General features: G+C 40.0%; 1 protein-coding gene across 1 annotated transcript; it reads right to left on the bottom strand.

Moving 5' to 3' along the window:
• Positions 1-2,219: 2,219 nt before the first annotated feature.
• Positions 2,220-42,086, bottom strand: ITGA4 (integrin subunit alpha 4). Its single transcript, XM_064451744.1, has 28 exons — positions 41,603-42,086; positions 41,376-41,497; positions 35,002-35,108; positions 34,776-34,905; positions 33,378-33,445; positions 32,579-32,708; positions 27,432-27,517; positions 25,808-25,867; positions 25,578-25,715; positions 24,460-24,571; positions 21,382-21,476; positions 20,939-21,029; positions 19,558-19,603; positions 19,034-19,188; positions 16,932-17,086; positions 13,602-13,751; positions 12,228-12,304; positions 9,302-9,452; positions 8,463-8,561; positions 7,952-8,031; positions 7,507-7,593; positions 6,848-6,938; positions 6,027-6,134; positions 5,636-5,755; positions 4,129-4,248; positions 3,535-3,633; positions 3,202-3,321; positions 2,220-2,344 (listed from the first exon to the last, which is right to left on the bottom strand). The coding sequence occupies exons 1-28, from the start codon at positions 41,785-41,787 to the stop codon at positions 2,252-2,254; spliced, it is 3,075 nt and encodes a 1,024-aa protein (XP_064307814.1). The 5' UTR covers positions 41,788-42,086; the 3' UTR covers positions 2,220-2,251.
• Positions 42,087-60,992: the final 18,906 nt, after the last annotated feature.

Genomic DNA, 60,992 nt, shown 5'->3' with positions numbered 1-60,992 from the left:
AGGCAGCCAACATTTACATGTTAATAATAAAAACCTGAATAGGAAGTATATAATGTGCAAGGCAGCACTATCACAGGTACTGACTCATGTAGAACTATTTCAAAGATAAATAAAATGCTTTAGTTTCACTTCTTTGCATTGTTTGTATTAAAAAGAATGTTAATATTTCTTCCAGTATTTGAGGTATATCTTTCACAATATGCTGTAATATCAAACTAATTTCTCTTCAAAGATATTTTGGTTAAAGTGCAAAAATTCACTGAAGCCATTTGGAAGGTAAGTATTTTGTGTATATTTTCACAGACTTGCAAGAAAATATTTCATTCCTCACATATTTTATTTTGATTCCTTTAAAAAATATATACACATTCATCTGTCCTTATGCTGCACAAGATTTTAGAGAAAATTTACTTCAGTGATCTGCATCTTTGGCGTCAAACTGTACTGTTTCACCAAAGCTAGGTGGCAGTGCAAACTTATCCAGCTGAAGAAACTTCCTGTAGTAGCAGAGCAGTGGCTTGAACCATGTTTCTATTCAGTCATTTGCTGGGTGGCTTCTGAGGATGCCCGTTGGGATGGTATTTATCTGAAAACTTCACAAGAACCCAAGCTCACTCTCCCAATGACTTCCTGACTAAGTACTTTCAGATAAAGGGAGGCACTTCAAAAGATAAAAATTGGCCCAGTAAGGTTGGCATTTGGAGTCCTTTGGTTATGTGTTTCTCTGTCTTGTCAACATGTGAAGTATTTTTTTTCCCTAGGTCCTGGAAGAGTGCCAGTACTAAATACTACTATGCCAAGCACTATACAAAAATCTTCAAATAAATACAAATAAACACTTGCTTTAAACCCCCCCACATTGAAATAGTTCATTGGAGAAGCCCCAAACATCATGACAGCAATATCTGAGGAAAGGATTAACCAACTAATTCTGCCATGTTTGCAAATACCATGTTGAAGATGGCTACAAATTAGGCTCTCCGATACATTACTCTTTCTATAGCTGAGAGAGGATTCTGTGCTGCATTTCCAGCCTACCCCAGGGCATTCCCTGCTGTCATGGCTTTAGCCAGGCTAGAGTTAATTTTCTTCACTGTAGCTGGTACAGTGCTGTGCTTTGGATTTAGTACGCGAACTATGTTGATAACACCCTGATGTTTTAGTTGTTGCTGAGCAGTGCTTACACTAGTCAAGGACTTTTCCAGCCTCTCATGCTCTGCCGGGTGCTCAAGAAGCCACGAGGGGCGGGGGCACGGCCAAGAGCTGACCTCAACTGGCCAAAGGGCTAGTCCATATTGTATGACGTCATGCCCAGTATATTAACTGGGGGGGGGAGCTGGCTGGGGGACCAGCGGTGTCGGTCAGTGGGTGGTGAGCAGTTGCATCACTTCTCCCCCCCCCCCCCGCCCCGGGTTTCATTTATCATTATTTTCCTTTTCATTATATTATTATTATTATTACCATTTGATTTTAATTAAACTGTTCTTATCTCAACCCATGAGTTTTCTGACTTTGGCCTTTCTGATTCTCTCCCCTGCCCCACTGGGGCAGGGGGAGTGAGCGAGCGGCTGAGTGGTGCTCAGCTGCTGACTGAGGCTAAACCATGACACGTGCTCTGAATCCACCTTTGACCTTCCTGGTTCTGGCTTGCCTGGGTGTCTAAGTCTCTGCAGTGTTGTGGCTGTGCCTGTGAAGCCAAAGCTTACAAGGTTACCTTCAGAAGCCCAAGAGAGCTTCTGAGCACTGTTTTTACATCCATGTGCTCTACTTATGGTCCTTCTATTGGTTTAAGCTAATTTACCCTTGTAAAACTGCCAAATCAAGATGAGGGAGGATTTCTTCTTGAATGTCTAATCAAAAGATTACTGACACTTGAAAATGGATAGAATAACTCATGCTAATATGTTTGAGATCTTATTTTCCAGGACTGGCCAAACATTATTACTTTCTAGAAATTATTCTTTCTGGTAAGTAACTCTTCTTCTCTTTACCTTTAGTGTTCTTCTGTCTGTTTGAAACCAGATACATATATGTGGCATTTCAAATATTCTTGTGAGACTTCAAAAAAACCCGTTTTATCATTTTTATATTACAAAAACAACAGTACTGGAATGTGTAGTCCTCCATACAGTTCAAGGAAATAAAGTTATTTTTTTGGTAAGAGAAAGTGCTCAAGACCAATTCTCTTGTCACTGTGAATCAACCTGAGTCTTAAACTCTTAATTTTAAAACCAAATGTTTATTTGCCGTCTTAGTCATCTTTGTTCCCACTTTTAAAACTCCAGCTGTCTCTTCTGTTCTTGTCTTGAGGGACTGGTTTGTATTGTCTTTTGAAAAAGCCCATCTGAAATACATAATTTTGGAATCTGGTGTCAGCAAATCTTAGTTATCAAAACTAAACCATAAAAGATGAACTAAAATAAAATGCATGTATATGGTGTTTATGAACAATGGTATTTGCCACTGCTTTGTCATACCAAGTAATCAAGTGTTACTCATCAACCAAAAAAGTGGGTTTGCTTTTTCTTTTACTTTTTGAGAGGCTAATACTCCCCTGCACATGGGCTTGTGAAGTACAAAACTCCAGAATCCAGTATTTTTAAAAATGTGGTATGGTAATAAAACTTTCCTGTTAAATTTGTTTCATTTCCACGCTTCCCTGGGAAAGGCAATGGATGGAGAAAGTCTGCAGGTAGGTAAAAAAGTTAACCATCTCTTAATCGCTCATCAGAGAAGCTGCTTCCTTCATAGTTTTCTTTTACTTATGCACAAGATTTTTTAGCATTTATGTTGCAGTTTAAAATCTTAAACGTTTTATATTGGCATGATGCTATGTTGTAGACTATTAGTCATCATGTGTCAAGTGACATTAAATGTAGAGCACCATCCCCCAAAAATGATCCATCCATTTGATATCATTAAATTATATAAATAATTTGCAAACATGAGATGCCTTAAAAACATGGGAAGGGGGTTGTGGTGTTGAATAACAGATCATCTAGAATATGCAAAAGATAAAATGAAGGAAAATGGAGAAGTATTTTGAAAAAAACACAAGTTACAGGAGGAATTATGTTTCTTTAGAAAGGGCAGATCATAATAAAGTATTATTTAGCCTTTAACCTGCATTAACAGACCCAAAGATCCAAAAACAGTGTGAATTCCTGACTTGAGAAAAACTGAGAAATACTGAAAACCTACCTTCCATAGTATAAATGACAGAAGCAAAAGCAAGGTAACACCAACTATTAAGCCTAATCCAATAATGAGCATAGTAACGTGGTGTTTTGGCTTTCGGTGGTGCACTCCTTCCAGATAGACCTGGAAAGCAGAAATAAGTTTAGTGCTAACTGATTTATTTTTTTTTTGTCCTAGAAGATACCAAAACAAACTAGGAAAATTAATTACATTCTTAAGTAATTATCACTGTATTCATTGCCTGTGTATAGCAACGTGCAGAATTCCACAGGTTTAATTGCTGTTGGTTTTTGTACTTTAACGAGTTTATCACAAATTCGTTAAGAGAATTCTTACATATGCAACTTGCTTGTCCTTGTGCAGTTCTGTAACTTTTGCATTTTCTTCTGGTGAGGCGATCGCTCTTACTTCAAACTTCAATGCTGATGCGTCGTCCTGATTAAAAAGAGAATCCTACTTTTTAAAAAATACCTTCAACACATTAATTCCTACCCAGCAAAAACGGTAACACAGCTGCTCATAGAAACAGAATCTCACACAGGCACACAACGGTGCCTTTTTCTGATCACAAAACAAATTAGTACCAGAAGCTGGAACGAAGCCCAGTTGGATTTTACTTAAGCCGGCATCCATGCTGCTTTTCTTAGGAAAGTACAATTTTAAGTTGAAATTAAATCCCAATCCTCCAGAACCCAGCCAGAATAGCCAAAGCACTACATACTATCAAATAAAGTGATAATTCAGTGGTTTTCATTTTTGATATATCACCTTGCGACTTAGCATTGAACACATAAAATAGGCAACACCTAAAAGATTTGGATTTAATCATACTGTTTGCAAAAAGATATTAATACCTAGAGTTTATACGCAGAGAATACTGCACATGTGCCTTGACACATTCCCCTCCACTACGAACAATTCATGTGTTACCATTTCTAGAAGTGAAGGAGTAGCCTCCAGCTGCAACTGAACGGTTGCTTCTTTTCCACTTTCCATGTTTCCAAGCTTGCAATGTATTTGTAAGCAAAGGCTGTCATTTTTCATGCAGTACTGTAGAAGGGAGGGAAAGATTAAAACTTAAGTATATCAACTTTATCATCTTAGTATTAAAGACACTCAGGAACAGAGTAAAACAAACAGATCCTTGCTTGTTCTTGAAGAGTCAGGGTGTAACTCGAGGTTGTCTTCCATCACTGTCAATCCATAGGTGCTAAAGGAACAGTACAATGGACCAACCTAATTGTTATAGAAGACAACCGGGCATTTTTCTTAAAAATTCAAATTTTTTTAGACTGAAAAATAACAATTCTCATATTTTGGTTATATGGGGTTTTTGACACTGTTATTTCAAATTAGCATTTATCAAGAATGATAAATGACAATGACTATATGATACCCAGTATAAACATTATAATTGATCGACCCTTACACTTGTACGCTGACAGCTGGCACCATTTCAGTCAGTTTTGGGGAAGACAAAAAAAGCAAGGCTGTACGTGATTATATATTTTGTCCAAGACTGCAGTGCCTAAGTTCTGGTTTGATATTCTAGTGCAGGCTGTCTCTCAATCATTGGTTGATGTTGCTTGTAACGTGCTTATTTGAAGTCCTAAATTAACATATTTTAAAATGTCCAACTTCTTATATGATGAAAGTTTAAACAAAACTGTACTTTATCAAACACAAGTCACAGATTTCTGTGAGAACAAACCCTCCAACATGTAACATTAGAATAGCAATTCTGGTTTGGACTGCATAGTCAAGTAGCTGATCTCCTGCAGTGTCCATAAGCAGGTACAGAGGGATGAGCTTGAACAGGCCAGACATGTACGATATTCTCCCAGCCTCCCAAATACTTTTAGTAAGATCTTCCCGAGCCAAAAATTATTTCTGTATATTTTGTAATTCTTAATGACTTTCAGTCCCATTAACTTGTATAGTCTCCTCCCTTAGAATTAATTTATTTTTAGCTTTCTAAACACCATTCAATAATAAGTTCCACCATGAGTACATAACCTGGCTCCTGTTAGTTACATTTGATGGCACTTTTTCATGTGGAAAAGGCAATGAATATTTGATCTGTATACTGAGTGTAATTAAAATTGAGACTCTTTTCCCCACGTGCATAATTTTCGATTTGTTACTGAATTTCCCCTGCCATTCTATTTGCCCAGTCATTCAGTTACGTAACCCTTCAGCAGTTCTTCGTAGGTGGCTGTCATCCACACTGACTCCAGTGACGTGTCATTAATCAACTTCCTCATCTCAGTTCTCATGTCTTTCACTAAAGTCTCTTATGACTACACTGAACTTATCACAGGTCCCACAAATCCTTGGAAAACTGCTCTGGTGACCTCATTATATAAGATATACCATTGTCTTAAGGGTCATAAATGCAGTCATTTGTTTCCCAGTGATGCCAAAAGACAGACCTTACCATTTGTCTCTTAGCAGGCTTTGAAAAGAAAGTGACAACATCCTTTAATATGTTTTCATTTTTTTCTACTGCACTACAGTTTCTGGGATATTTATCATAGAAGCACTGTCCGGCTGTTGTCTGGAAATAAAAATAACATCATCACTGTTAGAATTTAAACATCAGGTAATAATTAAAATACAGGTTTCTGAATGGCAAGAAGCTCGAAAGGAATGCAAATTTTACTTTCAGAATTTTAAAACACGTGGGGCTGAAGATCTTGTTCACTCTGCTTGTTCACCACAGCTAACAAATTGAATACATGGCCTAGGACCTAGATCTGCTATGCTCTGCTTCTCTTCTTCATAGATTCATATAGCTAATAACATTATATTAAGTAACTTGTGCTTACCTTGATATCCAATGTGTTGAATAATTTGAAGTTACTGGGTGGAAAAGCATTAGGTATCGTTATCCCTAAGTTTATATTTGGAGCCATGCTTGGTCCTGCGCTGATAACCTTGTGGAGAAGAATGTTATACATTTAAAGCTTTAATTCATGGTAGCTATTCAAGTAAGAAAAAAATATATACATAATGTATAAATACATAAAACTTCACAGAATGGGGTAGCACCTGCGTTTTCATGCTCCCATGAAAGTGGATTCTGCTAGGAGTTGTAACATTTTCCTTCATTCATTCTGTAGGCTTACTGAACCCTTCACTTCTCTGAACCCAGTGTAAGTAAGTAGTGCTGATCTGCGATGACTACCCTGAGGTCATACAGACTGCCTTCCGGGAGAATATGCGACAGGAACTAGGAGCGATTAATGTCTAACTCCTGCTTTTAATCCATTGGAGGCAAATCTGATACCTATAGATCCTCTTATAAGGAGCTCCTAGTTCCTTTTGCTTACCATAAGATAATTCCTTTCTAAGTGTTTCTTAGTGGAAGTAGCAGCAAGTCAGAACTGCTCTACTACTTTCAGTCCTGCTTTAGCTAAAGTATTTTTTCTCTGACCACTCAGTGGAAGATTGTCCAGGCCAAAAAAAGCCAAAAAAAAGAGGGATGAACTGCCACTTCCCATCACTAATGCACAAAAGTTGCTCAGTGTGCCCTTGTACTCTTAAAAAGTTCCCTTATTGACTGTGCAGACTGTCCTTAGATACACTGCAAACCAAAGCGCTAACCTTCAAAACAAGGATAATAGGGTTTACAAAGAAAAGCTCTTACATGGAAAGTGAAGTTGATGTTCTCCTTCATACATGTAACTGGTGAATCATTCTCATTTGTTCCGTAAACAAACGAAGCTGGTGATACAAATCTACAATGGTTTAGAAGTTGTTAATGAATAGAATTGCTGTATATCATTACCATAACTTCCTGCTCCATGCTATCTCCAGTAAGACTGGTTCTGAGAAAATACCCAAGTTTGTGTTTAAGTAAATCTAGGAACTAAGAGCAGAAGTCCTCTAGCTTTGTACTCTTGCCTCTGAAAAAGGCAGATGAATCAGAAAAAGTCATAAATGGTCCCCCAGAGCTATGCTCCATGAATGCGCCACGGCAAACCCAGGATGTGGTCCATGTTAAGCAAGCAATTCGAGGATCTGCTGTGCTCTTATTACATACCTTTCTATAAAAAATATTCCAGTTCTTAAAAAAATATTATTCTGTTAAGAGACAAGTTTAAAGTAGCATAGATATCATTGGTCTTATCTCACAGTAGCAGAAACAAAACCTTAGAAGGGTATGGGTCAGACCCCAGGATAGCTGTGCCATCTCACTCCCAGGATTCTTCAGCTACATCATGCTTCTGCTTAAAAGCTTTGGGAATTTAGAAGAGTAACGACCACAGTTCTATGGATGTGCAGGTATAGCGATAGCCGACTTACCCATGAGCATTTAACTCTATCTCATATTTTAGAGGTACAACTAAAGTTAGCGTGTTATCCTGCAACATGTTCCCATCTTCGTTTTTACTATAAAAACACAATGAGAGAAAAAGTGAGTATCCACTGCATCACTGTATACTATGCATTATTTCTATAAACAAATATTAAATAGACCTTCTGGCTTATTTAAAGAAAAATATTTTATTGCTAACAACAAGTCAGGCAGTAAAAAAAAAAAAAAAAAAAGAACATTTTATACAGGCAGAAACTTCCTCACTATATTTAAACATCTATCATCTGGGGTTTTTGTCATTTCCCTTTCTCTACAGACTTGCAACTGATGTGCTTTCTTGCAAATGTGCTTTGCTTGGTCTTTCCAGTTTTCCCTATTCTGTCTCCCAATGCTAGTAATATTTTTCATTGAGCAATGTTTATCAGACTTTACCAGGTAGCATTAACGATGATGTTGAGGTCATCTTCTGCTCTGGTAAATGAGCTCGCATCCAAGAGGAAACTAAAATCCAGCTGTAGAACAAATAAAATTTTGTTTATATCAAATGATAGTGTGCCTTAACACAGTTTACATATAAATATTTTCTTAAACTCACCTGCTCTAAAAAATTCAGCACTAAGAAAATACTTGCTTTTTGTGTTTTCTACCCCTTTTCTATTGACCTAACGCTTTTGTTCTTAGCCTTAGTCAGCTCACTTGTCTAGGAAGCCAAACGCAATCAGTTGATGCATAATACAAACAATGTTGTCCCTTAATGAATTATTCTAGGTAGTGTTTAAGCAACTGATTTTAAAAGTAGCAGAGATTCAGATACCAGCGTGATAAAAGGTGTTAGTTGGGAATGAAGGAGAGATTCTGAAAAACAAGTTTTTTCCCCTCCTCTGAAAATCCTCATAACATGTTTAGGGTATTTTTAAAGCTAGGAACTTCGTACATAGCTTACCTTTGATTTTTGATCTACATATAAATAACCAACGCTGCATTCGAGTTTCACTGCATGAATTTCTTTATCTAATACTTCACAATGTATCTGTTTTTCTTCCTAAAATAAAGGACAAATTAGTAATGATTAAAATAAAACTCTTTTTTTCAGATGTTTCAAATTACATGCACCCGCTGAAATCGGGCGGTTTATATTTCCCTGAACTAGGTGTTTGTTATTTCACTGATGCAAATATACAGAACATTCATATTATTCATGACCACTTTAATGTATCCTGATATTAATTACTGTATCCTGTTACTTTATCTTCTGTTTGTTAATAGACAAGCTAAGGCGTATCCATCAGACCCAGACCCACTCAGGTTTAAAGCCAACCTCTGAAAGTTGGCAGGGGGATTTTACATAGAGAGCAGTTACTTTAAAAAGGCAGAAGGAGAGAACAATTAGATTTGTGACTTCTTCCTAAGACTATGTATCTGTGAAAAAGAGCAGATTCAGTGAGAACTTCGTGATCACTGAAAACACGATCATCAGACAAAAAGTAGCAGTAACATCCTGAAATACATGTAGAAAACGTGGTTTGTTTTTTTTTATTTTAGTTGTTACCATCACATCCTGTTATTGAAATTATTTAAGTCACCTGTATTGATTAAATTGCACGTGGTTTAGTAACTAGAAGCCTGAGAACTTAAAAACTGGAGTTTTGTCAGCTTTTTTTGGGGGGGGGTGGTGTAGGTTCTCGGTATCTAAAGAAACTCAGTTAACATCATTTGAGAAATGTGTGGCTGAAAAAGGAAAATATCAAAGGATTACTGTTTGACCGACTTTTTTGTTCTTACCAATTCTAAAATTCGGATGAAATAAAGACCTTTAGGGATTTGAATGTGGAGGACGGTTTCATATGCATCATCTCCAACATTAAGCAGAGAAATGTTCAACAGTAAAGTCTTCATACTTCCAACAGCAAGATACGTTTTCTTATCATGAGGCCTATAAAAATAATTATCATACTGTAAGTGAAAAGTAGTTCTACATACAGCTTGTATGCAAAAATTTGCCGCCACTGGTCTTTCCGTTAATTTGATTTGGTTCTGACAAAGCTCAGCTGGAGATCGTTAGGTTGTTTTAGTCCTGTAACTGAAGGTACAACACCAGTTACACGATGGTCAGCTCCAGTAGTGTACTTTTTAAGGCCTGAGGTTAGCAATTTTCTTGCTCTCACATTAATATCAGACAAGTTGTGCTTCTGGCTTTTACAACATATGTCCTTTCCTTTACAGACGAGAATAGCAACGTGCTACTGCTACAGTATATTCAGACGTTATTGCAACATTCACTCTTTGTACTCAGGACTTTGTACTTAGGACTGAGTTAACATGAAACCTAAGTTTCCTCTAACCTAAGTGCCTCTAAAGGGCACAAAGAGGGCAAGTGAACCTGCCTATCTTATGATCTATGTAATGTTCTATAATCATGTTACAAGTACAGACACCCTGTGGGGGGCTAAAAGTAAACTTCAGCTTGACATTAAAGTTTAATTAAGACTTGTAGAAAGGCTGCCTAGAAATAGACATTTATCAGATATTCTGGCTTGAAACCAAAGCATTAGTCACTGAACACCTTTGGGAAAGGAGCTGGCGCTTCGAAAAGCAACAGAAGGTAAAAGCACTGCATAAGCAGATGGGTTCCAAGACAAAAGCGAATTAAAGAAAAACACAATGTTAACATTTCAGTAGCTTGATTAAGTTTAGGTTAAATTTTGAAGTTGTTTCACTAGTTATATGCTTATCGTTCAGTCCTCTTATATGCATTAAAGCCAAGCTCATTAACATGATGCTGTCAGAAAGATGCCTCCCAGCTTAACACACAAGTACACAAAAGCACCAGGTGCACATCTGGGACTACAACAAAGCTGAACTAGAGCTTTTCCCTGGTAATCATATTTCATTCTTCATTAAAAAATGCACGATGCGGACTAGAAATTTACAGAGCAGGCCAAAATCTAAGCAATTTAAACAAAACATGATAGTGTATACATGAGGACTCATAACTTGGTAAGTAAAGCGTTACACTGACACCCCTATTTGATTTCATTCTTTTAAGACTAAAAGCGTTTGCTTTGCTGTTCAAGGATAATGAATGCATTCTGTGTAGACAAAATAAATTAACGCTTCACAGCTAACTAGTTTTTAATCAAGATTCTAGGGACACAATGTAATTTAAGGTGATACGTCACACTTTATCAAGATATTTAGCCTGTTTATTTCTACTAAAAATCTGCTACTGGTACCTGATGCCAAGCAGGTATGTTGTCACCTGTTTTCCTTTCTTAGAGCTTTGACGTACTCACAAAACTGCATTGCTAATGTCACGAATGGAAATGCTACACAATCTTTCTTTCTGAAAAGTTTATGATTGTTCAAATAACATGGCCTTCAAGCCTAAGAAAATGCAAGGGCTTAAGACTCGTGGTCCAGGCCACGCATTGAAGTAGGCAGAAAGATACCAATCTTATTCTGAAGTCTGCGAAGATAAAAAAGCTTGTGCTCAGGATCACACAGGTGTGATTAATCAGCATTACGTGATTGTCATCATTTTTCAACCTAGTATCTCAATTGAAGTAGAATCAATGTTAAAAGTGATAAATTACACAAGAAAATCCAGGTCACACACAAAATACCTAACTAGCTGGTACAGCACACAACAGGTACAGTTTCTCTTTTTGCACACCGACAACCCATATTTCTTGCTTTAAAGCATAATATTCAATACAGAAAAGGTTGTGATGATAAAATATAACTTAAAATCTTAGTAACTTTTAATGCTCTTTAAAATCCATTCTGAATAGAAATGATGGCACATGGCTTAAACCTTTCCAAAGATGAGGCTAAACAGTATTCATGGTGTAATACAGATTCTGCAAGACAATAATAATATGTCACATATTTATTTCATATATATTCATATATATTTCATCTATTATTTAAAAATATTTAAATATTTTGAAAGTGCATTAATTATCTTGCATAATAACAGGATTTAACTATGATACATAATTGGAAGGAATGGGAAAAACTGAAACATACTAAAGGGTATATCAAAAAATTGTAAATGGAAAATCACAAACCAAAATTAATTTTGGAAAATGCAAGCTAATTCATGTAGGGAAAAGAATTATAAACCTCAGAAAATACTCAACCATCTGGTGTCTCAATCAGCAGTATAAAGCTGAAGACGTAATATTCGTAAGTAAATGAGGAAAAAGAGCTACTTAATTATTTCACAATTGAAATAATAAATATAACAATGTGTTAGTACAGAACTGAAGTATCTTTGTACAGTGCAAGTACAGGACCTTCATAAGAGCAGCAGAAATAATTGATAGCTTGTCAATTTAACAGTAGTTATGAGGTCTACATATTGAGTATGCATTGTGCGCTGTATCTTAGCCCAGTTATATATGAAGTGTAGAATACAAGTATACCTTTTTGTGAAGAAGATATATTTTACAAGCTGTAAAGTCTTCTAATTACACAAGAACAGTTCTTCAATTATATACATTTCTATTACATTTTCTGGAAGATTTATGATTTGAAAATATTCTTCAGCTAAACACAGTTTTACTTATATTTTCTCACGGAGTCCATCATCTACTTTTGCAAATTAATCATCTTCATGTACAAATGATTAAGGAATAATTTAGATAAAATCTTATTGAACCTCTTTCAGGAAAAAAAAAAAAAAAGAAAGCCATATTATACTTACTTTGGAAAAGCAACTTTTCCAGAAACTCTCAAGTCAGCAGAACAATTTTCTTGGGAGCAAAATCTTGCAAAAACAAACTATAAAGAACAAATAATTAAAAAAGAAAAAGCCCACTTTAGAATAGTGTGCATTTTACAGTAAGTAAAAGTATTTCCAAAGAAAGAAACCTATCACCTTGTCACCAGCTATCTGGAATTGGCTAATAGCTCTTTCGCCCAGAAACAATTCAATAGGCTCTGATTTGCCATTTCCCAGAGACATTCTGCGCACCCAGAATAACAACAGAGAGGCTTTCCAGGCTCAGTCTCTCACAGTTAAACCAGTGGGTGTACGTTCAGCTGATTTTTTAAAAGTAGTATGTAAAAAGGACAGTGTGTTTTACAGGATCCAGAACCGAGGTCTCTGCAGTCTCTCCTATGATATAGCACATCAACTTTTACAAGAGAGTTTCATTGCACAAACTTTACTTATCACACTGTTAGTAAAGTCTGATGAGACTAGAGACGCCATGAGTTGCATGAGTCCGTGCCTTGGTTATCGCTAGGCTATAGAGCACATTTATGTCACTATAGTCAGCAACTCCCTCCTTCTCTCTAACTCTGTGGTTTCCAGAACAAAATTTTGAATTAAGATGAAAAGGAAAAGCCATTTAAAAGGAGATTTTATATATCTCAGAGTTCTGATAGTCAACTATATCTGAATTACATGAAGCTTACTGTTTGTGAAAGGTCATAATATGTTTATGACCATTTGGTAGTTAAAAATTCAGAGCATCCTGACTTGTGCTTAAGTCAAAGTCTATTAACTCTTAGTAAGTTTTTTTGGGGAAAAAAGTTAATTTCATCCTCATTTAAGGATACAGAATACACTTTTCTTCCCCCACAGACTTTGTATTTGAAAACCTGCAATACCTTCACAGAGCTAACATTTCAGTAACATCATTGAAACACTTCAAGATTAATACTAATGCGACATCATGTATTTAACACAGAATTAATTTTAAAGAACAATTTTATACTGGAAAGTGACTCATCCTGTGTAGCTGAAAAAGAATTAATGTTTCAGAGAATGAATTTCATACCTGAGCGTTCTCAGGTATATAACATTATATGTTCTTGCAAGTTCTCTGCATATACCTCTTCTTTTTTTAATCATAATACAAATTGTGTACCAGTTCTGCAAAGATTTTTCCTTTAAGCAAAAAATTAGGCATTTTTTAGCATGCTAGTTTATTAATTAAGGACAAGGCACTAGGTGCTGGTCTGGAAAATGCATTCCTTCACATGCTGTGGACATGAAAAGCTTTTTTTAACTAAAGATTGAAATGTGAATATCTATTTACTGCATTTGAGAAAAGAGAACTCATGCACTAACCTTGCTTTTTATAATATCTTTTTCTTTCCTCCGTTGAAGAACAGGTTGAAGTGGTGAAAATTCTTGAGCATTTCTTTTCTGTAGAATATGATGCCCCAGACGATAACTTGCTTCAACATGTACAGGAGTCAAGATATCCCTTACATCTTTCTATGAAAATTGGAAACCTAATGAGTTAATCATATAAGACAAGACATGTATGCTTATGTTTTAAAGATTATAAGGCTCCCTAGAACTAACTTAAAGAGGAACACTTATTTTTTAAATGTAAAATTATTTCATGTGCCATATGGCTCATATACTTTTCCAGACATCTTAGCTGCTGAAAGAGGTAATCAGAAAGACAGAAGAGCATTATACATTCAACGACAGCATCAGGCATCTCAGAATGGAAGATTCTTTTGTTAAAAGAAGCCTTATTGAATAGTGGACCCATTTCTGTCAATAATACCGCCTTACACACGTATGAAATGCTGGACTGCCCAAACAGAAAAACAGGCAAAAGTTGGCTAAAATGGACAAAGTTAACTAGTGGGATAATGCCAGACAAAACCCATGGATACTTCTGTATGAAATCAAAAGGATTTCAAATCCCACAGTAGCACTAAATCAGGTCATGGCTGCATTTTGTTTTTCTACCTCTTTATTTCCTATTCTGTATTGAAAAGATTCAGCTCCTCAGTAAATGACCATTTTGTACATGAAGCCTTGACTGTGTAGGAATGTTGCAGATCAGAGCCCAAACTACCTACTTGTGAAAACTGAACAGCTTGAAACACCGAGTACTAACAATAGCAAACCTGATTAAATTATTCCCTAAGTGTAGGAGATAGACAGACACTGATTGTCCCTCCACATGGCCACCACTTTAATTCTTATCTGCAAGCCTGCTTTGGCCAAATCACATATTATCTAATTCATAATAATTTTCCACAAGGTCTTCTCTGCATCTGCTTTATATTACTGCCATTATACTAATTAGCTATTAATTAGTCTTTACTCAAAATACATAAAACGTACATCGTCTCTTGCAAGGACTGTACTTGACAGACATTCACACTTACTTAACTTTAGGAGCTTCATACAAGTACAGAAACCTCAGTGGGTGGAAGGAGATGCTTATAATGCTATTAATTAAGAAGTAAAAAGAAAATTGAATTATATGGAGGAAAAAATACTAATGATAGACTATAGGAAGTGATGAGCCAAATCATATCCTTCCTCCTACACAAATACCTGCTGATGCTGGTACTGCAATCTGTACAAGGTCGGCTGTCAGTGAAATCTCTCTTAGCTTACAAAACTCTTATAAGTAAGTGGCAATTTGCCACTGCTCCTGTAAGTAACATTCACTTAGGTGCAACTACCAGTTGAGATGCATCTGGGCAATTTTCCAGTAGATAACATAAGCTTTCCTTTCTACCCCGAAGCTTTATCGTGAAGAATTGGCTTCTAATGGTGTCATAAACATAAAATAAGTAAAGGGAAGGAAGAAGAAAAATACATGGAAGACTTTTTCCCTGCAGGTTTTTTTGTAGCTGTAGAAAATAAAGTCTATTTCCCAGCCGCTGTGCAGGATCAACTGCACCAGTCATCCTAATAGATGTTTGTTTCAAAAGGTCACAGAATTGATACCCTAAGGATTTTAAAGAAAAGGCTAGGCAAAATAGTCCATTATTTTATTACCCTTGTTTCGCCTTACATCTAAGTATTCCCTGTCCTTAGTATTTCTTTAAAGAATTCTTCTTCCCCTTAGATGAGGTCTTACAGGAGATAAGTCTGTTTTTTTCTGAGTTTAATAAAACATGGTTTCTCTGTGTCCCCTAGTTTTTATCATTTGATTGTGGTTTAGGACTTCAAGTTCTTCCCATTTATTCTCAAAAAATTTTGTTGGAATAGGCAAGCATCTCGGTTGTTTGACAGACTGAATCACTTTTATTCTTTCTTGTCCAGCGAATAGCCTTAAAAATATCTTATCCTTGTCCTGACTGCAGATTTTACTTTCAAGACAGGTCCCTCATTCACCCTTCAGAGGGATACATCAAGCATGAATACAACAGTTCATTTCCTCCAGGGCAACAGTGACTTTGAGACTGCTATTGTAGTTAGGATCTTACTGACTAGATTCTTCCTAACTTATCTCTGAGTCAGTACCACGCTCCATTTCCAAGGATGTTTGCCGTTGGATCAAACTCCACTTCTGGAGGATCCAACAGACAACTTCCTCCTGCCTGGTACCATCTCTATTGCTGGTGTTGGTACAGGCCTCCCTCACTAGCTGACACCTTGCAGGCCTCCAGCAGCCTCATGCTGAACGCCCACTTGCCCTGGCAGCACTTCTACCTCTGCAGCTTCTCCTCTGAAGCACTTGTACCAGCAGATTCATTCTACAACAAAGTTGTCTCTACATCTTCACAGACAGAGAACTGTAACCACACTCACTACTAATCTGGTCCCGGATTCAGGTTGATATGTCCAGGAGAAAAACATATCTGTGCAGCCTTCAGTTTTGTGAGCAGACTAGAGAGAGATCATTTCATCAGCACAGTGCATGTTCTTCATATTGTTCAGCTCTAGATTAATCCATGAAACTGCTCTAAGTCCTTTTCCTACCCTGTTTCCACCTCTTGATTCTCCAAGTAATTCCCTTGGTGAGTGCTGCATCCCTTGCAGGGAAAAGTCAAACAATTCCAAGCAACTGTTCTTCTTCATGCCCTGCTAGCCTTTGGCTCCTTTCAACAAATTCATGGAAGAGACCACACTATAAACCTCAAACTACAGACTCTCTTCTAGCCATCATCTTCATTTCACTTTCTATGGATCAGGAATGGGTTCTTTTCTTATTGAGTGGTACTACCTCATCTACTCACAGTAAAAAGGGGAACAAGACCATACAAGTGTTCTTTGAAATAGTTAGAAATGACAAAATAGAATAAAAATTTTCTCTGTGTATTTACAAGTCTGAAGATTTTGCATTAAGGAGTACATAGGAAAGTTCCATCAGAAATGTTCAGCAGAAAATGTATGTTATACCCTGTCTTCTTTGTTACTTCAAACCGGCCTCAGTCTATGATCTGTCATTCATAAAAAAGGGTGAAAAAAATATCAGTTCTCACTGACATAAGAGATGGAAGACCCCCTGACTTCCCCACAGAAATCTGAGAAGCACCAGAATTAAAATACATTAACTGTGGAAGTTACAAACACAAATACTTTACTTCCAAAATGGTGTGACGCAATTGTAAACAAAATAGGTTCTTTAGCAGCAGGTGTTCTTTTCAAAGGAGAACAAAGGATTTACAGGGCAATACATATTGAAAATTACATTACCTTCATAAATGCTGGATGATCTTTGCAGGCCATATTCTTGCTGTAAATCTTTACATTTCCTGAGATTGTATCAGATGTTCCATTGGAGGAAAAATAAAATCTTGCTTGTGTGTCCACTTTTCTGTTCGTGTCAACACTCAGATTATACAGCAGTACTGCAAAATAAGAGTTATAAAAAGTTTGTGTTGTAATTTTCATGAATTTATGATAGAAATTACATCTCCTGACTCACTGCCTTCAGTATGTTTCATAATATCCATTCTGAAAGGCTCCGCTTAAAAATTCACTGACATAAATCCATACCTAACTAAAGCTTCTAGTCCTCTGAAAGTTGATTGCATCATGACTGATCCCCGATACATGCTTTCACATCAGGGATAGTTTTGTCAAATTATAGTTTTTTATCCGAATCTATTTAAAGAAAACCTGCTTCAGTTACTTACAAGGCTGACATTAATTTCCAACAAACAGATAAGCCAACAGACACCGACAAATATTGTTTAACTTCACATTTTTTTCTATTTAATTTAGCATGAATTGCTATGATAACAAATTGCAAATAAGTTTCAGAGCATTACTGATTATTACTTCTTAATCTCTGCCAAAATTTGAGTTAGGATATCTAGAATTTCCTCTAGTCTTTTCAATTTAAGTCGAAAAGTCTTATGCCCAAATCCAGCAACGGTAATCCAGTCTGACTGCTCATCTTTCACAACAAATATGAATTTTGAGAGATCTGAACTTGAAGCTTTACTGTTCATCCTTGGATATGTTCTTTGTAATGAGTTCCTACAGGATATTGTATATTCTCATACAGATGATTTAAGCAATTTTATTTTATATACCATGTATTTGCAGGGCTGTTTGCAGTTTACAAATAGCATGTGGCAGGTCGGTTAAAAGCACACAGGCAATACAGTCAAATTTATCCAGTAAATTATTTTAAGTAAGTTCACCATGAATATTCCCTCCAACAGATATTGCTTCAAGCACTACAGGTTTTTGCCAGAAGCAAAATATGCATTCTATCAAATATAATACAAGATATATTTTTCAGTAATTTTTATGGGACTCCCTCTCTTTCACATAATGTTCCATAATGGTTCGATCAGGTGCTCGAGCTGCTTTATGAAGGGAATGTCTTTTCCTTATTGCTAAGTGGAAGACTGCATCCTCCAGCAGTCCTATATGGTCTGGTCCATGTCTGGGAGGACTGCTTTTGGAGGACATCTGAATATCAGGCTGAATAATCTATTTGATTCTACATTAAGAGAAGATATTCACCCACCATTAATTCCCTACCTAATTGCAAAGCAACAGCCCAGACATTTGCATGTGGGAAGTTCAGACAAACTTGACAGGCCCCCCCCGTTGGGCCCTGTGCAAAACAGAATACGGTCCCTGGGCAGCTATGTAAAAGAAAGTGTTCACAGAATAAGTGAATGCTATTTCTTTGTGAATGCTAACGACATACTATCTCATTCAAAAACCTATCTAAATGACGGATCTAGTTATTATGACGCTACGAAAGGGACCATTTGAAATGGCATCATTACAATGTAGTTCAGAAGTATGAGCGCGAATCTAATCACACCACTGGTAGGTAAGTTAATTCAGGTACTGGAATTAGCCTGTCTACGATGGTACTCTTTTAGTACCACTGCAAAACCCATGTGAAAATATTACTAAATGGTTGTGCACAGCCCCAGCTGAAGTCTTTAGTGTCACAACCCAGCTAGCTAGCTAAATTTGTTTGTCTAAACCAGTTGCCATCAAAACTTTAGACAATGTCGTTGATGCAATAGACAACTTGGAGCTCTACCTTCATCTCCACAATATCTCACCTTTTTAACATCACTGTCTCTTCTAGGCCATGTAACTCTGGTAGTCCTAGTAGGGATGTGCTGTTACTCTAAATTGAATGAAAGTGTAACGGCTCGATGTTATTGGGTAATTATGAGCTAAAAAAGGTATCCGTGTTTTTAATTTTTCATTTTATAGTGAACTCGGATTAATGGTCCACTAAATACGAACAGCATTATTCTGTAAATAGGTGCATTTAAAATGAACACATACACTGGAGTTTTTGCTGAGTAGCTTACCAGTATAACCAGGCACCTCTCGTCCTGTATAGGTAAAGCATATCTTCAAATCCATACAGACAGCAGGCTGCTCATTTTCCATGCAGTTTAAATTAGTTCGATTTATTGAATTAGGATGTTTTAAAGAAGCTTCAACAATTATCACTGGTTTTGTTCTAAGAATAGAAAAGAGTTAATGTTCGCAAAACACTTCAGAAATAGCTTGCAGAATCTAACAATCTCTGACATTCTATTTTTATATTTCATAATTATAATTTTTTGAGCTATCTGCATTTTTAGAATCCAAATACTTGTATGTACATTATTTGTTGCCTCAAGAAGTTTCAGAACAAAATCTTCTTTTTCTTCAAGGTGTTTACTTAGATGTTTCGGTTGGAGAGCATTCTAGAGCCCAATGACTGAAGTTCCAGACAGCAAGAAGAATATCACGAGGTTAAAACATACTACTGAGTTTTCTTAAATTGCATTTAAAAATACAGTTAAATTTTATGGTCTTTAAAAGCACTGAAATATAGCAATCTCACCTCAGCACCACAGCAGAATTGGAGAGAAATGCACCAACAGCTACATCTGTACAAAAAAAAAGATCAATAAGCCTAATTTGTCAACAGCAATTACTTCTCAGGTACAAGCATTTTATAGCGCATTTACCTCTGATCAGCATTAAAACACCATTTGCCCTTTATTTATTACAAGGCACATGCTCATATTCAAAGGTGTTATTCCCTGCCTAGAAGATGATTCCTCAAAGACTTGTCCACTGTCCATTAACGCTGTGTGCTAATTTGCTGGACTTGCAGATATTGGTAATGCAGTGATTTGATTTCTGTTCCACCTTTAAGTGGCTGATACTGAAGGACAATTCAGCTAAATAGGAGTTACTTGCCTTCTTTTTAATCCAAATATTCAATACTGCTACACACACACACAACGTACATAAACAACTCAGTTATATATAACTATATTACATGTATGAAATTATGCATAGAGATACATAGAAAAAAATTATTTAATTTGTTCCAAACTAACTGAAAAACTATTCGTGCAATAAGGAAAGAAATATACACAATATATATACACCTCTCAAATGAGGCAGCAAAAGTGAAGCGTCAGACAAGTCTAAATGATATGGGGGGTCAGAGGATGTGAATCCCAAATCAGCAAACAACAGGTGGCCTGAACGTAGACTTCTTGTACACTACCTCGCTGCCCGGCATTACAAATTAACGTAGATAACTTTTCTGTTGATGTAGCCAGAGCATAAAACATGCAGTTCATTATAACTTTATGATTTTACACCCACAAGGGCAGGACAGGCAACCCCTGACCTGGTATAACACTTATCTGAATAATATAAAAATATTTTGACAGCATATCTAAAACAATGAGTATAGACTTAGAACCAGCTACGCTGTTTTACACCGAATTGGCGCTTCTGTGTCACACCCACAAGAACTCCGCAACAGTCTTAATCCAGTGCTGTAAGCCCTGACTCGGGTTAGCATATTGTTCACACATGGACTACGTGAAGAGTAGTAAGATTTTTAGGTTAGCACACTAGTCTGGACAACAAACATTCTTCCAGTGCCCAAACTAGCTCACTATGACATGAGCAGATGAGATGGCTGCCGTAAAAATAAAAATTATGGTTTTCTTCCTCTTGTGCACTATGATCTTCTTATTACATCATCCTCAGCCCTTAAATAATAGTTAGATGACCGTGAAAACTGACTGCTTGGCCTCAGCTTTACCTCTTTTTTTTTTTGCTTCCCAAAATACAGGATGTGACATGTCGCCTTAGTAACAGATTTTGCTTCCATTAAAAGTAACGAGTAGCATGATAAAGTGTTTCCCTATGAATCTCTACTCTTAAAAATTAAAAATAAACAAAATGGTTTAATTCACCTTGATAACCGTTATTATCTGCATCGATGCCACTCGCTATAGATTGTCCAAACATGCTTAAAGAATTAGTGATTTGATGTCCTTGTATTCTCTGAGGAGGAAAAAAACAGAGGAGAAAATTATTCTTGGAAAGCTAATCTTTGAGTTACAATATCTGATTAAAACTATTAGCAAAATCATCCTGCTGCTGAAGGCAGTTACCTGCTTACCTGTGAAAGTATACCTCTGAAAGTAATATTCCTCAATGACTGAAAATGTTATACCCCATAAATCCTGTCTGAGGCCTCCAAAACAATTTCTTTTTCATATACAGTTTACATTATGACTGGAAATCATACAGTCTAAAAAATGCCTGAAGTTCAAGTGTTAAATGAAGGGAAAACCCTCTCAAATTTAGACAAGGTTAATTTCTGAATTGATTATTTTTCATTGAAAAAGCATACCTGTGAAAATGATGGCGTTATTCCATCTTCCCTGCCATTGTATATATAAATAACCCCTTTTAGGTTATCTTCTTGTGGAGCCCCAATTGCTACATCTGTGGAAAAAACATTAACCAATATTCAGTTGACTAGGAAACATGAACAAGGAAGACTTGAAGAAATCCAAATCATGATGCATGCAATGCCAGACCAAATTTATGTGACTGAATTTAGAAGAAGTGTTGAAGATAGATATATAGCAAACAGAAACAATACAGACCAGCTCAGTAATTTGACTTTGCCTTAAGTACTATGGTTCTGGGCCAAATAGAGCCATTTTGTTCAAGACAAAGTCTGTTAAAAAAAAAAAGAAGCCTTGTATTCATGGGATTATGATGATTTTTCTGCACTTTTCTATTCCCACATGGATTAAATCACTGAAACACAAGAAACGCGCTTAGTACGCTGCCCAAAATGAACCATTTATTTTTCTGTGAAATGTCCTTAACAGCTGATAACAGGCTTGAACGGGCATCTAACAAGGAAATAAAGGTAGCTGGTTTGTACGAAGGGATATGTTTTACGTCTAGATGGTTTAATGCCAGAGGGGTGTGCTGACACATGAACCAACCAACGTACACACCCACCAACTCTCAACAGCCCTTACCAAAAAGCCCCATGGCTCAAATAGCCAGAGCTTATTAACCAAAAAACGGAGGCAGGGAGGGGGAGATGAATTACACCATCTTGAAATTCACTAAATAATAATTGTGAACTTTCATTCATAAATAAGCTAAACTGAACTATCTACAAATTGAAAATACTGTATGCTGCACCAAACCAAACTCACAAGAAAAGCAAAGCTCTGACGATTTGATTTTACTGAACAATTCTCTAACTGAATCCATATTGATTGAATCCATACTTTGGTGACTAAAACACACAAAATACATCGTGTCTCTCTACTGGTGAGACGAAAATAGGACAGCCAAGTTGTGCTAATTAAAACTACACATATGTTTCTTGCGGAGGTCAGATTCTACACCAACATGCATGCCATTGTCTTCACAGCGCTGATACTGATGGTTTAGATCATTGAAGAAGTTGGCTCTGCTGTGCCTTTTATTACTAACTACAGACAAATGGTTTCTAACACCCAATTTCTCCTTATATTTTGCTTCCAGCTGTTTTTCTTACAAAATTTCTTTTCCTACTGCCACTCTCAATATTGCCTTCACTTTTTCTTTTCAATGTTTTTGCTCTCTTCAAAAGCTAATCCATTTGTTTGCTCTGCTTCCCCCTGCAGTTTTAGGATGCCCGTTTTACATTATATTCCATGTCATACATCTACTTTGCTATGCTGCTATTATTTTGATTTTACTTCTCTGTTCCTCAGCCCTACATTTTCCTTTGCAGTTTGCAAATGCTTTGAGGCAAAACCTGAAACTTATGTATAAAATTGTGAAGGTAATGCAAAACAGGAGAAATGGAACAGGTACTAAAGGAGGGGGAAAAAAATACTCCTTTAAGAGGAGAATAATTGTTCCAAGCTTTGCAGGTTACAGAACAGAACCAAGAACACAAGACAAAAGGAAGAGTGAAAGGAGAACCTTGGATGGTAACTACAAACAAAAAGGGTAATTCAGAAGCGTGAAGAAAGAAGTGGGCTTCCTTCAGAAAGATACAGCCCAGAAAAAGCTGACAGTTTTTGCACAAAGGATATTAGCTCCCTGCATACAGTCCAATTTTTGATGATAGAAAATCTGAAACTGTTTAGGAATTTTTGAATAGTAGAAAACACCTGCCGTATTTTTATCCTGTCCCTACACAGCCTATTGTGCCTAACCTTCTGCTGGAGGGGGCGCATGCCAGTTTTTCAGACAGGAATACTGGCCATTCCCATTTGTTTGAAACTGTGATGAAACTTCATTCATTGAATGAAGCCACTGGGCCAGGTCCCCTCTGCTTGTCTTCAGTCTAGCTGGAGGCCTCCCAGTCGGCTGTTTTTTTGCAGGCTACCTAAACAACTAGTGAACAGTTTTGGAAGGAAAGCAGCTGAGAGCAGTAGACCAGGGCGCTTTCTGTAGCAAATATATTTCAGGCAGCCTGAGTGGAAGCAGAAGGGAAATAGAAGGTCATGAGAGTCATTCTAGATGTTTTAACACATCTTACATCCTTTCATCCATTTTCTTTAACTAAAATACCTTTTATCTATAACTTTCACATCGCATTCTCTTTTCAATGTCTATTACTTTTATGCTTATTACAGAAGTTAGGCACAAGTCTGGAGACTGAATCTCTCTCCCCTCTGAGCAGGTTCCACCTGAACAACATAAAGGGAAATTTGAGCCCATACCTCATCATATTTAGAGAAGGTCTTTCTGCCTGGGCAGTGGGGAAGGGAGGATATTCTCAGTTTCTGTTTAGGCATTTCACTTTATGTGCCTGAAATACCTCCTCTTGTATATACAACAGGAAGAAAAAGCTCCCTCAGAGCCCCATTAACATTTTAAATTCACTATGGGGGCATGGCCATGGAATATCAAAGTCCTTCCCTGTGTCCCAGGGCTATGTCATAGCCCCACTGGGAGCCCACGCCAGGCAATTCATGAGTCATCTGAGGGCTTGAGTGCAGGTTGTTTTCAACATCCCCACGTGTCTAGTACTTCCTACTGCTGACACAGAAGCAGATCTTGAATCAATGTGTAATTTTTATTTACGATGTTACAAAATGTTATTCATGATGTTACAAAATTGCCAAATTGTTCCCCAACCATTGTCTCAGATGTCTAAAACAGGATTAGGGATTCCACTTGAGGTCCAGCACCCAAAGTTACAGACTATGTTATCAACTTATGCTCATGCTCTTTATGAAAATGGCAGAACCTATTCTCTTGGTATTACACATCAATGACTGTGAAACAGCTACATTTCAAATCAGTGGCCTAGAAAAGAAAGGTCAAGTCACCAACGGAAAGTCTTCTCAGACTTCCGTGATGCTCCTGTTTATTGTGAGAGTGCACTGCTCAGAGAGAATGAAACACAAGGTTTGGGGTTTTTTTGGGGTGGTTTTTTTTTGTTTTGTTTTTATATACTTACCTTCGAAACCATCATCATCAATGTCTCCTAGGTTGGCTATGGACTCTCCAAACCTGGCAGCATATGAGTCACTCCCACTGAGCTCTATGTTCAGTTCTACCATCTTTGCTTCCTGAAGGAAAACAGAGTCAATGGCACATCAACAAAGCGTCTTCCCGGTGACCTGGAATATTACTCAAAATGTTTAAACTGCCTTGGATGCCAATATATAATCCTACTGAATTCCTTGGTGCAGAAGTGAGCATTATCAAAGATATTTAACAGTATTTAGTATGAGAACAATAAAGAATAAGAAAGTTGTTTAAGAAAGAGAACAGCAGTGTGTTCCCATAGCAAACACCTGTAAACAGCAGCAAGTTTATAACAGAATACAGGGGCTTACTGCTCTGCAAAAACTGCAGTTGAAGCAGTAGCTGCTTCAAAGCTATTGCGTGTTCCTTAGTTACTTGTAGCTATCCTGGAGTGACTTAGTTCTCTGTGAGGAGAACATGTTAAGAAAATGCTAATTGCAAGCATAAGAGAATAAATATGTATCAGTGTGAAGAGGAAGGAAGGGAAATAAGATACACAGATAAAATTTACAAAGCCAGACAAATTCAAAACACACGCAAAAAATAGTGACTATCACTTCTGATCCTTAAAAAGAGTGAAAGGAAGATAATTCTAATGCATCATCTGTCCAGTTACTTTATTTGCCAAACTGAGGACTACAAGTCTCTTTCCTGACTGGTACCACTATCTGCATGCAGATTTTTCACTCCTTGTTTCTGAAGTGCTAAAAGTAAGATGCTGTCACATGCCTGTTCAGTGGTAAGCACGGTAAAGGAGGAGAGCTTGCAAAGAGGCTGTAGTGGCAGGCTGTCACCACCTGAAGTTACTATGAAACAAAAAGAGTCTGTCCTCAGTTCTAACACTAGCGTAAGTAACAATGCGTTACAGTTTATACAGCTAGCCTTGCAGGTGTGCTACACAGTCCTGCTGGGATTGTCATCGCCGTTCTAGAGTTGTTTTTCCTATATCCTGAAATACTGTATGAAAACAGAGAGGAATTCTCTACTCCATAGCTTGCTATACTAGAATGACTGTGTTACCATGTGTTTTTAAGAGAAAATACTTACAGAACCTGAATTGATATAGACATAAACTCTTCCTTCTTCTCGGATGGTACTTTGCATTGGAGCACCAACTAGCAGGTCTGAGAGGCCATCTGAATTCAGGTCCACAGCACAAACTGCAGCTCCAAAGTAAGAACCAAGCTGTGCGCAAACAAGAAATCACATTATTTTTGGATTTTGACCAAGACATCCTAGAAGTTCTAAAGTGCAGAAAAGTAGTATGAAAGACTTACCTTTTTACCCCTTAGTTCAAATAGAATATTTAGTTGCTTCTCAATGCTAAAAATGTACGCCTAAAACAAAAAGAAAATATAAGTGGAGTTCAGCAAACAGTAATCTGAAACACTTTTGTCATGGTTTTAGCTGGGATAGAGTTAATTTTCTTCACTGTAGCTGGTACAGTGCTGTGCTTTGGATTTAGTACACGAACTATGTTGATAACACCCTGATGTTTTAGTTGTTGCTGAGCAGTGCTTACACTAGTCAAGGACTTTTCCAGCCTCTCATGCTCTGCCGGGTGCACAAGAAGACGGGAGGGGAGGGGACACAGCCAAGACAGCTGATCCAAACTGACCCACAGGATATTCCATACCATATGACGTCATGCCCAGTATATTAACTGGGGGGAGCTGGCCGGGGGAGGCAACGATCGTGGCTCAGGGACCGGCATCGTCGGTTGGCACGTGGTGAGCAGTTGCATCACTTGTTCATTTTTTTCCCCCCTCCCAAGGTTTCGCCTGTCTCTCTCATTATTTTCCTTTTTATTATATTATTAATAATAATATTACTGTTTTATTTTAATCATTAAACTGTTCTTATCTCAACCCATGAGTTTTCTTACTTTGGCCCTTATTCTCTCCCCCACCCCTCTGGGGTGGGGGGAGTGAGCAAGCGGCTGCGTGGTGCTTGGTTGCTGACTGGGGCTAAATCATGACAGTCCTTTTTGGCACCTGACATGGAGCTCAACAGGCTTGAGATAACGACAGATTTGACTGGAATGTGCTAGACTGAATTTATAGCTGTTATTGCTGTTTAGCTATTAATCGGCAGGATTCTCCGCTTGCCTTACTGTATGTTAAAGTCTAGTGCTTTTTAGCGGCTGCTTTTTGCTTTTGTTTCTTGCTGTACTGCCGTACTACTTATCACCTTACTCTGCTGTGCCTGGGAACATTTTGATAACAGCAACGGCCACGTGCCTGGGCTGGCAGATGGCCAGGGCATCGCCGTTGCTTCTGTGCTGCTACTGGACAGCCTTGAGAAGGTACACCACAAAGTGTCTGTGGCTGTAGATAAACCTGTGCTGCAGCAGGTACACCTTGAAGCATCAGTGGCTGTGCATGAGTTCATGATGGAGCACCTCAAAGTGTGTGGCTATGGATAAGCCCTTGACAGAGCAGGTATGCCCCTGGAGGGACTGCAGCCATGGGCAAGGCCATGTTGGAGCAGGTTCACTTCTGAAGGGACTGTGGCTATGGGTAAGGCCATGCCGGAGCAGGTATGTCTCTGAAGGCATTGTGTCCCATGGAGAAGGCCATGCTGGAACAGGTGCACCTCAAAGCGACTGGGGCTAAACCACAACAATGTTCCTGTGCTTTCTCTACAGCATGTGCTAGAGAATCAGCAAAGCAACACACAATATTACAAGGCACAGCTATTCTTACCTGTACCTTTCTTTAACTCCCTAGTTCACAGTGATGTTATCTAGACTATTTTCCCTCATCCCTTCTTTGACTTTTCTCCCCATGAGAAATCATATCTATCTGATACTTGTCTTTAATATGTTAATCTAAATTGTAAAATCATGGGTGGGTATGTGGGAGTATATTCTTCAAACCAATAGTATAGACAATCTCTTACTTTACCAGTCTGTTCCTGTTGGGGAGCCCCTCCGATTACTTCTGTACTGGCTGATGTCAGAAAATGTCCAGCTCCAACAGAGTATCCTGTAAATTAGAAATGCACTATTCAATACTGGAAGTGCTATATAAAGGAAAAAAAAAAAGGGAGCATGATGTAAAAAAGCTGTCATCACCACAAATTCTTGTGAGTCTGACATTCAGACCTCATGCAAGTTAGCAATGAAAACAGAAAATTTTTGAAATATAAGCAAAAGGTCAATGCAAACAGTAGGTTCCAGCAAGCAGAAACAAGTGTCAGAGACACTAATTCCTTCCCAGGATCTCAATTATCTGCCATAATTTAAAAGCCAATAAAGTAAATTGCAAACACCTTCTGTTATTGCATATTCTACAATTGTTCAGTGCATCCATATTGTAATACAAATAAAACCTATCAAATGTCCATACAGCGCAACATGGAAACACTGGATTCAATTGCTAGTCTTTGACTATTGTTGTAACTGGACTGCAGAAAAATGAAATGTAGTGCTACTTATATGCATGTGCCCATATACATACACACACCTAGAGCATTGTGGATATACACATTCAAAAATGTCAGGAACAAATTGGAGCAAAAGCTTGATTATGTAATAAGAAAACATTGCATCAGCTTTTGAAATGAATGTATGTAACAGAGTATTTCTGTACACAGACACAGCTCTTAAGAAACACGACCACATTTTGGTCCAGGCGTCCAGTCTCAGAATTGCAAACTGAAGGCTAACACCTTAACTGTAGCTGTACAGGTCATCCTGACTCTTTCCAAAATACATTATGGCTAAATTGAAACAGGGAAGACAGTTAACATATTCTGCTATTCTTGCATTTACTGAATGACTGTTGATTTTCACAGCATACAGGGAAAATCATCTTGGATCAGATGAGAATGAGCCTTAAATCTTTCACCTGTGAAGACAACTGTCTAGAAATCAGGTTCTTATTGAGCCAGCTTTTGCTTTTCATATTTCAAGCTAAAATAGGTGCACAAGGCAATTTATCATTTAAAGGTCAACACCTAGGTTTTAGTTATTCAACAGAATATCACGCTTAAGTGGATAAACTTTATTTTACCTCCCCTGACCTTTATTTTCCTCATTATTTTTGTTTTGCTGAAGTATAAACATTGGTAATTCTAATGAATTTTTTTTAACCCAACAAAAAGCCATAAAGCCAAACACAATAAAAGAAAGTATAGTAATCAGAATGTCCTCATTTTTACTGTGGTATTAAAATGTTTGGCTGGGCAGGGGTGGGAGTGGGGATGGGAAATCACATACTTCAGTCTTTAAATTTAAAGACACGGTAAAATTAAATTTTGTTTCCAACCCCAGAATTCTCTTTACCATTACAACAGTTTTTCAGTTTTCTGAAATGTCATTTGCAGTTCTCAGATTCCTAAAAGAAACTATCTATTACTTTGCAATTTCTTTAAGGCAGTTTAAGTGCTTACAGTTACTGTTTCATCAGGCCCTGCTGATTTGAAAGACTGACTCTAATTCCTTTTAAAGAAGTCAGTTATTGATCTCCAAGATACTCTGAGGTAGTCAAGGAAATACTACCAAGCATTACGTGTTACCAGCTTCTCCTTCTAAATTCCTCCTTTCTTTTAATTGTGTGGTCCTTAAACAGCTTTGTTTCTTCCAACTTACGGAAAATGTTACGATACTTTTGCACACTCTTCACACAAACTCTAATTTGTTAATTATTACTCTTTGACAGTTTAATGAAAAATGTAAATAAAGCACCCAACTTCTCAGTCCCTGCCAGAAGGAGGACAGTGTAACTATGTCTAGTCACGTGCTTGAATTACACTCTGGTCACAGTATACTTCTACCACTTGGTAAAGGATATTGTTGTTCATTATTTAAGGGAGAGGTGAACTCAGTCTTCAAAACAAAATAAAAAACAAACAAACAAATAAAAAACCTACCAAAAAAACCCCAAACAAAACAAAATTACCAACTTCAGTAACGGAATCAACCCTAAATAGATTTTGGCCTTAAACAATGCAAAAGATGGGACAGAACAGAAGCTGAGGGAGGGGAAGGAAGGTATGTTTACATTCTTTCAACCACACTATGTATTACTATGAGGGAACGAAGTGCAGACTTAAGTAGCATGGAACAATGTAAAATTTAAGGTTTATCACAGCTGCTACTGTAGAGACACACAGGTGAGACAAGGGTCCCTTTCTTCACTTCCCTGTAGAAAGGGCAAGTTTAGAGGACACATGGCTCTGCCAAGCCAGCATGCTGGCTGTAACAGTTGCACCAGGTCACTGGAAAAGTGTCTGTGAAGAAAACGCCGGCTGATATCAGGTGCTAGATGGCCAAGGGAACTAGGAGAGACCATACACATGCAGGAAGGCTTTCCCTGCACCCTCCCCAGCACAATCCTTATGCAAGCTTTTACCCATTTGCCTATGTCTGGCTTTTGGCTATCAATGACTTGACTCATTCATTACAGAAATTCTCACTCTTCTACTCTTCTCCCTAGTAACAAGTGATAGGACAAGAGGAAATCACCTCAAGCTGTGCCAGGGGAAGTTTAGGTTGGATATTAGGAAAAACTGAAATGAAAAATGAAAAATGAAAAAAGAACTGAAAGGGTTGTCAAACATTGGAACAGGCTGCCCAGGGAGGTGGTTGAGTCTCCATCCCTGGAGGTATTTAAAAGAAGGGTAGATGTGGTGCTTGAGGATATGGTTTAGTGGTGGACTCGGCAGTGATAAGTTAGTGGTTGGACTCAATGATCTTAAGGGTCTTTTCCAACCTCAATGATTCTATGATTCTGTGGAAGAGAAATCTGGAATGAGCTTTCTTCCCCAGACAGGTGCAATATTTTTTCTGCTGATTGTTACTGGAAAGCTGGAGCAAGCATTCTCTGAAGTTTTTCATTTGTCCTATGAAAGGTTAGAAATGTTACTCGTTAACCATAGTGCTCTGGGTATCTGATCACCTTTTACCACCCAGCACCTTTTTGCTTTACTTTCCTGCAGAGCCCAGCTGCAGCCTTTACAAGGCTCAGTACTGAATTCTGAATTGTTAGCCTCTTTGTACTTCATAACAGTTATTTCATAATGTATGCCTGCTTCCTATTGCCAGAAGAGTGAAATCAGAAACAGGAAATGTTTACCCACATGCACCGGATCTATAAATAGTCAGTCTCACTTCTATGCCTGGCAAAATTATGGAGAAGATTATTCTGGGAGTTACTGAAAAACACCTGAAAGACAACACAGTCATTGGTTCCAGCCAGCATGGGTTCACAAGGGGAAAGTCCTGCTTAACATACTTAATTTCCTTCTATTGACAAGGTTGCCCACCTAGTCAACCAAGGGAAGCCAGTTGATGTTTTTCCTCCTGGACGGAAAGTCCAGCATACAGGAGGATAAACACATAATGCAATGGGTGAGCAATTGGCTGACGGGTCAGGCTCAAAGGGTTATATTAAATGGGGTTATATCAGGCTGGTGGCCAGTCACTAGTGGGGTTCCACAGGGATCCATCTTAGGGCCAGTACTCTTTAATCTCTTCATAAATGACTTGGGTGCAGGACTGGAAGGAATACTAATTAAGTTTGCTGATGACACAAAATTGGGAGGAGCTGTTGGCACTCTTGAGGGCAGAGGGGCCCTGCAGAGAGATGTAGTCAAACTAGAGAGCTGGGCAATTGCCAGCCGTAGGAAGTTCAACAAGGGCAAGGGCCAGAATTTGCACCTGGGGCACAGCAACCCTGGCTGTACATACAGACTGGGGAATGAGAGGCTGCAGAGCAGCCCTGCAGAGAGGGACCTGGGGGTTCTGGTCAACAGCAAGTTGAACACGAGCCAACAGTGCACCCTGGCAGCCAAGAGAGCCAACCATGTCCTGGGGCGCATCAAGCACTGCACTGCAGCTGGTCAAGGGAAGTGATTGTCACATTAAGGATATAAAGGTACTAGGGAGTGTCCAGAGAAGGGCCACGAAGTTGGTGAAAGGTTTAGAGAAGAAACTGTATGAGGAGCACCTAAAGTCACTTGGTGTGTTCAGCCTGGAGAAGAGGAAACTGAGGGGAGACCTCATCGTGGTCTGCAGCTTCCTCATAAGGGGAGGAAGAAGGGCAGGCGCTGATCTCTTCTCTCTGGTGACCAAGGACAGGACCCGAGGGAATGGCAGGAAGATGTGCCAGGGGAGGTTTAGGTTGGATATTACAAAAAGGTACTTCGTCCAGAGGTCGGTGGAGCACTGGAACAGGCTCCCCAGGGAGGCAGTCACGGCACCAAGCCTGACGATATTCAAGAGGCACTTGGACAACATCCTCAGACACATGGTGTGAATTTTGGGGTTGTCCTGTGCAGGGACAGGAGTTGAACTTGATGATCCTTGTGGGTCCCTTCCAACTCAGGACATTCTATAATTCTATGACAGGAAAATGCAAAAAACCAATGATCACAGTCAAAAATATTCTTGCTGAGGAGTTCAGGAAGGATACATAAGCTTTTCTTAGTGTATAGTGAGAAAACTGAAGCTGCTGATGGTTCTGGCATAAACCCCTACAAATTCTAGCATTACATCCAGCTAATTACTTGGATATAGGTACATAAGTAGGAACTTCATGACTTTCTTTGCAGGCTTTTGTAGATAAGGTTTGCCTTCCTATATATCCAGACCAAGATATGGCTGGAATTAAAATAAAAGAAAAATGAAAAACAAACAACAATGAAACCAAAACCCAAACAAACCAACCAACCACAATTGAAGGCCAGTCTGTCTCTTAAGATCATAGCATAAGTCTAAATGCTGCCAAAGAGACGTAAGAATAAAGTGCAAACTATTACCACCCAGAAGCATATCTCTACCTTCTAAATCAAGAATTGATAGCAACTCAGTGGAGAGATGATAAAAACAGAAATCCAATGTTTGAGAAGTTTCCATGTAAAACAGAGAGAGAGGAAGCCTTATTATTAAATAATATTTAACAAAATCAGAACACATCTTTAGAACCATCACTTCTGGGATTAATAAAGAAAGTACTGATAAACATTGTGCACTCACTTCAAGATCAGCTATTTAGCTACTTCTTTGACTTATATTTTTGTAAATTATTAAATATTTTAAGTACCTAGATAACTGCCAAATTTCACTTGATTATTTGAATCTGTATAAGCATAGATTCTATTTGCAGTTGTATTGTATACAAAAACAGAACCAGTCCAATAAAATGATCCAGGGGCTCCCATTATAATCAAGTCCTAAAAGAAAAAAAAAAAGCCATGTTATTCATATTTAAATATTCATGAAAATAAGCAAAACAAGTCAAATGCTTTTCTTTAGATCTCCTGTGAACTCAGTGAAATGCTACTGGAGATGCATCTGGCTCAGTACTGGGTGATTACCACTAGATCAGAGACAACATTTTTCAGACTTTCTAAAAATACGGTTATTAAAAACTTTGAGCTGAGAACAACTTAAAAAACTCTTTTGAGAAGAGAATATCCTATTTATTACTCTCTTTTAGAAATTATAATTTTCAAGTGAAATGGGATTGAATAATACAGAATATTACTCCATAAAGCAAGAAGGTAAGTATTATTAATATTACATCAAACAGATTACTTTAAAGAGAATAATAAACCTTCATACTCTCTTATTTTCATGCTCTTTTTCCAGATGAAAAGTAATTCTGGACTTAGTAAGATGTAAAAGTATTCCAGGGAATAAAAAGTAAAAGTATTAGTTAGGAATTATCATGCAAGTCTTATCAAGATTCAGCTAAAAAGAAATGGGAGAAGCCTGAATTTTCCATCCCACAAAAAACCCACAGTGTTAATGTTTGCATTTACATACACACTTTTATGTATGTATACATATATGTAAGTATATACATATATATAGAGAAGTTTAACATCTTTAATACAAACCTCAATGTAAAAACTAGATATTCCAGCCTGGCATGACCCATGGTCTTCTCCAAACTTTCGCACATGATCTGGGAATGGGCAAGAAATAGTAAAAAGGATGAGAAGCATGTAGTTTCAGAGTTTCTTACCAGGTCTTCAACAGAAGTTGTGCCAAGGTAAAACACAAAACAATGTCAGGTTTCAGTTCTGCAATAAAACTAAAAACACTGTTTTCCACTGTATAGCCTTTAGCTTCAGTATAGTATTGTAACAAACTCAATGCACTATGTATCACTTGATCTCAGCCTCCTTTGAAATCTTTTGACTTTAAAGGCTATACTTTTATTTTTAAATGGTTCGATGAATGAAAGAGCACAAATAGTTTGAGCAGCACAGCTAGATAAACCTAACTCTTTTCTTCCACTCTGTATAATTCAGGCATAATCTGATGAACAGGCTTACAGATCTTGATAGGAGTTGCCCTGATGCTCCACTAGTGCTCTGAAGAGCTTGCGTTATGGCTTAGACATATCGGTATCTATCATCCTTAGCAATTGTCTTTACATCCAACTCTCCCAGCTATGTTTTCCTGCTTTCTTTGCTAATTGCCTCCCATGAAGGTTCCCTTCATCTCATCCATAGGTTTGTTCACTTAAAAAGTCACAGAAGATAAAAGCATGATTTCACCAATGCTTGTAACAGTCTCTGAAGCCACCAGCAGGACATTTGACAGTGTTACTCTATTGGTCTGCATGGAAAGGCCAGATTGTCAGCTCTTTCTTGCATTGGCAAGGGGCAGGGTCACAAAATTGTTCTCCTGGATGGGAGGGAGGTATGAAAGGGAAGGCAGAGATGGACTTGTTTGATAGCTTCAGGTCTTGACTCTTATTCTGCTCCAGCAGTCCTCTAAGGAAGGACCACTGAAGGCCTTGCACCACAGCAGCGGCCTTGGCAGGAGGCAAATAAGGAACAGGGACGCACGGTGTTGAGGAACCACAACAGCTTTGTATCAAAGGCTAAGGAGCAGATGGCAACAATCACTTGCAGGTATTACTGCTGCTCTGCTGTGAGGCACTCTCCTGAGCAGGGCAAGCAAATGACAGAGTAAAGCAAGAAATCATGTCCTCTGCTGACCTATTTTTGAGAAGCACACATCCTTTAGTGATCCAGTCCAGCAGCAAGTATTCTGATGCCCTATTTAAACTAATATTTTGCCCATTGAAAGCAGCTTTTCTTTGAAGTGATAGACATCTTGCTAATAAATTTGCATTGTAAGTTGGGCTCATATCGCCAGCGCTCAATCTTCAAGCCTTTGGCTGCAGAAAGCCTGCCCAGAGCAACACAGGGGCTTCAGAAACTCTGCACCATGCAGTTATGTATCTTACCCTTCCCTACAAAGGTCCGAAACATTCCACTTACCTAAATAGCATGGGCATATTCTTCTACTCAGTTCAGTTCGAAAATCAGAAGAGACGGCAAAACAAATGCCGTATGGGAGTTTGTGTTCACTTTTCATGTAAAAGATATTTTTCCATCTATGTCCACAAGCCTACAGATAAAAAACAAACATGACGTTTGACAGAAGCATAAGAAAGGTGAAGGCAGTCTGACAAACAGACACGCAGCTCCAGCAGTTAATACATACAACGATAGATCCATTTTCTTTTGGCTGCCTCGATAAGCTGACACCCAGCCACTGATTATCACGCTCTTCCAAACAAGTCTTCCCACAACGCTCTCCACGAGGGTTGCCTAGGACACAAAGACCAATGCTCTGAACAGGGGGACAAGCTGAAGGGCCACGTGGTGGGTAACAGGAGCACCCAAGAACCCTACAGGGAGACTGCAGTAACTCAGGTTTGGTGGACCTGACGCCTGTCTCTTACACAGGCCACATAGACTTTTCACTTTCTTCTTGAACAAAGGTACGACTGCACAGTGCCAAAGGGACCGTACTGGCTCTGAACAAGATCAGCTGAGATTGAGGATTGGCTTCTCTACCATTATTGAAATTAAGATAGAAAGTGACATTATACTCAATTTGATGAAGGGCTGGCTTTGCAAGTGTTCCTCAGCCTAAATGTTCGTAAGGAACAGAAGCAGTGCTACCAAAACTCTAGCCTAAAGCGAGCATCTCTCCAACTACAAATCTATTGGTAGGAGACCTTAAAACGATCTCTACTGCAAACGGCTATCAAATAAAGGGCATATAACTGCAATCTGTAGGGGATGTCAGATCATTATGTACGCATTTCCTGTATACTCCTTGCACTGTTGCAATTATTTAGCAGCAGCTCTTTGATTTTACTCTTAAGAAGCGTTAATTTTTAAAACCTTAGAGTACATAGTGAAATTTCTAACTCCCCAAAAAGGCTACAGTATTCTCAAGTTAGCAAATATTTGCTTCCTTCTAGAAAGCAGTAGTGGTACCCACGATAAGGAGAAACTATGTATTCTAATTTCTATAAAGCAAGCTTTTAATTTGCAAGACGTTTGTATGAATAAGCATTAATCAAATTATTGAACCAGTATTTTCTATGCATTGGCATGACACAGTTTGTGAAAAAACTTCTTATAAAGTAAGGAAACACACCATGTCATTTGAACAAGCTCTTTTGCATAATTTTTAAGACTTTCCCAGATTCAACGCAGTTACTGGTGAACCCTAAACTTTTGAGCTTTAAGGGGTTTAGTAACCCAGAAGAGGGCGCCAATACAGATCACAGAGTACCAGTGCTGACAGGGACATGGTCTGAGAGTGAAACGCATAGATCACCCCTCCCAAAACTGCACTTGCATCACAACTGAAATTTATTACTGTCTAATGCATTAGAGAGTTTAAATAAATACATTCCTAGCTTAGTGGACTTGCCGAATTCCTTTGACAGGACATACAGCTGCACACTGTTGATTAAGTATGGAAACAGAATAAAGGGATATGCCTTGCCTATTTAGTAGCCAGGAGAAAGATGAATGACTGTGTGCTTTGCTACATACATCCTCACAACCAGCACTGACTTAAATTATTTTACATAGACTTTTTGAGAGAAAATACCAGATCAATGGAATCAAGATAATTCTTTATCACATGGTAAGAAAACGTCAGGAGAAGCATTTGTAGGAATAAAACCCAACCACCATCCTTATTTCAGAGCTTGTTGCCTACTGTTTTGACAGGCCTAGCAACTGACATTTGTTTGAAGAAACTGTTGGAACCTTGATTTCTTCTACTTCCAGACTACCTTTCCACTTTTTCCAAACATCATGCTTTCTCTCTGCTCCGATAGAAAGATCAGAGTAGCACAGTCAAGAACCCCTCACCATACTGCAGAGGATGATGCACCCTATGCATCGCAACAGACACTACCTTCTTCCAAAAACAACACCCTTCACAGGGTCAAGAGGCATCCGACACTCTTTCATCTCTTCTTTACCACTTCCTCCCTCATGTGCCTTTCCCTAAGACATCAAGGAAATAGTGTGCAAAATCCAAGTAAACAGGAACTGACCTTAGCACCCACAATAACATCACATTCAATTGTCTTTGGGCCAAGAGATTTTATGTTACTGTAATTTAAAAGTTCCTGTGGATCATCTGAGGAGTGGTAATTAACAACATCTGGGCTTTTACTCCATGACAAGCACAAAGTAAAATGCCTTTAAAAATGTACTAAAAAAAAGCTGATTTTTCTGCAGGCTGTCAGTTACTGAGGTCTAAGCAATAAACTTCTGAATTCTCCTACTTGGGCAATGTCAGTGACATGAACTTCTACATACTGAATATATATCATTTTCAGACACAAGCCTGGAATTTAGTTTCAGAATTTAATCTTAGACTTACGTCACATAGAACTCCTCACTTCTTGAGGGAGACATTTCCAGGGTTTGCATGAATTATAGAGCACATTAAGCTGATTGAAATCTCCTCAGAAAACAAAATTCCATTACACTCCACATGTAGGAATTAATCCTCCTTTAAATCAGAAAAGGCACTTCCAGTAACTCCCTTCTAGCAATGCTTTCCATCCTCTTATGACAATGGCTTACCTGGGACTTGCTTTATAGTGTATGTGGATTTGCAGGAAATGGAAGAAGTGGAAAAGACCAGTGTCATAAATTTAGATCTCAAGAGGCTTTCTTAGACTTTCTATCAGTAAGTCAAACAAGACCAGCTAATGATGACATGAGAGATAAGAGGCAGTTTTGCTCATCTCAGGGCTTCATTCCTGTGCCTATTTTGGAGGTCCATAACAAGCACCACCATTCCTTCATGCTTGTTGGATTGTACTCCCCTTTTCCTTGGCTCCAGCATACATTCTTGATTCAGGTTCACTTTGGCCCTCTGCTGACCTGCTGCCTGTGTCTCTTCCCTTTCTCTGACTGGCAAGTATCAAACCACCTTGGAAATGACCGGTCTTTGTGGGCGAGAGAAGCGCGAGATTGACATCCCAGTGATGACATACCGTGATGAGCCCCGGTTCAGGGTATGACATTATAAAAGCTTTATTGAATGAGAAGAGAAAATGCTGTATTCTGCACAAACAACAGAGCAGCACTGCATAAGCTCAAGAGGACATGGCAGCTTGGTTGCCTCAGGGAAAAGGAGCACGCGCTGTCATGAAGTCACTGAGAGATAAGTAATTACCCAGCCTGTGTACATTACACAGCTGGAAGATACACTTCTGCTATAATGCCCACTGCATGCATCCACAGAAAGAGCACAATTGCATATAAATAAGGTCACAACTTATACAGCCACTTCTAGCTTTGGCCTCAAGGACTCTAATACAGATGTTTGCAATGTCATCTGAGAAACCAGTTTTATATAACTTGCTCCAGTGTTTTCCATGCCCAGCAGCCTCCCATGATGCTTTTTATCTTCCCAGAACTCCTCTGGTCCTATTGCTAACTGATTAAAACTATGAATTCTACTGCAAAGACAACAAGCCTTCTGATATCCTGCTCCTAGATGTCAGGGCCTCATCAGACTTTTTTTTTTTTCATTGATCCAGGGCAATCTTTTCTCTTTCACAGATTTGATAGGTCTTATCCCTCTTACGTCCCTCAAACCACTTCTACCCAAAACATTCTAGTTAAGTGCCAGCTGTTTCCATAGATCTGTAACAGACCTAGGTGCAGAAGGTCCTGTCTTCCTTGGAACAGTATGGCTATTTCAAAGGAGATCACTGGCAGGGTATGAGCAATGCAAGTGAGACCAAAAAGCCAAACTACCAAAGACAAAACATACTGAAATCGAAGTTGAACACAGGTCAGCCTTTTGGAGAAAACCATTAACTGTTCACTTTTCCATTGTAACGGTTCAGCTGGGGGAAGCTAGAGGGCAATTTGTTCCTAGGTTAATTGTAGCAGGGACTTAATGGAAGTGTGGAAGGCTGAAACTGCGGGCAGAGGTTTCTGGCCTTATGTTAAATGCACTGAATTTGCTGTGTATATTCGTAGTTAAAACTTTTTTTCCCCCAAATGGATGGCAAATTTTATAAATTGTTTCCTGTATTTTTAGCCAATGAATCACTCTGTTTCAAATCTGAGAGCTATTTTGTTGAAGAATTTCAGTAATGTTCCGCAAGTCCAAAATGTAAAGCATCTAGTGAAATTTGTGCAAGTCCCTCTGCAATAATCTATAACTATCCCAAACTGATGTGGGAAGGTCTTGAAATTCAAAAGACTAGAAGACTGGTAGAAGACGGACACTTAGTGCTCCAAATAATAAACCTGAAGCATCGTATTTTGTATTTGTTCCTTGAGCCTGATCACAAACCTCTGCATCTAACATATAATTTAAAAATACTCCAAATACAAATAAATCAGCAGTCTATAATACTTGACACCATTGACAGAAGTACTAGAACTAGAAGAAAAACCCTTTAAACACTACACCTCTATTCAGCCATCAGAGAGACATTTAAAAGTGCTAGTGAGGAGCTGGGAGACAAAGATTTGCTAGTGTATCTCATGGCTCCTCTTGACTCTTAAACAAGCCCAGGCCCCTGCAACACCTTGAACAACATTAAAAGTCTCTGGAAATAGCTCATCCAGGACTATTCCCAGCAATTCTTTCTCTACTGAGGAAGCAGATAGGAACGTGTGACAAAAAAATACAACAGCAGTTTTGTGTGATCAGAGGCTTCCTAATTGTGCATGAATCCTTCATGAATAAGTTATGCCAGTTTCACGGCTACTTTAGTGAAAAATAGCAACAGAGTGTTTTAGCATATTTATGTCTCTAATTCACATCCATTTATTAGAGAGGCCCAACATTTGGAAAAACCCACTTCTATCGCCTGTTGTCACCTGTTGCATCATTTTGTTTAGAATCCCCTAAGCTACTGAGGAAAAGCCCATCAAGTTACTTCATTAGACCTTTTATTTCTCCACTGCCTAAATGAGAAAGTCGAGAAGTACCACAGATATATGTAGTTTTCAAAGAACCTGAAACTTTCTACCAGTCCCCTCCTTTCCTTCCCCCACACAGTGAAGGACTATTTTTACCTCCAACCCAGGAGCAGGGGTTTACTGCCTCTTAGCATATGCTATTTCACCACTTCAGCTGACTTTGACTTTTGCAAGCCTCCTCTTACAAACAAGCAGTTGGAGAAAAAAAGCACTTTGTTATACATAATTTTCAATAGATCTAAGATTGGAATGAAATTACCCCACCCACCCCACCCCCTGCAAAAAAAAAAAAAAAAAAAGAAAACACCAAAACAAACAAACAAACAAACAAAACCTACTTGGGCTAAAATAAGTTTAACTGCAGTTCCTTTGACGAGGAACTGCTTTTCTTTTCCTTATGTGGCTACAAGCAAAGTACCACTGAATTACCTTAAGGGTTTGTAGCTTAGTTACGAAAAATAACTCTTATTTCTGTTTGTAGGAAAAAATGGATAAAACCTGTCAGTTCTAAGTGTTACGCATAGATGTGTAAAGAAATAATAACCTTTTTGTGACAGAATGCTGCATTCTGCCCTGAAAGCCCGTCAGTTCATGGTGCGCCTTCATCGGTTTCAACTATTTTGAAAACCGTTTCCCGCGCTTCTCACCCTTCCTTACTGGGTGGCAAATTCCTAGTTTTAACGGCTCGGATGGTCTTGGTCACAGGAGGATAGAAAGATCAAAAAGATTTCATAGGGACAGAATGAACAGCACTGTATGTAAAGGGACAAGAACTGAGCCCAGAGCATGCAAAAACATGCATATTTGCAGTAACCCGTTCTGATGTGTTCTCCTTTTTAACAAATATCAAACTCTTGGAAGTTGGATAAGTGCATCCAGTTACATCTCCCAAACACAGGGACTGGCAAGGGAGAGGGGAGTTAGGCTAAATGCTGGAGCCAGAAAAACTGATTCAGTCAAAAATAGCTTTGTTCCCCTGAAACTCAATTTGCCAACAGATCTGCAAGCAGGGAGAACCCATCTGCAAGACGGTTGTGGTTCAGAGTCACTCTCAGGTGCCTTCTACAAAGGGAAGGCTTTACAGAAGAAAAAGATGATTTAGGCACATACTTCCACCCACCCATCTCTGAGCGAATTCCATTTGTCCCCTGCTCTGAAAGCTGAACTAGTTTTCTGCTGAGAACTCGAGAGACAGACCAAAACCCTCACACGGCTTTTGAACTGGGTGCTGAAAGGTGTGAATGAAGACTCTGAAATGGGAGCTGCCACACGCGACTTCTCTAAATCAAGTTTTGGTGCGTTTTCTTCTGTCTACATAAAAAAAAAAACCAAACAAAAAGGTGCCAGCGTTGCTGTTTTTCGGCAGCAGCGTCGACCTCGCTCTTTAGCGAGAGGCAAACGCCAGTTTAATCTAGAAAGGACTCAGGAGAAACCGCCCGCAGCGCGTAGCCTGAAGGAGAAGCCAGAGGAGCCGCGGTGCGCGCAGGGCAGGCGGGCGGGCACGGACCGTCCCGTCCTGCCGCCGGCGGGGCCACCCCTGCCGCCTCCACCCGGCCCCGCCGCCGGCGGGGCCGCCTCTACCGCCCCCCGCCGCCCCCGACTCACCCAGCTGGAGTTGCTCGCACCGCCCGCGGGGGTTCCTCCCGATCCGGCACCGGAAAATGGCCCCCGGGTTGGCCACCGAGATGTTGGCCGGCCAGTTGGCCCGGGGGGCGCCCGCCACCAGCCTGCGGGACAGAGAGGGCAGCGTGAGGGGCCGCGGCCGGCGGAGCCGCGAGAAGGCGCGACGGGAGCAACGGGCCCCCGCGGGGGCAGCCCGGCCGGGGTCTCACCATCTCTCCTCGCCGTGGCTGTGCAGGAGAACAGAGTACCCGAAGAGGGTCCCGTTGCCCCCCCGGAAGAGCAGCGGGTGCCGGGTGTCCAGGTTGTAGGGCCGCGCCGTCGGCAGGCACTGCCACAGCAGGAGCAGCGGGGCAGCCCAGCCCACGGTCCCACTCGCCCTCCCGCCGCTCCGCATGGCTCCGGTCGGCCGGAGGCAGGCGGGCGCCAGCTTCCCGCCTGGCTCCGCTCCCCGGCTCGGCGGGCGGGCAGCGCCGCGCCCCCGCCCTGCCCCGGGACGGCCGCAGCCCGCGCCCCGCGCCGCCCCTGCTTGCCGGCGGGCCGGGCCGAGCCGAGCCGAGCCGGGCCGGGCCGGGCCACCTTCCCGCGGCCCGGGGTAGGGGTGTCCCCTCCGGATGGGGGAGTCGCTCGGCCACGCCGCCTCCTCCCGCGCAGCGGCAGCCCCCCGCTCTTCCGCGGCGGCGGGGGTCGGGTTTCTCCCCGCCCCGTCCGCGCCCACGAGAGTACTGCGGGAGGGGGCACGGCCCGCGGGCAGCAAGAGGGCGCGGCCCCCAGGACCCCCTGTCCTCGGGCAGGGCACGGCCCCGTGGGACGCGGCCGCCCCGACCCCCGCCCCCGGCGGGACAGTGAGGGGGTCGGCCGGACCCCTCAGCTCACCTCAGCTCAGCCCCGGCGCACCTGTCCGGAGGGCGGCGCGGGAGAGCTGCCGGTGCGCCGGGCCGGCGGGCGGCCGCGGGGAGGTGGCGAGCGTTTTGGCGGCCGCGGGGGAAAGGAGAGCCGGCAGGCTTTTCCTAAAACTTCCCGCCGACTTTCCCGCCTGGAAGCGCTTGGACTCGGTTCAGTTTCCCGTCTCCCCGGAGCACCAGCCCGGCAGCTCCAGCCAAGCTTGCTGTGCTGTAAGGCTGGGCACGCCAGCGTTGTGCTGGGGGGGGTATCTTCCCCGCCACCCCCTCCTGGTGGCGGGGCATTTCAGTCCTGAAACCGGCGGCGTAGCAGCAGAGGACAGCGCTGAACCCGCCTGAACACCAGGGCTTCCCTGCTGCTGTAGTAATACACGTGTAGGGATGACCTATGTATAACAGCATTTTGAGCCAGAGGAACAAGAACATGAGCACTTCTTCGGAATGAAAAGTTTAGTTGCAAAGATTACTTATTGCATCTGGAAGACAAATCCAGTATCATTTCAACTATCAACTATTATACACATTAGAAATAAATATGAGATGGTAGAGTACCATCCCTTAATGGAAATTCAGAACATGGTGTTTTAAGCTTCTTGGAATAAAACCCCCTTTTATTTCCATTCAGTTGGTGGAAAGGTGGAAAGTTTAACACTTCTGCAAAATGCTGAGCAACTACCAGAGTGGGACACTGAGGCAACACAGGAGTGAAACTTCTTGTCATCCTAAGTGCATGCAGATGTGTCGCTCATGGAATGAGATCAGCACGTTGCAAGATCTGACAGTTTGTCAGTCAGTAGTGTATCCTTTTTTAAGTCCTCATCTCTAGAACTATCAGAGGGCTTCCCTGGGTCACACTGATGTCGAGCAGTGACTGTTTTGTGTAAAGGAGTGAAACAGCTCCTCAGCTGCTCTTCATCTTTCTTCCCACTACCGACTTCAAAGGAGTTACAACAATCAACAGCAGCTGTGAATCTGCATTTCGACCAGTCAAGAAGTTTCACCATCATTCTGAAAGCAGCAAAACAAGCATGATTCAAAACTGAAATGCTAAATTGTGGTTTAGTTGGTGGGAAATAATATATTTATGATATGAATATGAATGAAAACATAATAGTGTTTCACCACCACCCTGGCTACTTAGTCAGTTTGGGGAACTTTCAGGCTTTTTCCCAAGAGATCATTACAATTCCTGGGTTCATTTCTTATTCACAAAAATGGATGCAAAGCTCTATCTCTTGAATGACTGAGAAGGGAACGGTCTCCCAGACTCCTTTTCCCTTGTAAGTTTACATCCTAAACATCTCTGTTCTTCCTGCTCCCTCTCAAGACCAATCTTAGGTCTGTCTGCAAATACTGATGCAGGAACCATGTGACTGTGTCTGAACAGTCATTTTGCAGCTGCATTTCTATTAATTTGAAAAAACCCCACCCTAACCCTTGATTAGGTGACTTGTTCCTCACACTCAGTGGTGTGGCTTATCAATGAGTGTCCAATAGGTGAGGGGTAAATGTGTGCAGGCTGCTTAATGCTACTCAGAGGCAAATTGCAGTCTCTGGAGACCAGTAATGCTGGGGGAGTGTGGGGAAAGAGAGACACTGCTGAAAGTTACAGGGACTTTGGAGAACCTCCCACCTAGTGGCCCCTGGACTGCTAAAGAGGGCATTGAGCCAGTGGCAGGGATCCTAGCTGACAGCAAATGGTAGGTGGTAAAGCTGTGGGATTAATCTACTGGCACATAAACAGCTGCTCATGTGATGCAGATGAGAACTATATTGTACCTCACCTGTCAGGAAGAAACATGTCTGTTGTCTCCTAGACTGTGCTAGAGTAGATGTCATCATGATCCACCAGACATCAATGAAATCATCAGAACATAAATCTACTGGGATGTGAGAAACCCATATTTCTGAGAATTATTTGAGGTTTTTAGTACCAGTCAGGTGCAGGACAAGACAGAGAGTAAAATCAATGCAAAACTGGCAAAATGGTGTAGAGAGAGAACTTGACAAAGGAGGGAGAGAGCTTGAGTCTAATCAGGGATTAGGAGAACTTGCAGAAAAGGTGGAATTAATGCTGGAAGCCAAGTACCTGTATTTACAAAGAAAGTAAATATTTCCGTATAAAAAGTTATCCTAAAATAATAAAAAGTTATCCTGAAATAATAAAAAGGAATTCTTCCCAAAACATCTTGCCATTACGCAATCTGGGCAGCACATCTCCCCTAGTCCTCTGGGAGTTAATAGCACTAGAAGCAAAATGTCACAGTGACTTCCTCTTCTGCTTGACATTGGTTCACCATCTAAGGCAATCTCAGAGAAGCTATTGGGATAGTTTGTTAAGTAAGAAAGTATATTAGTCCACAGTTTGGCAAGCATTTTTTATAGCAGATGCGTGCACTTCATTTGACTGTCCTCATCTCTTGCTGCTGATTCTTGAATCATACTGCCTCTGTCACACTGATACTGTTCTGTGTCTGAGCAGTGAACCACATCAGAGAAGTAATTTGGGTTAAAAATAACCCGGCAAAACCCCCAAACCTAGATCAGATTTGCAGTGCATATGTTGTGGGACTGACCAGTTGTATTGATTGTTTTAGTAGGGTGGTTTAAACCAGTGCTGCAGCTTTAGGAGCTTTCTCAGGCAATAGCCTGAACTTTGTAGAAGTGGCAAGAGTCTTCAGAGTTAAAGTCTACTCATCTGCCTCAAAAGGGAAGCAGAAATCCATTTCCCCAGCATTGATCTGCTGGAGTTCAGGGATCTTGGTCCAAATACTCTTCTGCCTACGTCCTGAGGGCTCCAGCTTAAGAAGAGCTACATTAGAGTAAAGCTGACTTACTGGTGCCATAAATGTCAACATACAACATCAGGTGAAGAAGGTGACCATACAGTTCTACATAGGATCATATATGGTCCTTCAAGATTTAAAATTTCAAATGTAATTATGAGGTAATGACTACTGCTGAGATTTTTCTGTGTTATTTTTTTCATTTGGAAGGAAAGTGATTCTGCATGTTGCATATGAAAGGAAGTTGCTGGGAAAAAAAACCAACCAAACCTTGCCTTTCCTATAGCTGTTCAGTCTGGGAAAAGCAATGGTTTGGGTCTTTTATCACTCTGTCAACATTGCTTACCTGTAATACCTCCCACTGCTGGTGAGAAGAAAGGAAAGAAAATCACTGTAGGAAGAACATATTAATTCTGAATGCATACCCTGTACTATTCCCTTCTTGGTTCCCTAACTTGGAAGACATTTGTATTAAATTAAGTCCTGTGTATGGGCTGACCTTGGGTAACTGATCACATGCGTGCTTTCACTGTGTTGCAAATACAAGGGAAAGCACACATTCCTAAAAATCCTCATGCATATGCCTGCTTCCAGCTGTGTCTGTCCTTGTTCTCCTTTGTGTCGTGTAAGCCTACTGCTGCTTATGGAAGAGTGTCTCCAAATCTACTCTCAATTAGAAATAAAAACAATCAGCCATTGATTTCCTGTTCCTAAGTCGAAAGAGTTGAAAGTTTCATCCTGAAATTATCTAAGTACTTAAATATTGGTATTTCAAATTGAAATTTTCTAAACCTTTGTAACTCACTGAAACATGGAAAATCTAGGGTTTTGGTCAGGCCAGAACTATGCCTTGGTTTTCTGTGAGCTTCCCACCCCCCTCGCCAACAACGTCAGTGGGACAAAAAGTCTATTATTCATATGCTGTCATCTGAGAAATTATAGAAGGCAAATATACTGTTACACTTATCCCTAAGATTCTCTTCAAGAAACTTCATCTTCCCTCTGCTATAAGATATATGTGAGCTTGCATGAAGAGGATATATTGTCCACTTAATTAAGCACAGATGTCTGAGGCACCAAAAAGCAGCTAATATTAGCAAGGGTCTTAATTTTTATCATTTTGCTTATGTTCCCTTTAGAGATCTGAATTTCATTTAGAATCAGTTAAAGATTAAGAAGCTTTTAATTTAATCAGCAAATAACATCTTCACGCTAATGTGATGTCTTTTTAGGAAACGCTAAAGAAGTGTTTTCTTCCCTTGAACAATTGCGTTCCTGAATATTTAAGCTCCAATATTTAAGTTCCAGTATTTAAGCTTATAATGGTGTCATACAGACAATGACTATGGCATCCTGACTATGAGAAGCAAACAATAGATCATTATAGTTAACAACAGCTTAACTAATGACTGTGTTCTGATTTATAGGTAGGTAAGACTGGAAATTCATCATTATATGTGTATGTGTGATAAATGCATTGCATACCCTTTTTCTTCCTTAGAATTTTGCCTAAGATTTTTGAGTTGCAAGATCAGATCCAACCATAAATAATTAGTTTTGAGTGGAGCTGGGCGGTAACCTCTTTTCCCATCCCAAAGGAACTGCTGAGCTTTTGAAACTTTCCCATCTCAAATTCAGACAAAGAGTGTTTTCATGTGCCATCTCTGTGTCTTGCACTGCAAAAGTCCCAATCAGTGCAGCTGTAGTATTTTAGATATGTTCAGAGAATGTCAACATATTATTTAATTTTCTTTTTTTTTCAAAATGAGTAATTTCTTTAAATTTACCCTTTCCTGCAACTAATTTCCATTTCAACATATTAATCTCTTTACAGAAAAATTCCTGACCATCTCTTGATGTTGCCAGTTTCTATTTTTTTCATGTTTTTATTCTTCCATAGGTTCCACATGTCTGCTGAAGAGATTGGGTGCAATGGGAATGGAACAAATCCATAAGAACTTGACCTAAATTTGCTGCAAAGCAACTTTAAGTTAAACATTGTCTGATGCTTCTGCTAGGCAAGATAAACCAGAGGACAAGCTACAAGCACAAGCTTTAGTTATTTAACCAAAGTAGACTGAAGCAGATGTTGTTTTTGCTGATGAGAAGCATCAGTTCTGTACTCAGGTATGAATTTATACAGCGCTTATCATCACTAGACCAAAATTGCTTGTACTCAAAATCCATCAGCCTTTGAGTACGTGCATATGTCAATACAATGAGACTGCTGGGTTGCACAGGGCTTCCTGAAGAGTTGTTATTTTCCAAAGGTGTCCATTCAAGGATACTTGAATGACTGAATATCTTGAGAGGAGTGGGGGTGTTCTTTGCTCTCTCTCTTTCTCTCTTCTTCTTTATTTTTAAAAAATAATTTATAACAAAAATAGGCATGGTAAATGATTGGTGAAAGTTGGACAATTAATAGTTTAGAATCTGTGGGTCAAATGATGCAGAGGCTGAAAGCCTTTGGCTCCATAGAAGAAGTGAGCACTATGAAAAGGACGCCCAAATGATGAAGGATTTGGTTGTGTGCAGAGCATGTTCTTTCAGCAGTGATAGCAGCTATGTTTCAGATAGGAAACAAACTCATAAGACCCCCTTATTTCTTGGAGAAAAACCACCAACCAAAACAGAAGAGTTGTTGGAAGAGAACTGTTGAAAGGGAACATCTGGAGGAAATGCCAGTCCAATTTCAATCTGTCTTCAGGATACCATAACTTATATTTTCCAGGATGTGATATTGTGCTTCATCAGACAACATCACAATGAGATCATGCTTCTGAATGTGGACTCCAGGCCACCTTTATGAAGCATGGTAATCATTATGCCTGATTCTACTTCCTGAGAGAGTATATTAGAAATATTTCTCATCCATTGGTCATTTCTTTGATGCTAGCATGGAATCCTAGATATGCACAAAACATGGTTACTTTACAAACTCGGAATCTATGTGAAGCTGGAAGCAGGCATCTCTAACCAGGATCCAGCCCTGAGATGTCAACATAGTTGCAGAGAAAAGCCTAAGACAAGCCACAGCTAAATCCAGGACAAAATTATGATAAGAAGGAATTACGGTAGAAGGCAGTGAAAATTCAGTGGTTTTGTATAGCCATATGTAATATGAGACTTCTGGAATTTTTCAGAGATGAAAAAAAGGTATTGTTCTAGCTAGTTATGTATGTTGTGTATGTATATTAATATTGTTCTAGCACTCCTTCCATGAATGCTCTTACCATGATTACAAACACCATCCATTCCTCATAATGTGTCTTCACAGATTTATTAACCTCTTTAAAAATTAGGGAAAAAAAAACAACTTTGTGGCAAGCTATCAGAGTTCTAGTTGTTAAAATGTTGACTTAAAATGTCCTTGGTACTGGCATTACCTCATAAGTAGTTATTTGCTAGCTGTGTATCTATGATATTGTAGTAATCAGGTCCAATAAGAGTTTAGATCCTCACATTTTAAACATAAAGAATTTTTGTTGCCTTGTAGGAACAAGATCAATCTGAGTATCATTGTCATTTAGTCTGCAAGAGAGGTTTTTCTGAAGTTAGAGCCTCATATTCAAGAAAAATGTAGGAATATTGAGAGGAGGCAGGAAACAATTTATATTGGGAATATGCTATTAAGAGTTCACCCACTTACAGATAAACTTAGTTGTCCCCATTCCTGGTTTTTGCTGAAGTAGGCTGTATCTATTTACCTGGGCTTTTTTTCTGTATAGTGATCTACATAATAGTCACCATAAACAATTAGTTACAAGTTGTTGCTATGAAACCTGTAAGGAAATGAAACAACCAGCTGCTGTCCTACTTAGGAAAGTTCCTCCGAGTTGTCTTGGCTCTGTTTTAGAGTAGTACATGTAGTAGCTTTACTATTTTCTTTTTTAGTCTTTGATTTTGACATGTCATAATTCTCAATTTCTTTCTGAATTGTTGTCATCATAGCTGAATGTATATGAAATGTATGTAGCCTTCTGTGCACTTGCAAACTCTACAGGCTCAACACCCAAAATACATGTATGAGCTATGTACATACATATTTGTCGTGGTTTAGCCGGCAGCTCAGCCCCACACAGCTGCTCGCTCACTCCCCCACTGGTAGATGGGGGAGAGAATCAGAAGGGTAACGCTCATGGGTTGGGATAAGAACAGTTTAATAATTAAATTTTAAAGAAACAACAGTAGAAATGCAATGTAAAGGAGAACAACGAGAGGCGCAAAGCCCCGGGGGGGGGGGGGGGGGAGGGGGGAAGGGAGGGGAGAGGAGAGGGGGAACGAACCACCGAAACGAACCGCACGCACCGCAGCCGCCCACCGACCCGACGCCACGCCACCTCCGCGCTGCCACTGCCCCACCTCCATATACTGGTCATGGTGTCACGTGGTATGAAATGAACCTGCCATTGGCCAGTCGGGGTCAGCCGCCCCCACCATGGCCCTGCCCCTCCCAGCCCCCCCTGCCACGCGGCAGAGCGCGGGAAGCTGGAAAGGTAGCCGACCCCCACGGTGAGGAGAATTAACCCCTTCTCAGCCAAAACCAGCACAATATTTTAATGTCATATTGCCATAGGCATGTCTTCTGTGGCAAAATGGACCTGGAGCATTCAGAGAATACTCTTACATTCTTTCATTAACTCATTCTAAAAATTTACATACCCTATACACATAGGGACCAGGTCTGAAAAATGTTATTCTCCCTTTCCAGCGAGTGTTTATTGTACCTGAGCAGGTGCCCCCCAATATAGCCTGCACTGAGAACAGAATACCCTGACTGCATTGTTCCTCCTGTTATCAAAGAACATTGATACTCAGCTCTTTGTTGTTAAAATGTATCACTCCCCAAAAAATTGTGTGTTACAGCAACACAATAAGCAAGATGCTTTAACAATTAAAAGCTTTGGCAAAAGAGTCTTCTTACAAAAACAATAATATAATTGTAAGGCACCAATGATTTCCTAAGGAAGGAGTAAGATCTGCCATGTTTTTCCCTTTTAATGAAAGAGTACTTCCAAAAGTCAAGGAAAGGCCATATGTCTGTCTTCCGCATAGTTGTGGTTTGCCTCCAACTAAGCATGATAATCTTTTTCTTTGAGGGAGAGAACCATAAAGACACATGTATCAGTTATTTTATGCCAAATGCATAGATGTTTATATAGCAGTAGAATGAACAGTGAAAGTGATTATTTAATAACTCTGATAACACAGATGACTCAGAAAATCACCCATGTCCTGGAAGACCGTACAAGCATGTGTTCAGCTGTAGCACAGCCCTGAATTTTAGTGAACTTGAAGTTCAGCTCATACATGAATATCCTGATTAGAGACTCATTGACTGTATTTCCATAGTTCAGAGAATTTCACAGGAAATACTGAGAATATTGTGTAATTTATGAACTGAAATGTATTTCTTTTTAATTTCTAAAAAATCCTGCAGAAATGTTTTATGTTCTAGAGAGTTACAATAAAATGTGTTAGCTACTTCTTTCAAATCAGCTTTGCATGCGTGGAAACTAGATGACTGATTTCTATTGTTTTCCCGCTTTCTATTAAATATAGGAAACCAGCTGAGTTCATGAATGATTGAAAGGTGAGCTGACTTGTGCAAATTCTAGGAGAATTCTAGCTTCACTGGCTTTTGGTACACTGGGGAGCATTGTTATATTTAATAGATGGTGAAATCTGCTAGTTATTTAAATGCTTAAGAATGGTTGTTCTGGGTCAGACCAAGGGGCTGCCCAAGCCAGTGCTCCTGTCTGCAGGGGCTGCTGGGGCCGACCACGACAAGGACAGGAAAAACTGATATGATAGTCCCCCACAGATGCTTTCCTGATCTCAGTACCCAAAACAGCTTTCCACTTAGGGTTTTCCTGATTATGCATGAAGAATGAGCTCCTAATGTTTGTTTTGAGGCTGGTTCCCCTAGCTGCATGTTTTCTCCCTAAGCTCTTGGTACCAGAAGACTCAAGGGGTAACCAGGGACTGCACGTGGTCCCCACACTCTGCTTCCCCCAGGATGAAAAGGCTTGGCCTAATTCCTTAACTCACTGCATGGAAGCTGTTATGCCTTTAATGAGTGCTTGCTGAAAGGTCGCTTTTGGTGTCCATGGCAAGGTGCTGGCAGCAGGGCAGCTGGAGGGTGGCCGCTGTGGGAAGTGGCCAGGGCTGCCCCATGCTGGTTCCAGCTGGTTCCAGCCAGCTCCTGAACAGACTCCCTGCAGGCTGGGCCAACCAGTGAAGCTGAAGCTGGTGGTGCCTCTGAAAACATCTAACAAAAGGCAAAATGCTGCACAGGCTGTGGGGAGTGAGGGGGAAAAGAGTGAGAAACAGCCCTGCAAACTCCAGGGTGAGGGAAGGAAGAGGGGGAGGAGGTGCCCCAGGAGGTGTTGCAGAGACTCTCCTGAAGTCAGTGGAGAGGAAAACACCATGACAGACTGCAGCTCATGGAAGACCCCACCCTGGAGTCAGTGGATATGTCCTGAAGGAACTACAGATTGTGGAGAGCCCACGCTGGGGCATGTTTTCCTGACAGGAGCTGTGGCCCATGGAGAGCTGATGCTGGAGCTGGTTCTCCTGACAAAAGGTGCAGCACATGGAGAGCACGCACTGTAGTATATTTTCCTAACAGGAACTGTGGCCCTGGACAGCCCATGCTGGAGCTGGTTCTCCTGACAGGAATTCTGGCCCTGGAGAGCCCATGCTGTAGCAGATTTTTTCTGAGAGGAACTGTGGTCCATGAAGATCCCATGCTGGAGTATGTTCTCCTTACAGGAACTGCACCCATACTGGAGCTTGTTCTCCTGACAGGAATAGTAGCTTGTAGAGACCCCACACTAGAGCTGGTTATCCTGATGGGAACTATGGCCTTGGAGAGCCCACAGTGGAGCAGGTTCTTCTGACAGAAATTGTGGCCCTGGAGAGCCCACAGTGAGGCAGATTTTTCCTGACAGGAAATGTGGCCCATGCAGAGCTGATGCTGGAGCTAATTCCCCTGACAGGAACTGTGGCCCTGGAGAGGACCTACACTGGAGCTGGGGAAAAATGTGAGAAGGAAGGAAAGGCAGAGGGGCTGTTTTGTACTCACAGTAACCCAGTGTTGCCCACCCCCCTTGCACGTCCTGGGCATGGGTGGAAGATGTAGACGACCTGGGAACTAAGGAGTGAAGCTAAGCCAGGAAAAAAAGCTGTGGTTGTGGGAAGGTGGTGTTTTAATCTGTCTTTGTTTCACTCTCTCGAAATCTATTTTAACTGGCATTAAATTCTTTTTCTCCAAGTCAATTCTTTTTCTGATGACAGTGACTTCTAAGTGTTCTCCCTGTCTTTATCTTGACCCACAAGCTTTTTCATTGTACTTTCTTGCCTTGTCCCATTTGAGGAGGGGGAGTGAGAGAGCAGCTGGGTGGGTGTCTGGCAGCCTGACAGGGTCAACCCACCACAAAGTTCCAGACCTTTTCCAATTTCACTATACTGCTTTCAGTGTAAAGGGACTAGGGCTGTAAAATCTGAGATATAACCAGTATTCAGGGAAATATTCAAGGTATAAGTGAATGGATTTACGTAATATCATGTAAATGTTCTCTATTTAACTCTCTTTCTTCCCTAAAACTTGATTTGGCTTTTTTTTAAATTATTTTTTTGGTGCAGCTTACCATGAGAGTCATGATGAAAGGAGGCTTAATCAAGGTCTAACACCTGCAGAAGAGTCAAGCTAGTTCTTCATAACTAAATGGTAAGAAATCACATTTTATTTTGTTTTTCCAGACTTTAAAGTGATGTGGAACTTATGATATATAAACAAAGGATCCAACTCTCACTTACACAGATATCTCCCTGGGGTTAACAGCTATTACAAGCTCAGTATTATACAATCATATATTGTGATCTCACCTCTGATAACCCTTCCCTACCATGTCTTCTCCATGAGAAACCTCCCTGGGCTTTACAGAGGGTTGAAGTGTTCAAAAAAGGCTGAGAATCTTACCCTAAATGTGTGAATTTGTATCAGTTTTAGATAAGGTGAGTGAAGAATCTACAACACAGTATTTATTACTTAATGATGGGAGATATGAAAATGCATCATAATTTTAAGAACAAAGGATTTTCTTATTTTAGGCAGAGTACAGTTATCTGTTTATGGTCTGGCATAATTTTAGAGCAAGTGTAAAGATGTACTAATAAAAACCCCACACCTATATTTAAACATCATCATAAGCCATATGTGGTAGTACTTAAAATTTTATATGAAAAGTGATATGGGCATTAACCTACCACATAAGAAGAGAATAAAAATAGCAGAGCCATATTCTCTTTTGTGACATATCTGAACCACAATTTTCTCTTTATTCTCACAGTCAAGATTATTTCGTGTACACAAACTGGCCATAAATGTTTGCATCATAGACACGCTTGTGGGATAATAAGCCATAATATCTGTTTTGAGAAATTAGTGTTGCTTCTCTAATTTTTTTTTTCTGCTTACTGAGATCACAGAAGGCAGTTCAGAGAAAAGTAAAACTGAATTTAAGTGTCATCACAGATGGGTAAAAATAAGATGTTGAATATGTATTTCATGTAGCTATGACAGAATTATATGTTTCTCAGAAAAACAAATTCAGATCTCAAGCTAACAAATGCTGAACATTTTCAGCCACAGGCCATGTCTCTGTAACCCTCAGTAGCCATAAAAGCTCTTTGGCAGTTCACTTAATAAAACAGAGATTTGCCTTATATAATACAAGTTATTATTTACGGTTAGACTCAGTTTGAAATTCTAGAACTTTTAATAGCTAACGGAGTTTTCCCATTGTTTTCAACTAGGCCACCATTTTGCCCATCAGTGTATTTGTCTGGGACTGTGTGAAGACTGAAGCATAATCATTAGATAGAATCAGATTAACTTGTTTTGCAGTGTGATTTTTTCTTTTTAGGTTTTCTGGCTAAAGAAAATTGTTCTTCTAATTAAAACCCTCATAAAATTCTGGCATATTTACTTAAAATATGATAACATAAATACTTGGCACAATATATGAAACATAGATTATCTATTTAAATGAGTTTTCCCAAGATCTTTCTATTTTGAAATGAATGCTATAATGTCTTTATTATATCGTATCAGCATCATCAACTTTCTGTTCTGTAAAAAGAAGTTACATGTTTTCTTCTTGTTAAGTAGAATGAAGCGTAATATTGTACATGTCTTTCAGAGCAAACTTTGCTTCTTCTATAAATGCATAACAATTACTATGAGGAACAAGCCACTAAACATCCCCCCTTGTTTCCCAGTGATTCATGTGTTGACAGCAAAACTTTCAAAGGCAAGAGTAAAGGTCTTTTTACAAATATAAAATGCATGAAAATATAGAGTTAAAAAGGCAGTCATCTGTTTTAAAGAAAGAAGTTAAAGGGTGAATTTGCTTGTGGTAATCTTATCCATTCCAGAACATTTTAACCATTTTGCCACTTAGTCATTTTCAAAGTTATAGCTTATCTGGAACGGTAAATGAGGCGTAAGCAAATAATAAGCAAACCTGACAATCAACCAGATTTTTATATATTAGAAAGCTTATGAGTCTGGTATATCTCTGCATGAATGGAGTTATAGTCTTCTGAACACAACTGGCTCATGTGTGGAGAAATCTGCATTGCTTTTCCATCTTTCTTCTTCTCTAGATCCAGTCTTTTATTTACTTCTAGTTTTCAACTTCTATCTCCTTTTTTGAAATTAAAAGTCCAGAACTTAGACTTGTGTAATCCCCTTTTTCAGAAGCTTTTTGGATATTCACATTGTGTTGGCTGCTTGTTCATGTTTCATGGTTTAGATCTTGAAAACATCATTAGATGCAGTTTATGACAACGGTGAAATCATATAGCTCTAGTTTTATGTATTTTCAGGGGTATAGTGTCTTGAAATTAAGGAAGCCACACGTGTCAGTCTAGTAGTACAACTCTGCTCCAAAAAAGGTACTTGGGTCCAGTGTTCAGTTCATGGTCACTCGGTTTGATATACCCATAAAATGTTAAATATTTTTAAAGACATTTCCATGAGACTGTTCCACAGAAAGGGCAATCCAGTGCTTCTGAAATCATTAGGAGACTGCAATGGCTTTTAGACTTCAGGCTTACAGTAGATGAATAGAGAAGAACAGAACAATCCCAAAAGTTAATGGTACTAGAGGGCTGCTTTCCACAAGGGAAAAGAATTACAGCTTTTCAAATGTCTCTGTGTTTAAAGAAACGAGTTGGCTGATGGAAACCTCAGTGCTAATGTTAGTGTTCCTTTAACTTGTTTTATTGGTTTATCTTCTAGGAACTACTTTCTGAAATGAACTTTTAATATTTTTCTATTAATCATTGCTTATGCATGTTAGAGTATAAGCAATAGGTAATTATTCACAAGGGATGTTGCTTTTCCTTCATTTACATATTCTCTTGTACAAAAGGTAAAGCAAAAAGAAGTATTTGCATTAATATTTCAGAACAAAAAAATGTCATCTGGAAAAAAAACATTTCACTTATAAACATTAATTGTTTGGGGTCTGTTACTGTAATGAGTCTTTAAGTACAGGAAGATAGAAGTAGGATGTAGATATAGATCACAGAATCATAGGATCATTAAGGTTGGAAAAGACCTCCAAGATCATCATGTCCAGCTGTCAACCCAACACCACCATGTCTCCTAAACCATGTCCTGAAGTGCCACGTCTACATGTTTTTTGAACACATCCTGGGATGGTGACTCCACCACCTCTCTGGGCAGCCTATGCCAATGCCTGACCACTCTTTCAGTAAAGACATTTTTCCTAATATCCAATCTAAACCTCCCCTGACACAGCTTGAGGCCATTACCTCTCATCCTGTCACTTGTTACTAGGGAGAAGAGACCAACCCTCGCCTCGCTACAACCTCCTTTCAGGTAGTTGTAGAGAGCAATAAGGTCTCCCCTCAGCCTCCTCTTCTCCAGACTAAGCAACCTCAGTTCCTTCAGCTGCTCCTCATAAGACTTGTTCTCCAGACCCTTCACCAGCTTCCTTGCCCTTCTCTGGACACGCTCCAGCACCTCAATGTCCTTCTTGTAGTGAGGGGCCCAAAACTACACGCAGTACTCAAGGTGCGGCCTCACCAGTGCCGAGTACAGGGGCACGATCACCTCCCTGCTCCTGCTGGCCACACTATTCCTGATACAAGCCAGGATGCTTTTGGCCTTCTTGGCCACCTGGGCACACTGCTGGCTCATGTTCAGGCAGCTGTCAACCAACACCCCCAGGTCCTTTTCCTCCAGGCAGCTCTCCAGCCACTCCTCCCCAAGCCTGTTGCATGGGGTTGTTGTGACCCAAGTGCAGGACCTGGCACTTGGCCTTGTTGAATCTCATACCGTTGGCCCCAGCCCAGCGACCCAGCCTGTCCAGGTCCCTCTGTAGGGCCTTCCTGCCCTCCACCAGATCGACACTTCCACCCAGCTTGGTGTCATCTACAATCTTACTGAGGGTGCACTTGATCCCCTCATCCAGATCATTGATAAAGATATTAAACAGGACTGGCCCCAACACTGACCCCTGGGAAACCCCGCTCGTGACCGGCCACCAACTGGATTTAGCTCCGTTCATAACTCTCTGGGCTCACCTGTCCAGTCAGTTTTTTACCCAGTGAAGAGTACACCTGTCTAAGCCATGAGTCACCAGCTTCTCTAGGAAGATGCTGTGGGAGACAGTGTCAAAGGCTTTACTAAAGTCCAAGTAGACAACATCCACAGCCTTTCCCTCATTCACTAGGCGGGTCACCCTGTCATAGAAGGAGATGAGGTTGGTCAGGTAGGACCTGCGTTTCATGAAGCCATGCTGGCTGGGTCTAATGCCCTGGTTGTCCTGCACATGCCTGGTGAGCTCACTCAAGGTGTATCACTCCATAATCTTCCCTGGTACCAAGATCAGGCTGACAGGCCTGTGGTTCCCCAGATCCTCCTTCCGACCCTTCTTGTAGCTGGGTGTCACATCGGCAAGGCTCCAGCCATCTGGGATGTTCCCTGATAACCAGGGCTGCTGATAAATATGGAGAGTGGCTGGTTGAGCTCCTTCACCAGCTCCCTCAGTACTCTTGGGTGGATCCCATGCGGCCCCATAGACTTGTGAGTGTCCAGGTGGAGCAGCAGGTCGTAAACTGCTTCCTCCTGGATTATGGGCGTTTATTCTGCTCCCCATCCCTGCCTTCCAGCTCAGGGGGATGAATACCCTGGAGATAACTGGTCTGACAGTTAAAGACTTAGGCAAAGAAGGCATTAAGTACCTCAGCCTTTTCTTCATCCTTGGTGGCAATGCCGTCATCTTCCCCCCCATCCAATGAAGGATGGAGATTCTCCTTGGCTCTCTTTTTGTTGTTAATGCATTTGTAAAAACATTTTTTGTTAACCCTTACAACAGTGGCCAGGTTGAGTTCTAGCTGGGCTTTTACCTTTTTAATTTTCTCTGTGTGACCTAATGAGATCTCTATACTCTTCTTGAGTTGCCTGCCCCTTCTTCCAAAAGTGGTAAACTCTTCTTTTTTTCCTGAGTCCCAGCAAAAGCTCCCTGTTCAGCCAGGCCGGTTGTCTTCCCCGCTGGTTTGTCTTGTGGCACTTGGGGACAGCCTGCTCCTGCACCTTTAAGACTTCCTTCTTGAAGAGTGCCCAGCCTTCCTGGACCCCTTTGCCCTTCAGGATTTCCTCCCAAGTGACGCTCTCAACCAGTGCCCTGAACAGGCCAAAGTCTGCCCTCTGGAATGCAGACTACAGCTGTGCAGATGTAGCTGTAGGTACAGTTGTATATACTCACCCCGCCCCATGAAAGTGAAAACACTATTCTTTTAAAGGGTTTAAGCTGGTGCCTGTGCATCTTTTAATATTACAACATGGCAAACTGTGTATTTCAACAAGAGCTATAGTCACTGAAAAGAGAGAATGCAGTAAGCTCTGTGCTATTTATGAGTGGGGAAAGGCCTGTTTAAGTCTGGGGTGGTATCTGGAAGACAGATTCATAAGCAGAAAGGAAGTGTCGTGCATAGTTCCAGTATTTGGTTCAAAACTGTAGCTCTGGATCTAATCAGTTGAGCACAGGGTCTGACTTCAAGAGATGTGTGTGTAGGAGTAAGTAACTGTTTGCCACCTTAGGCTGTGACAGCCAGCAGTGCTTATAATGAGCTGGGACTTGTTGAGAAACACACCATAGTTAATCATGCAGATCATATATTAAAAAGATGCAGCAACACAGTTTGTTAGGCAGACTGCAAACTTATTCCATGTCTCAAAGCTAAATAGTATATGCCTAAGGGATGGTGGGGGATGAGACGTCCGTGGAGTTAGACTGATTTACACTAGCTGAGAATCTGGTATGGTGAATTATTTCCAATCACTCCTTGAGCAGAAGGTACATATTTTTATCTTTCTAAAATATTTTCCCCTCCACTGCCCCTGTTCTGCACTGGTTGCTGACATTAAATATTTAAAAGCAATTTTGCCACACATAGGGCCAGTTTAAGTGACAGCTGAAGTTTTCCCATAAACCTGTGTGGATTATGCAATTTAAATGGACAGAATTCAATCTTAGCTGCCTGTCATGTTGATCATAATCACAGTTACTTTTTAAAGAGTATATTTGTAGTCTTTGCACATATGATCTCTGCAACTCAGAGTGTTTGCATACCACGCAGCATCTGGCTCAGTTTTTACAGGATCTTAACAGATGCAGTCAGGAACAATGTACAACTCCCTGAAGTCTAAAAATAGTTATATTTCAGTAATCTCTTATGCTATAATTGCTATCCCATACAAATATAATAATTGTGTAGCATTGGAAATTACTCTGAAAAATCAGAGGAAATGCCCACAGCATGTAGGCACTGAATCTTTTATTTACCAAAGAAGACATGTTTGAGAATGCTTAAAGAAATATATTGAAATCTTTGTGTCAGAATAGTTTTAACTTAAATCATGTTGGAAAGATTTTGAATATCAAATCAACCCTCCATATAAAAGATGTAAATGACATATTCCCTTAAACAAGTACTAGGATTTGGTGGGCATTATTTCCTGTTAAGGAGCTTACAAAATTGTTTCTATTTTCTTCATATCAGGAAGAAAGAAAACTGTGTTTCTTTTACTTCTGCAGTATAGATACACCATTGTAACATACTGGAAGGAAGTCTAACTTCATCAAGCCACATGTTGGGCTCTTACTTTTAGTTCTTCCACAAAAGTATCATTGACTGAAGTGAATGTTTTGCCTGAATAGATGAAAGTCAGAGACAGCAGGAACAAAATGCCTGATGAAACAGACTGCTTACAGTAACTAAAATAAATAAAAAGTCCTACGTAAGGAACTCCAAGCACAAATTATATGTAACCCTTTCAGATCCATGAAGCAGATCCAGAGTTAAATCCCATCCTCAAGGTGACTGCTGAAAAGAAGAAATAATTAGGTGCCGGAAAGAAGAAATAAATAGGCACTGAAAAGGCTTCAGCCATTCATTGGTAAAACTATGTTCTGGGATATTATTTTGTTGAAGAGAGAATCTTAAAGCTAACATTTGTCTAGGTTTTCCATACCTTCTGTCCTGAAGTTTTCACCAGCAGGAATAGAGGAGTATGGCTGTTGTCTGGGATTCCCAGGGCTCCAGCAGGACTCTGGACTACAGCTGTGGGAACTAGAAACTCCGAGTATAGTAACCACTACAGGGCTACCCCCATTGGACTAGTAACCACTATGTATAGAATTCTTATGCAGGGCATGTGTAGTGAGATGGAAAATGAGAAAAATTAAGACGAGCGTTAGGTATGACTCTTCAAGTTAATACAAAGGCCAGTGGCTTCAGGCCACAGGCTTCAGGCAGCATAAAACGCTGCCCTGAGAGAATCTAAACTGTGCTGCCCTATAGTGTGCATAGCTGAGTACTTTTTGAAAAGATGCAGGGAAAAGGTGCCATTCCACTATTCCACAAGGCCTGGGAGATTTGGAGGACTGAGATTGCTAGCATTTTCATTCCTATACACCTTGGGATTTGGATAACATTTTCTGAAGGAGCCTGGATGTAACTGAGAGACTTTCGTTATATGAAACAATAAATCTGGTTGGTTTGTTATAGAATAAACAGTTTCACTAGATTTTAGTTTTATTTTGATACTCTCAGAAACGTAAACTCAGATGAGCCTAGGAGCTGAAATATGTATACAATCTAGTTGCATATCTTATTTTAGTTGACTTCTTTTGTTAAAATCACAAGAATATTTTCATTATAAAATGTAGTTCATGTAAGTAGATAAATTCAAGAGATACTTCTTTCCTCTGTAGTTGTTTCCTCTTATATTTGTTTTCAGTTTCAGTTTAATGCAGTTGCAGAGCTCTCTTTCACAGTCCAACAGCAATGCTTTGCACAAGACTTTTCTGTAGAGATTCTGGTAACTGGAAGCTTGATGTAAACAAAGCCCAAACGGGAAGAAGCTTTGCAAGGGACTCAATTTACATGCATGGTTGCATCCTGACAGCAAAGGAAAGCTTTTGGAAAGGGTTAGGGCATTTCAGAAAACACTTATAGTTTATTACTAATATTTATTTCCTATGACTGGAAAAGTTCTGCTGTGTTATATTCCAACTCATAAGAACAATTACTTTCTAGTTAAATATTTGAAGTGAAATTTTCCAACTTGTTTTTGACCACACCTTTAGCTCCTGTGAGCTTTTAGAGATACAGCCTAATATCCCTTGAGTGCTTTTGAAAATCGTGTTAATTTAATATCTCTTTTCTACATCTCTAGTGTAATGTACTTGCTAGCAAAACTTTCTTATACCTTGCAATATTTGATTTTTGAAAGTTTTACCAAGGATATCTGAAGGATTATTCTCTTATCACAGGGAAAGTAAAGAAAATGTAACCAATACTCTATTTAC

This window comes from Phalacrocorax carbo, chromosome 5, assembly GCF_963921805.1.
Source record: "Phalacrocorax carbo chromosome 5, bPhaCar2.1, whole genome shotgun sequence".
Lineage (NCBI taxonomy): Eukaryota > Metazoa > Chordata > Aves > Suliformes > Phalacrocoracidae > Phalacrocorax > Phalacrocorax carbo.
This window is presented reverse-complemented; position numbering and strand designations above follow the sequence as displayed.

Excerpts from the sequence above, each read along its gene's own strand:
- ITGA4 (XM_064451744.1), bottom strand. The coding sequence starts at position 41,787 with ATGCGGAGCGGCGGGAGGGCGAGTGGGACCGTGGGCTGGGCTGCCCCG. Across the intron at positions 6,135-6,847 it reads ACATCAACTTCACTTTCCAT|GTTATCAGCGCAGGACCAAG; the intron begins GTAAGAGCTTTT and ends CTTCTCCACAAG. Across the intron at positions 5,756-6,026 it reads TCAACACATTGGATATCAAG|ACAACAGCCGGACAGTGCTT; the intron begins GTAAGCACAAGT and ends TTTTATTTCCAG.